This window comes from Mauremys mutica, chromosome 12, assembly GCF_020497125.1.
Source record: "Mauremys mutica isolate MM-2020 ecotype Southern chromosome 12, ASM2049712v1, whole genome shotgun sequence".
Classification (NCBI taxonomy): domain Eukaryota; kingdom Metazoa; phylum Chordata; order Testudines; family Geoemydidae; genus Mauremys; species Mauremys mutica.
Genome location: NC_059083.1, coordinates 36435478 through 36496425, shown reverse-complemented (window position 1 = coordinate 36496425; position 60948 = coordinate 36435478). Strand labels below are relative to the sequence as shown.

Here is a 60948-nt window from a genome sequence, read left to right as displayed (position 1 = left end):
TCATGGATTTTCAAGCCAAAAGGAGCCAGTATGATCCTCTAGTCTGATATCGGCATAGCACAGGGTTTAGGATTTCCCACAGGGTACCCTGACTAAAGCCTAAAGATGGAAACAGAGACCCAGTAGGATTTATCAAAGCTACTAAGTGACGCAATGGCATCAATTTAGCAGGTCTGGTGAAGACGCACTAAATCAATGGGAGAGCGCTTTCTCGTTGAGGTCGGTAATCCACCTCCACGAAAGGCAGAAGCTATCTCGACAGGAGAGTGTCTCCCTTCAACACAGTGTAGTGCGGACACCGTAGTAAGTGGATCTAACCTACGTTGGCTTCAGTTATGTTGTTTACGTAACATAGGTAAAAGCAGCAAAGAGTCCTGTGACACCTTATACACTAACAAATGTATTGTTAGTGTATAACATGAGCTTTCTTAGGTGAATACCCACTTCGTCGGATGCATGTAACATAAGTAGTGTATCTTGGATCGACTTAGCATGGTAGTGTAGACCAGCCCAAAAACAGTTCAGATTGTAATTTTACATTTATGTTCTTAAATATTAATAGCCCAAAATATGTAATTGAAATACCAAACTTACTGTGCTGGTCTTTGTGGCACTTGTCTCAGCTTGTGATACGGTCGATTCTCAGGCAACAGAATTCTTTGGACATTATCTATCTATCTATCTATCTATCTATCTATCTATCTATCTATCTATCTATCTATCTATCCAGCAGCCCTTTGCTGTCCCCTTGCTGTATGTCCTGAGTTGCTGGCTCTCTCTGCAATCCTAGGAGACCGGGATCGATTCCACAGATGGGCACTCCCTGCTCCCCTCCTAGGGGCAGGCTTGGGTGAGAGGTGATGGACTAAATGGAATCAGGGACTGGAAGTTCCTTCCAGCTCTAGAGATGATCCCAGCTTGTGCAGGCTTCAGACATGGTCACAGCCCAGGATGACCCTGCTCTGGGGTTAGACAACTGAATCCAGTCTCTGAGCTCACCACAGGAACAAACCATCCTGACAACCTACTCTAGTTGATCCTAACCCCACAGAGGTGAAACAGCATCCACCCTGGATCTCTCATGATGGCAGCAACCCTGGAAGAACCCTTGGCTAAAAACAAGTCAGGGTAGAGTCTGAAAGGGTACCCCCAAGGTGTTTGCAGAAATAAAATATATAGCACAGACATGTAACTTGCAATAGCTAAGAGCCCAGTGGCACCAGAGCCTCAGTTGGCCCAAAATACCCTCTTCCTTCATTAATCCCACATAATTACCTCTGGGAGAACAGAGATATTTTTGTCTCTTGCATTGCACCAGCATCTCCTGGGTTGCAGCCACCAGAGGTACCTGCCGCTCAGGCTGACCCAGTTGCTTCAAGCAGATCACTAGGAGGTACCCAGAGGCAAAGACTAAAAACTAAGGGCCAGGTACAAAGCCATTGGAAAATTTTATAGTTCCATTGACTTCAGAGTAGTTGGGACTATTTACTGTAACTGGAAATCTGGTCCTGTGATTTGAATGGAGATATGGTGGTTTACACCAGCAGGGGATCTGGCCCACCACAGAGTTTCAAATCTATATTCTTTGCATGTGAACCTGATCTGAAACTGATTCCAAAGTTCCTAACCTGTCTGCACCTTCTTAGTTCTTTACCCCTTGGGATTAATTACAAGTGAAACTTTTAATGGCAGTGGAGAGATTCATTTCTACGCAGGATAGAACTTTGGAGGAATTCAGTGTTGCTAAGATTTTCTGTATCTGATCTTCAGCTTCTGTTGGGATGAATGGTCCATAATCTTTCTTTCTTTCTTTCTTTCTTTCTTTCTTTCTCAGCATTTACATTGTTTGTCCTCTTACTGCAAACAGCAATAAACTAAAAGGCTCATTGGGCTGCAGATGCAACACTGCATGACATTTTGAAAACCTGTAATTCATATAAGTTGCCCAGCATGTGTAAATTCGCTGTAGCTCCTTTGGAGTCTGCATCCATGATGCCTACTCTGCAGAGTTTTAATCACCTACTTCATGTTAATTATCCACTTCATTTTAAGTGGTCTCCTACAACATGTGTGATCTCCTTAGTGTAACAATATATCCCGTCTTGTATTTAGCTTGGACACTCTGGTTCTCTTCTCTAAGACCCAAGGAAGAGAGTTCTGAGAAGTGTGAAAGCTTGCAGCTTCCACCAGCAGAAGTTGCTCCAATAAAAGATGTTACCTCACCTACCTTGTCTCTCTCAAAATCTTGACAAGTCTTGCCCGACAGAAAACCCATTTTCCACCCAACTTTACTCTTCAAGTATTCTTCTGTGCTCTCTGTCTGGTCATCATGTACATGTAGACAACAATAAATTTTAGATGTCGATCTCAAAGTGATTTATCACGCAGGGTCGGTATCATCAGTCACATTTTCCAGATTGCACAGAGAGGGGAAATGACTGGCCTGAGGTGTCACAGCTGCTCAGAGGAACAGAACTCAAGTGTACTGAGTCCCAGTCCTTTAGTCATGTTACAATGACTGAGGAAGGATGATCCATTCATTCGGATGCTAACTTGGAATCTGAGAGACCCAGCTCATTTCCCTGCTTTGCCACAAATTTCCTGTGTGATCTTGGGCACATCACTCTCTGGGTCTCAGTTCCCATCTGTAACATGAGTATAATAGCACGGCCCTGCATTATAGGGGTGGGGTGAGGATAAATACAGTAAAGAGGTAGGGGTTAAAACAGAGGTGGTTGAAAATATTTGTTCTTTATGAAAATTTTGACTTTTTCTAAAACTGAACATATTTTCTGAAAATTGCCCAAAACTATTAAATTAAATTTTCAGCCAAAATCTTTCTTTTTTCATATTTCATGTTTTTAAAGAAAAACTGAAAAATTGCAAGCATAGTAGAGGTATCATTTAAAAACTCATAGTTTGTTGACCAGTAATATCATGGTAAAATGTATGTAGCAGCATTATGTGTGAAGTTATAAACATAAGATGAGCTCATGACTTATAGTATGTTTTTGATATAAGCCTGAGTAGTGGACAAACCAGTTCCTCAAAGACAAAGAATGAGCCGAGTCTCAACCAGGTGTCAACAAGGTTAATGGGCCATTATCTGCTAAGTGGCCATGCTTTGGCAGGAAAGGGGACAGGGGAAAAATTCTACATTTTAGCAAAGAAACAGCATGGAGTTCCCTTCCACAAACACTGCCTGTTGCCTTGCTCCTGGATGGAAATGCTTCTCAAAAAGGGGACAGGACTATAAAAAGAAGGGTCAGACACCCCAAGACACCGCTCTATCTCTCTCTCCCTATCCATAGCATTCACTGCACCTAAGGAAATAAAGGAAGCTGCTGTTGGACTCTGGGGGATGGACCCTGACTTAAGGGGTTTGGTCAGTCAAACTGCTGGAAGCTTGTGATGAGAAAACTTTGCTTTGAATGTAATAAAGTTTGTTAAGCTAGGCAGCCTATTATCTTTATTTTTCTTGTATCCATTTCTGACTTTTATACCTCATTACTGGTACTCACTTCAAATCTATCTCTTTGGAGATAATAAATTTATTTTATTGTTTTATCTAATCCAGTGTGTTTAAATTGAAGTGTCTGCATAACAATTTAAAATAATAAGCTGATATATTATTCCCTTAAAGGAATAACCGACTTAATATATGTGGACTGTCCAGGAGAGGGCTGTGTTGAAGCAGGAGAGCTTGAGAATGGAACCACGTAGGAGAAAAAACTGGTCAGTGAGGTTGAGACCACAATATGGAAGTCAAGTCACCAAGTGAGTAGGCAGAATCAAGGCCAGGAACCCCCATGTCCATGCAACAGCCACCAGCAAGAGGGAGACATGAGTGCTCTCAATGGTGGCATATTGCAGTGAGTATCTGATAATCACAGAGTGGTCAAAGAACATGACAGCAAGGATGAAAAACTCCATGGAGCCCACCAGGAAGAGGAAGTAGGCCTGAGCATGGCAGCTAAAGAAGGAAATTCACCATATTGGTCAATATCTTGGGGATGAGCATGCTGGTGAGCAGGCCCTCCAGGAGGGAGAAGTTGGTGATGAAAGGACATTATGGACTGGTGAGTCTGGAGAAGAAGGTCCAGAGATTCTGGCTTTGAGATTAATTTGTAATTTTACGTTAATACTCCAGACTCCAGAAGGAGAGAATAATTTCAATGCATCAATTGTAGGGCTTTGTTTGACTGAGAAAGGAGAGAAACTGAGGAAGTGTCAGAGTCTGACACCTGTTTGGTATTAGCCTTAAATTCTATCCATAATCCTAACCCATATACAACAGGGATTTAACCATGGCTTTATCTTTAAATCTTCAGTGGGCCTACTCATGTGTTTAATGTTAAGAATGTGCTGAAGCGGCTTGTGGAATCAGGACCTTTGCACAGAATATTCAAAGGAAGTGAGTTTTGTTCAGTGCAGATCCTCAGCTGATGTAAATTCTCAGATTTCTATTGACTTCAGTGGAGCTAAAACCATGTATACCTGCTGAGGACTGACTCCTTGATTTTTAAGGATCCCAAGTGTGATACTTCCATTTATTCAGAGAAGCGAAAGAGATCATATTAAAAATGTATCCAGTCAAAACTGCTAAACGTTCAAACAACGAGTATTTCTGATAAGCTGTTTGTAAATGACTGATGATGTAAAATATAGTCATAAAAATCTTTACTAAATAACATTTAATAAGGACTACTTATAGGACAATCATGCTCTGGACATAGACAATCATTAACAGGAAAAGAAACACAATAATGTTCATAAATTATCTATCTACCTACCTATCTAGCTAGGTAGCTAACATAATTCACAATCAAATAAAAATCCATCTTTATGACAAAAGGATGTTGTGTGTTAGGGAATGGTCCTAGGGAATGTGAGGGAGATTCCCAAACCTGAGCCATTCTTTTTGGGTGACAGATCTGAGTAACTGTCCCAAATTGAGGTGTCATTAGAGGAGGTTTTGGAACAAATTGATAAACTAAACAGTACTCTATCTCCAGGACCTGATGGTATTCACCCAAGAGTTCTGAAGGAACTCAAATGTGAAATTGCAGGACTTCTAACTCTCGTCTAAATCAGCTTCTGTACCAAATGACTGGAGGATAGCTAATGTAACACCAATTTTTAAAAAGGGTTCCAGAGATGACCCTGACAACTACAGGCTGGTAAGCCTCACTTCATTACTGGGCAAATTGGTTGAAACTATCATAAAGAACAAAATTGTCGGACACATAGATGAACAAAATTTGTTGGGAAACAGTCAACATGTTTTGTAAAGGGAAATATGCCTCACCAATCTACTAGAATTCTTTGAGGGGGTCAACAAGCATGCGGACAAAGGAGATCCAGTGGATATAGTGTATTTTGATTTTCAGAAAGCCTTTGACAAGTTCCTCACCAAAGGCTCTTAAGCAAAATAAGCAGTCATAAGATAAGAGGGAAAGTTCTCTCATGGATTGGTAACTGGTTAAAAGATAGGAAACAAAGGGTAGGAATAAAAGGTCAGTTTTCAGAATGGAGAGAGGTAAATAGTGGTGCCCCCCAGGGATCTGTACTGGGCTCAGTCCTATTTAACATATTCATAAATGATTTGGAAAAAGGGGTAAATAGTGAGGTGGCAAAATTTACAGATGATAAAAAACTACTCAAGATAGTTAAGTCCCTGGCAGACTGTGAAGAGCTACAAAAGGATTTCACAAAACTGGGTGACTAGGCAACAAAATGGCAGATGAAATTTAATGTTGATAAATGCAAACGAATTCTTTAGAAAACATAATCCTAAGTATATACATACAATGACTGGGTCTAAATTAGCTGTAACCACTCAAGAAAGAGATCTTGGAGTCATTGTGGATAGTTCTCTGAAATCATCCACTCAATGTGCAGCGGCAGTCAAAAAAGCGAAGAGAATGTTGGGAATCATCAAGAAAGGGATAGATAATAAGACAGAAAATATCATATTGCCTCTATATAAATCCATGGTACACCCACACCTTGAATTCTGCATGCAGATGTGGTCGGCCCATCTCAAAAAAGATATATTGGAATTGGAAAAGGTTCAGAAAAGGGCAACAAAAATGATTAAGGGTATAGAACAGCTTCTGTATGAGGAGAGATTAATAAGACTGGGACTTTTCAGCTTGGAAAAGAGGCGACTAAGGCCTGGTCTACACTAGGACTTTAATTCGAATTTAGCAGCGTTAATTCGAACTAACCGCTCAACCGTCCACACCAGGAAGCCATTTAATTCGAACTAGAGGGCTCTTTAGTTCGAATTTGGTACTCCACCCCGACAGGTGGAGTAACGCTAAATTCAACATGGCTAGCTCGAATTAGGCTAGGTGTGGATGCAAATCGAACTTAGTAGCTCCGGGAGCTATCCCACAGTGCACCACTCTGTTGACGCTCTGGACAGCAGTCCGAGCTTGGATTCTCTGACCAGCCACACAGGAAATGACCCGGGAAAATTTGAATTCATTTTCCTGTCTGGGCAGTTTGAATCTGACGTCCTGGCTGGACATCGGGGCGAGCTCCGCAGCACCTGCAACGATGCAGAGCTCTCCAGCAGAGGAGTCCGGCCAATCCAAGAATAGAAAGAGGTCCCCAGCATGGACAGACCGGGAAGTCCTGGATCTGATCAGTGTGTGGGGCGAGGAGTCTGTGCTGTCAGAGCTGCGCGGAATGCAAAGACCTTCGAGAAGGTCTCCAAAGCAATGATAGAGAAAGGATACAGCCGGGATGCAATGCGGTGCCGCGTGAAAATCAAGGACCTGCGACAAGGCTACCAAAAAGTCAGAGCGGCAAACAGACGCTCCGGAGCCCGACCCCAGACATGCCGCTTCTACGAGGCACTGCATGCCATTCTAGGTGGGTCTGCCACCACTGCCCCACCAGTGACCGTGGACTCAGTGGATGGCATAGTGAACCTGGACAGTTCCTCCTCGATGTTCGCCGATAGGGAAGATGAGGAAGGGTCTGTGGAGGATGGCGCAGGCGACAGCGAACACAAAACCGCTTTCCCTGACAGCCAGGATCTCTTCATCACCCTCACAGAGATCCCCTACCAACCCTCCCCGGCCGTTAACCCGGACTCTGAATCAGGGGAAGGATCAGGCGGTAAGTGCTAGAAACATGTAAACATTTATTTTTTATAAAACAGGTATAAAAAAATAGAAATACTATATATAAAATTTTCAATGAAAAACTATATGAAAAGTAGGTCCACACATATAGGGATTGAACAATAATCCTCCAGGGACAATTCAAGAAAGGTCTCATTTAGGTCCTCGAAAAGCCTCCGCAGGAGGTTCCTGGGGAGAGGTGCCTTGTTGGGTGCTCCGTGGAAGCACACTCTTCCGCGCCAGGACATCCTTATGTAGATGAGAATCATCGCCTCCACAAGCATGGGCGCATATGGTCCTGGTCTCTGCAGGGCTTCCCTTAGCATCCGCTCTTTGTGACTCCGAGGGACCCGCATCAGGGTGATCTCGTTCATGAAATGCTGCATCTAATTAGGGCAATTAGTGTATTGTTACTGTTGTGAATGGTTGACTTTTACTTTGCATAACAATGACCCTCGCTTAACAGCCACGTGTTGTAGGCCACATAGGAAAAGCATACATTGATCTTTCCCGTGAACTGGCGGGAGTGGCTGGAAAAGGGTCAGAGTATATGATTTCCAGATTGCCTTTAGCAGGAGGGCACAGCTATCCATTAACTGATAAGCAGAATGTACTGTAAGGCTTACCAGGACTGTCTGCTAGATGGATTCAGCTGTCTCTCCCCACTTGTCCGCTCTCCTGTGCAATGCCGCAGCCAATGAGAGCGTATTCCGAAATCTCGAACTTGTCCCGAGATCTTGTGAGACTTGTTGCCCTGTATGGTCTTGTTCAGAGAAACTGACTAGACTGTGTTCACTGTTCGCAAACATGTATCTGTTCAAGGAAATCAGTTACTTTTCCCATCACACAGCTTCGGCTCTTTCCCGGACTGCCCCGGCATCCCCCTCGCAGAGGCTGGCGCAGATTAGGCGGTGAAAGAAAAAGACTAGGGACGAGATGTTTGCGGAACTGATGGCCTGCTCCAGAGCAGAGGCGGCAGAGCAGACACAGTGGAGGGAGACCCTATGTCAACAGCATCGCACACACATCGAACGGGAGGATAGGTGGCGGCAGGAAGACCAGCAGGCGACTCAAACGCTGCTTGGGCTAATGAGGGAGCAAACGGACACGCTCCGGCGCCTTGTTGATGTTCTGCAGGACCGCAGGCAGGAGGACAGAGCCCCCCTGCAGTGTATCTGCAACCGCCCTCCCCCGCCAAGAAGTCCTGCCCCCCCTCACCCAAAAGTACAAGACGGAGGGGCGGTAGGGGCCATGAGAACTGTCACTGCACCACTGCATAGCGCTAATGTACCACACACCTCTCACGCTATACATTTGTAGAAGTGCTTCCCTTACAGGCTCACCCAGTCCCAAATCCAAGTTTCATCCCCCCACTGTGTATTAGATTATTAAAAGCTGTTTGCTGTTATTCACTGTTTCGGTCACGTCTTTCGTGTCAGAGGATTTTTTTGTGTATGGGGGGGGAGGGGATTTATAATTGCACGATATAGCCTACATTACCAGGGTACAGACTTGGGGGCATGATCAACTGCAGGGCACACACACACTGCAGTCAGTAGGCACCAGGGTCACTCTGTGTGGTGTATGCTGCCCCGGGTCATTCTGTGATGTGTATGCTTGTCCAGGGTCCTAGCGCCTGCCACCCCCTTAATGTTAAGGCACGCTGCCCTTACCATGCACTTCCACCGTAGCAACGAGCCTCTCCGCTGCCCTGAGCCCCAGCAAGAGCCCTCATCCACGGACAGATACTCACCCTTCCCCCACACCCCTCACCCCTTCCTACGCCCAAACCCGCAGCCCACTGCCGTCATCCAAACCCCTATCCAAAGAAGGCACCACTCGCCCCTTCCTGCAAACCCACCCCTTCCTGCAATCCCTCCCCTTGATGCAGAACCACTTGCAACAGTCCCCCACCCCAGAGACCTATGTAGGAGCAGGAGGATGTCATTCCTCTATGGAACAAGCGGTCTGTACATCAGTGCACACCGTGCCCAGCACAGTCCATGTTTCAACAATTGAACAGAAATGCAAAGTAAAACAAAGATTTATTAATAATGAGTGTAACAATTAATTTGATTTAAAACATGCTTTGGAAGTGGGGGAAACTTGGAGAACGGGGTATGTAACCGCAGATCGAAATCGACACATACAGACACAGGCCCAGGGTCAGTTTCTCTTGAAAGCAAGTGGAGAGTCATAGGTTACCCTGCTCTCCGAGGAAACTAGCTTTCAAAGCCTCCCGGATACACAGCGCTTCCCGCTGGGATATTCTCTCGGCACGGGTGTCTGGCTGAGCGTAAACTGCAGCCAGGCGATTTGCCTCAACCTCCCATCCGGACAAAAAGGTCTCGCCCTTGCTCTCACAGAGATTGTGGAGCACACAGCAAGCAGCAATAACTATGGGGATATTCTTTTCGCTGATGTCCGAGCGAGTCAGTAAGCTCCGCCATCTCCCCTTGAGACGTCCGAAAGCACACTCCACCACCATTCTGCACTTGCTCAGCCGGTAGTTGAAGAGTTGCTTCTCTCTGTCCAAGGCGCCTGTATAGGGCTTCATGAGCCAGGGCATTAGCGGGTAGGCTGGGTCCCCGAGGATCACTGTAGGCATCTGCACATCCCCAACCGTTACTTTGTGGTCCAGGAAGAAAGTACCTGCCTGGAGGCGTCTAAACAGACCAGAGTTCCTGAACACGCGCGTCATGAACCTTGCCTGCCCACCCAACGAAGATGTTGGTAAAACGTCCCCTATGGTCCACCAGTGCTTGCAGCACCATAGAAAAGTAGCCCTTTCGGTTAATGTACTCGCTGGCCTGATGGGCCGGTGCCAGGATAGGGATGTGAGTCCCATCTATAGCCCCACCGCAGTTTGGGAATCCCATCGCGGCGAAGCCATCTATGATGTCCTGGACGTTTCCGAGAGTCACTACCTTTGAGAGAAGTTGCTCAACGATTGCGTGGGCTACTTCACTCACAGCAGTCCCCACGGTAGATTTGCCCATGCCAAAGTGGTTCGCTACTGACCGGTAGCTGTCTGGCGTTGCAAGTTTCCAGAGGGCTATGGCCACTCGCTTCTGCACACTCAGGGCTGCTCGCATCCGGGTGTCCTGGCGCTTCAGGGCAGGGGACAGCAAGTCACAGAGTTCAAGGAAAGTGCCCTTACGCATCCTGAAGTTTCGCAGCCACTGTGATTCATCCCAGACCTGCAGCACTATGCGGTCCCACCAGTCCGTGCTTGTTTCCCGGGCCCAGAATCGCCATTCCACACCATGAACTTGACCCATTGCCACCATGATCTCCACGGCGCGGCGTACCCTGCTTTGTGAGAGGTCTGCGCCACTCTGTGAATTCCTGTCCTCACCGCGCTACCGGAGCCTCCTCACCCGATTTCTCAGCAGCTGACTGTGGAAGAGGTGGACGATAAGGTGCGAGGAGTTGACAACGGCCATAAGTGCAGCAATGATCGCAGCGGGCTCCATGCTTGCAGTGCTGTGGCGTACGCGCTGTAACTGACAAGAGAAGGGCGCGAACAGATTTCCCGCCGGAGCTTTCAGGGAGGGAGGGCGTGATTGACGGTTCAATGATGACAGTTACCCAAAACCACCCTCGACACATTTCTCCCCCCAGCAGGCATTGGGGGCTCTACCCAGCATTCCAATGGGCAGCGGGGACTGCGGGAACTGTGGGATAGCTTCCCACAGTGCACCGCTTCCAAAGTCGATGCCAGCCCCGTTACTGTGGACTCAGAAATTCGAATTAGTGTATTTACGGTGGATACACAAATTCGACTTCATAAGGTCGAATCCACAAATTCGACTTAAGTAGATTCGAAATAGTCTTGTAGTGTAGACAAGGCCTTAGGAGAGATATGATAGAGGTCTATAAAATCATGAGTGATATAGAGAAAGTAAATAAGGAAGTGTTATTTACTCCTTCTCATAATACAAGAACAAGGGGCCACCAAATGAAATTAATAGGTAGTAGGTTTAAAAGAAACACAAGAAAGAATTTTTTCATGCAATGCACTGTCAATCTCTGGAACTCCTTGCCAGACAGTGTTGTGAAGGCCAATTCTATAACAGGGTTTAAAAGGGAGCTAGATAGATTAATGGAAGATAGGTCCATCAATGGCTGTTAGCCAGGATGGGCAGGAATGGTGTCCCTAGCCTCTGTTTGACAGAATCTGGGATTGGGTGACAGGGCATGGATCACTTGATGATAACCTGTCTGTTCATTCACTTTGGGGCACCTGCTATTGGCCACTGTCAGAGGATAGGATACTGGGCTTGATGGACCTTTGGTCTGACCCAGTATGGCCGTTCTTATGGGCCTATCTGTCTGTCTGTCTGTCTATCTAATCACATGCTATCACATATATACTGGATGGCATATGGAACACCAAATCAGTGCATGTGATAGCACTTTTCCACTTACACCAAGGTTAGAACAAAATGACCCCAGACAAGTTACTTACACCAGTGTTTATATTACTATTGAGTGTAGCCCAGAGACTTTGGGCCAGAACATCATCAGTATTATAATGGTGATGTCAGTGGATCTACTCTGCACTGGTGCTGGTCTAGCTGAGTTGGAAAATGTGACCCTTACATCTCTGTCACCCTCACTTTTTCCAGGGTGCTGTCAGTCAAATCTGGATCCTTGTGTGTACTGGCCATTGGCCAAATCCTGATCTCTTTGAAGTGATGGCTAGACCCCAGTAACTTGAATGGGATCCAATTTTGGCCTCATTATACAGAGATAGTGTACTTTTTTTTCTTTCTTTAATAAAATCTTTTCTTTTTTAGAACTTGATTGATTTCTTCCCTTGTTTGGATTTTCTAGGAAAGGGGAGGGGGAAAAAGTGAATCCCTCTTTGTTTGATTCAAGGAGTTTGAATCAAGGTATTTTTCCCAAGGACTAGGGGAAAGGGAGGGGGGATAGGGAATCCCTCTTTGTTTGATTCAAGGAGTTTGAATCAAGGTATCTCTCCCAAGGACAAGGGGAGGGGGAAGAAGGGGAGGGGGAAAAGTGAATCCCTCTTTGTTTGATTCAAGGAATTTGAATCCAGGCTATACCTGGAACCAGCTAGAGCAAATGGCCCAGGATAGAAGACTCTGGAGATCTGTGGTTGGCGGCCCATACCCCGATTGGGGTGATGGGCATGAGTGAGTGAGTGAGTGATCTCTCCTAAGCACTAGGAGAGGGGAGGAGGAAAAGTGAATCCCTCTTTGTTTGATTCAAGGAGTTTGAATCAAGGTATCTCTCCCAAGGACAAGGGGAGGGGGAAGAAGGGAAGGGGGAAAAGTGAATCCCTCTTTGTTTGATTCAAGGAATTTGAATCCAGGTATCTCTCCTAAGTGCTAGGAGAGGGGAGGAGGGAAATGGATTATTTCCCTTTGTGTTGAGATTCAAGGTGTTTGGATCTGTGTTCCCCAGGGGACATTTTTGGGGGAACAGGGAGTGTGTCAGACACTTAAAACTTGACTGGTGGCAGCGAGAACCAGATCTAAACTAGGATTTTAGTTTAGAGGAGTCCATGCAGGTCCCCATCTTGTGAACGCTAAAGTTCAAATTGGGGAATAAACCTATGACAGTGATAATGCCAAAAGGGTCCATCTGATCCTCTAATCTGATCCCCTGCCTAGCACAGGGCCTACAATTTCCCCAGGTTCCTGCTTTCAGCCCAGCTTCTGTGTTATCTGTTGGCCAGGATTACAAATGGATTTAGGCATCTAATTAGATGGAGATAGCCACTGACTGGCATTTATCAATGCTCCTGTGTGAGCTAAGTGCCTAAATCCCATGGGCATGCAATGGGAGTTGGGTGCCTAAACTGTTGGTGCTATTGTAAATCCTAGTAGACACCTATCGGCTTCTTTAGGTGCCTAAACCCCTTTGTAATCCTGGTTCTGCATCTATTTTGTTGACTTCTGAGGCCTGAGCTTGTCTGCAATTCCAGAAAATGACGGCAGGGATTTGTAAAGGAGCCTAATGGAGTAAGGCATGTACCTCTTGGGCTTCTAACTCCCTAAGACTCCAGTGAGAATTGCCACCTCAAATGATCGCTTGTAGAGCAGTCAGCAGTGGCTAGAGAAAGGAGGTCAAGACGCTGGGAGCTCCTGTGATCTAAGCCTGGCTATGCACTATATTACCGCAACTCTCTGTGCCTCAGTTTACCAAAACAATTAATCTGAGGAATATTAACTGATACGGGAAGAACACTTCATAAAGAATCATTTATTTAGAGCTGATCCATGATTCAGTTTTGTTTGAGCTTTTAATGAATTTTCACAGATCTAGGTGAAATATTTGTCAAGTTATTTTTTTAAAGCAGATTTTCCTTGTTTTCCACAGGAACATAGGAATTGCCAGAGACCAGTGCCCTGGGTCTGACTGGGGCCAGCCCCAGATGATGCACCACCCACAGCCTGGAGCAAAGGTTTGGAGAGTGGGGAGATCTGTCCCCAGTGCAGCTGCTGCAGCATTGACTCCTTGCGTCTGCAGAGAGCCTGAGACAACGGCTCTGGGAGAGTGGAACTGCCCCACACATCTCCATGGCATTTGAACTCCCAGCCCCACTTCTCTGAGGACCCCAATGACCCCACCCCATCGGTGGGCTCAGTTTGCAGGGGACAGGGAAGAGCACAGCAGTCCTGACCTCCTCAACCAAGCAGATACACCCTGGCTGGGAATGTAAGGACTGGGGAGACCACGATTGCCTCCTGCCTGTCTGTGGGCACCTTGCTGATCCCAAGGGATGGGGGAGAGTCACCCACTGTCTCTTCTGGGAGGGAGCAGGGGTCCCATGCAACTGTCCCACCCACCACTGACACTCCACATGGGCACAGGGTCAAGGGGACAGAGCCCCATGCGTTGCCCTGGAGTGTCTGAACCGAGCCCTGAGAGTCAGCCTCTTTCCACAAGCTCATGGAACAGCTTGACTCCTGGAGGAACCATAAGGGAGATTCCCTGTGAGTTAGTGGCTGGCTGGAGACCTGCCCCATAGCGGTTTAATTCATTCTCTTATCTAATGTAACCGTGAAGATTCTTGTAATCCATGCCAATGTCTCACCCTGCTGAGCTCTTTGTCTCTGTGATAACTTGTGGCAATGAGTTCCCCAGGTCAATGGACTTATGATCTGGTCCCATTCAGACCCTGTCTGCCAGAGGCAGAGGAAAGGTTGATGACCTTGAAAACTTGCCCCATCCATCAATATTAGCTGGCCCAATAAAAGAAATCACCTACCTTGTCTTTCTCTCATAAAATATTTTTAGCTGGTCAAAAACTTTGAGGGATTGTTTTTTCTTTGAAAAAAAGCATTTTAATTAAAGTTAAAAATATGAAAAAGTATTTTCAGAAATTGTGCAATTTTTTTTCAAAGGACAACAAAAAACTGGGGAAAACCACATTTTTTGTGTTTCCTCCAATGCTACCCCTGTTTCCATATGTTCAGCGCTTTTTATAAGGAAACAAACTAATATTAATACTACTACTAATAATAATAATAATTAATAAGATTGAAATACCAAAACGTGAACATTTTCAATTAAAATCTGCATGAAAATTTTCAAACATTGGAAAAATGGTTCTTTTTATAAAGTTAAATATTAAACTGTTTTTGAAATATTTCAAAAATAATTATAACAAATGTTTTTATTCCTGAACAATTTTTATTGTTCCTGTCTATATTTTAAATAGTTGAAAGCTCGGAAAAGTGATTCAGTAAAAATAGCCTCTTCTTACTCAACACACAGATCTACTAACCATGTGTAGCCGAGTCAGATTTTCAGCAACAAATATAAATAAATAAATACATTGTAAATACTGTTAATCCTGTCGGCCCTTCAAAGTCAGCACAGATCTGGGAAACTGGCTGGTGGCTATTCCTGGCTGGCATATTGGCAACAGACTTGTGAACTGATTTTTCATCAATGACTCCTTTGCGAAATGACAGAAAGCAGCAGGAGTGCATAGGGGTACATGACAGCAGGGTGTGAAGGAGACGGGGCTGCACAGGGATACATGTAGGTAGGGTGTGAAGGAGAGGGGGCTGCACAGCTTAAAGCTCGGTATTGCCTATAGAGCGTTTGTTGCTGGTGATGATGACAGAGAAGTTGAGACACAGCTTCACGCTCAGGTCCCAGGCTGAGCTCACAGAACATGCAGATAGGGAATTAAAGTTTAATTTGTAAACTGATGAAGTGTCCAAATGGCCCGGATAACGTCATTTTACAAGCACATTTCAGAAAGTTGTACAACAGAGCCTAGAAGCTGTCCTAAGTGAGCAGAGGGTGGGATGTCAAAGGAGTCTGGTGGATCTGAATATTTTCCCTTTAATAGCCACTCATGATTTTTGTTGTTGTTTTGTTGTGTTGGTGCTTTAGTGCCTATGTGCCCCAGTACTGGACCAGGACTCCGTTGTGCAAGGTGCTGTACAAACACAGAACAAAAAGACCATCTCAGCCCCAAGGAGCTTAACTCCATGCCCTTCTGGAACTAGCCGAAGACCCAGTAGGATTGAATCCTTTCCTCCTGCTCTAACCCTGGATCACATTTCTCTCCCAGTGCCAGCAATAAAACTCACTGGAATTCCCTCAGACTGAGGACACTCAAATGTCCATTTCTTTCCCTGCCTCCCAAATACTTCCCTTGTGTCCACCCTGCCCGGCAGGGGAACTCCAGAGCAGGCTGAGTTTGGGTGGCTAAAATAAACATGTAACCAAACTGAACCACTCCAGGGATTTCTTAATGATTCCACTTATGGCAGACTCCCTAAATCTCCAAAGAGTCAGGTCCCCTCATCCTGCCAGGAAAGCAGAGGGAGATTTCAGAGTCTCTTTCATCCTAGAGCCAGCCTTACCTCATGTATCAGCTATTATATAAGAGGAAGATTTCTGGGGCTGTCTCATTTTTGGAACCAGGTCCACTTCCCCAGCCTCTCAGCACAGCAATGATCAGCTCTGAGATGTGACTTCCCCAGGCCTTTCTTGCTCATTTTGAGGCAGCTGGCTATGAGACCATGCAAACAGCAGGTTATGTGAGGTATTGACTCTTGATTCCTAAACTGTGCAATGTGATATTAGGGATAGGCATTGTTATTGCCGGATAGGGGGATGCTCAGAGCCCATAGTGAGAAGGAAGGAGAGCTCTGGCTGGGGACATCACACTGAGCACTTGTACTGTTTTCTGTTTGAAAGGGTTATTACAGCTATTGGTGGGGCTGTCAGATAAAAAGAGTTTGGAGGATAATAGCCCACAGACCCATTCTTCTTCACCGGGGCGCAAACCCACTCTCGGCAGCCCTGTCATTTTTGCTATGATCCTCTGAAACCTTCCTGTGACTAGCTGTGTCCCCAGGCTCTCCCACAGCAGAGAATCTGTGGAGCTCAGATCTCCAGGGCAGGTTAGAGCTGGGAAACAGACCCCAGGCAAGTTCCCAGATTGATGGATAAAACCATAGTGAGATTCCCACCATGGGTTTCGTTATTTCTTTCTCTTAGTATAGTCCAGGTTGTGTGGCTCTCCAGCAGCTGTGGACTGGAGTGGTCAAAGTAAACCCGCATCAGAACTGAAGGTGGAATTTGGCACCTAACTCTTCCGGGTTCCTTTAAGAATCCCAGCCTTGGGGTCCTAAAAACAGCCCAGATTCACATTAAGGGCTAAACTAAGAAAAAACACAGGTGCCTCACTGCTACTCTCAGAGTCTAAGTCCAACATCTCGGTGCCGATGGCATTCACAACCCACAACTTAGATTCATAGTGGACCAGAGGTGCCGCATGGCTATTTTTGGTGCCTACACCCATCATTATGCTGCCACTCATATTCACAAACCCTGCTTAGCTGCCCCGTGGGCACCTAAACTCACTCAACACCCAGATTTCTGCTGCAAAAGTTCCCCAGGTACCTAAGTTTATGCCACTGGGCACCTCCAGGCAGATTGATGCCTCAGCCCCAGTGTCCCACAAAACAGAGGAAGGTGGGTGGAGAAACGGCTCTCCTCCTGGCAGCTGAGCTCAGAGCTCACCTACTGGACAGGGGCCCATTCAGAATCAAGCCAGAGGAGATGGTGTGGTGCAATGTGCTAGGGGAAAAAGGATTTGAACAGGGGTCTCCCACAGCCCACATGAGTGCCCTAAGCCCTGGGCTAAACACTATAAGTTGGTGGGTGCTGCTGCCTCCCCCTCTGGCATGTCTTGCCAAAAAATGGTGTAGACGCCTAGCTCCAGTGGAGGGGCCCTGGCTATGGATCCTGTAGCTCAGAGTTAGGCTCCAAGCGCTGTGATAAGGGTGGGGTGGAGCACTCGCCCCTTTCTGTGCCATCTCCCATCGCAAACACAGGCAGCAAGCCCTTCAGCCTGCTGGCTTTTGTGAATCCCATTCTTAGACACCGACCTCTCCCCATTTGTTGGGAGCCTGAGCACTGAACTCAGGCACTGTGAATCCCAGGGAGTTTTTTTAATTGTCTGAAAGCCAAAGTCCCATTGTGAATCCAGCCCTAACGTCCTCAAATTATTAAACGTGGATTGTTTGGTAAACTGTGCACAAGCAAATATGCATTTTAACACAGGCAAAATGTAAATGTATACATAAAGAACGCAGGCTGCACTTAAAGGGTGGGGGAGTCTATCCTGGGAAGCAGGGACTCTGAAAAGGATTGGGGGTCATGGCGTATAATGAGCAGAACATAAGAGCCTAATGTGACACTCTGGCCAAAACAAAAACGAACCTGGGATGGGTAAACAGGGAAATCTAAAGCACTTATGCAACCTCTGCTGGAATAGAGAGTCCAGTTTTGGTGCCACAGTTGAGGAAAGATGTTAAAAAATTTGGAGAGGGTTCAGAGAAGAGCCACTAGAATGATTAAAGGATTAGAAAATGTACCTCTTGGTGATAAACCCAACAAGCTCAGTCCATTCAATTTAAGAAAGAGAAGAATAAGGGGTAACTTGATTACAGGCTATGTAAGTCTCTACACAGGGAACAAATATTTAATAATGGGCTCTTCAATATAGCTGGAAAAGGTCTTCCATGATTAAGTGTCTGAAAGTTGAAGCTAGACAAATTCAGACTGAAAATAAGGTGTAAATTTTTAACTATGAGAGTTATTAACCCTTGGCATCTTCTTGATCAGGCCTGGTTCAAGCTCAGGGGAATTTCAGAGAGTCTTTGATGTTAGTGCCAGTCTTAGTGCATGGGTCAGATATGGTATAAGGGGAAGATTTCTGGGGCTTTCGCTTCTTTGGAATATGATTTCCTTCCCCTATCTATTCAGAGAGCTATGATCAGCTTTGAAATGTGACATCCCCTGGTCATCCTTAACCATTAAGAGGCAGACGGATCTGATACCACCAGCACAGCAGATTGCATGAGGTAGTGACTGTTTTTGTAAATAATCTGCAAAGTACAACTAACCATAGGCTTTGTTACTGCAGCGGGGAGGAGGTGGGTGGGAGGCTTTTCAAATATAGGCTTGAATATTAGAGAAGTCTAAGTGATCTAGGAGTACATCAGCCCACTGAGCCTTTACTACCAAAACTATCTGACACCTTTGTAAGACTAACTCTGTCTGACAAAGCAGCAAAGAATCCTGTGGCACCTTATAGACTAACAGACGTTTTGCAGCATGAGCTTTCGTGGGTGAATACCCACTTCGTCGGATGCAAGTAGTGGAAATTTCCAGGGGCAGGTATATATAAGCAAGCAAGAAGCAAGCTAGAGATAACAAGGTTAGATCAATCAGGGAGGATGAGGCCCTGTTCTAGCAGTTGAGGTGTGAAAACCAAGGGAGGAGAAACTGGTTCTGTAGTTGGCAAACCATTCACAGTCTTTGTTCAATCTTGAGCTGATAGTGTCAAATTTGCAGATGAACTGAAGCTCAGCAGTTTCTCTTTGAAGTCTGGTCCTAAAGTTTTTTTGCTGCAGGATGGCCACCTTAAGATCTGCTATTGTGTGGCCAGGGAGGTTGAAGTGTTCTCCTACAGGTTTTTGTATATTGCCATTCCTAATATCTGATTTGTGTCCATTTATCCTTTTCCTTAGAGACAGTCCAGTTTGGCCGATGTACATAGCAGAGGGGCATTGCTGGCATATGATGGCATATATTACATTGGTGGATGTGCAGGTGAATGAACCGGTGATGGTGTGGCTGATCTGGTTAGGTCCTGTGATGGTGTTGCTGGTGTAGATATGTGGGCAGAGTTGGCATCGAGGTTTGTTGCATGGATTGGTTCCTGAGCTAGAGTTACTATGGTGCATTGTGCAGTTACTGGTGAGAATATGCTTCAGGTTGGCAGGTTGTCTGTGGGCGAGGACTGGCCTGCCACCCAAGGCCTGTGAAAGTGTGGGATCATTGTCCAGGATGGGTTGTAGATCCCTGATGATGCGTTGGAGGGGCTTGAGCTGGGGACTGTATGTGATGGCCAGTGGAGTCCTGTTGGTTTCTTTCTTGGGTTTGTCTTGCAGTAGGAGGCTTCTGGGTACACATCTGTCTCTGCTGATCTGTTTCCTTATTTCCTCGTGTGGGTACTGTAGTCTTGAGAATGCTTGGTGGAGGTTTTCTAGGTGTTGGTCTCTGTCTGCGGGGTTAGAGCAGATACGGTTGTACCTCAGTGCTTGGTTGTAGACAATGGATCTTGTGGTGTGTCCGGGATGGAAGCTGGAGGCATGAAGGTAGGCATAGCGGTCGGTAGGTTTTCGGTATAGGGTGGTGTTAATGTGACCATCACTTATTTGCACCGTGGTGTCTAGGAAGTGGACCTCCCGTGTAGATTGGTCCAGGCTGAGGTTGATGGAGGGGTGGAAGCTGTTGAAATCGTGGTGGAATTTTTCTGGAGTCTCCTTCTCATGGGTCCAGATGATGAAGATGTCATCAATGTAGCATAGGTAGAGAAGGGGCGTGAGTGGACGGGAGCTGAGGAAGCGTTGTTCCAGGTCAGCCATAAAAATATTGGCATATTGTGGGGCCATGCGGGTGCCCATAGCGGTGCCACTGATCTGGAGATATATATTGTCATCAAATTTGAAATAGTTGTGTGTGAGAATAAAGGCACAGAGCTCAGCAACCAGTTGTGCTGTGGCATCATCAGGGATACTGTTCCTGACAGCTTGTATTCCATCAGTGTGTGGGATGTTTGTGTAGAGAGCCTCTACATCCATGGTGGCTAGGATGGTGTTTTCTGGAAGGTCACCAATGCATTGTAGTTTCCTCAGGAAATCAGTGGTGTCACAGAGATAGCTGGGAGTGCTGGTAGCATAGGGTCTGAGTAGAGAGTCCACATATCCAGACAGTCCTTCAGTGAGAGTTCCAATGCCCGAGATGATGGGGCATCCAGGATTTCCGGGTTTGTGAATCTTGGGTAGTAGATAGAATAACCCTGGTCGGGGCTCTAAGGGTATGGTGATTTGTTCCGGTGTTAGTGTAGTGTCCTGAGTAGATGGTGCAGTTTCTTAGTGTATTCCTCAGTGGGATCTGAGGGAAGTAGCCTGTAAAATTTGGTGTTGGAGAGTTGTGTGGAGGCCTCCTTTTGGTAGTCAGACCTGTTTATGATGACTACAGCACCTCCTTTATCAGCCTCTTTGATTATAATGTCAGGATGGTTTCTGAGGTTGTGGATGGCATTGCGTTCTGCATGACTTAGGTTGTGAGGCAAGCGATGTTGTTTTTCCACAATTTCTGCCTGTGCACATCGGCGGAAGCATTCAATGTATAGGTCCAGTCTGTCATTTCGACCCTCAGGAGGAGTCCATGTGGAGTTCTTCTTGTGCTGTTGGTGGGAGGGTAATTGTGTATCAGTGCGCTGTTCAGTGTTGTCCTGAAAGTATTCTTTGAGTTGGAGACGGCGAAAGTAGGCTTCCAGATCGCCGCAGCACTGTATCATGTTAGTGGGGTTGGCAGGGCAGAAAGAGAGTCCCCGAGATGGGACAGACTGTTATTCTGGGCTGAGTGTGTGGTTGGATAGATTGACGATATTGCTGGGTGGGTTAGAGGTACCACGGTTGTGGCCCCATGTGGCAGGTAGGAGTTTAGACAGCTTACAGTCCTTTTTCCTTTGTAGAGAGGTGAAGTGAGTGATGTAGATCTCCTGTCTTATTTTAGTGAAGTCCGTTTGTATGGCAGTTTGGTTATTGATGAAAGTCTCCAGGTTGGAGAGCTCTTTTTTGATGTTTTCCTGTTTGCTGTATAGGATGCTGATCAGGTGGTTCCTCAGTTTCTTTGATAGAGTATGGCATAATCTCTCACTGTGGTCTGTGTAGTATGTAGATAGCAGTGGATTTTTTACGTTTAGTCCATTAGGTATGATGTCCATTCGTTTGCATTTGGAAAGGAAGATGATATCCGTCTGTATTTGTGCAAGTTTCTTCATGAGGTTGATGGATTTCCACTCCATACGGCTAAATGCAGTGCCTTGCATGGTGTCAAGTATCAGAGGGGTAGCCGTGTTAGTCTGGTTCTGTAAAAGCAGCAAAGAATCCTGTGGCACCTTATAAACTAACAGACGTTTTGCAGCATGAGCTTTTGTGGGTGAATACCCACTTCGTCGGATGCAAGTAGTGTAAATTTCCAGGGGCAGGTATATATAAGCAAGCAAGAAGCAAGCTAGAGATAACAAGGTTAGATCAATCAGGGAGGACAAGGCTTCTCCTTAGGCAACAGCTCTATGCTGCTGTAATCTGAAAGCAATTTTCTCTGGGGCTGGCTGGAGCTTGGAAGTTAAAACCAGAAAAAGTTAAGGGAAGTGCCCATATCTGCTTATGAAACCTAAATCAAATTCCCTGCACCTAACTCTCGTTTTCCGCTTTGATGATCCTACATTGAGAAGTGATATGTGTTATGGAAGGCCTCAGAAGTTGTCCATGGTAGGGCAGAAATTGAACGCAACTCCCTAGAATCCACAGCCAGTGATTTAGCCATAAAGCCATCCTCCCTCTCTCCTCCCAGCACAGAGCATTGTCATTTAAGAATGAGATATTTATTTAGGGTCCGTTGATATTTTCAGCTCTTGGGATTTTCAAAAATACTAGTGTGAGTTTAGTGTACATAGTACCATGGCATCTTTGAATATTTCATTGTAGATGAATACCTGCAAATCTTTACATGTTCATAGTTTTTCAATGGAGATGTATGAAGCTTAGCACTAGAATGCATGTGTACCAAAAAACAGAAATGTGATTTTTTTCAGAAATCTTGAGCAAAAGCTATTCCTGCTAAAGCCAATCAGACTTAATTCCTTCTCTTTATGTAGCCACTCTAAGGGGTCAAAGACCATTGTTTTGTTAAGGCAGGATGGAGGAATTCAGTACCTCTGATGGGGTAGAGAACCCCAAGCTATCTGTCTCTCTCTCTCTTTCTGTTTCACCAAAAAGGCCAGCACCTTTGAGCCTCTGGGAGAGATCCTGACCACGGTAAGAGTCAGTCACCATCTTGCTGGAAGACAGTGTATGAGAAAGGCGAACTTGAGCAAAGCTTTGAACCAAAACTTGCTAAATAAATCTTTAGACTTTTACCTTCATGTTCGCATGTTTATTTGCTGGTAACCATTTCTAACTTTGTGTCTTATACTTGAATTCACTAAAAGTCTTGTCCTTTTTTTTATAAATTGGCATCATTTTGTAATCTAAACCAATCCAATGCTGTGTTTCAACTGAACTGTTTGGTAACTCCAGTTAAACTAGCAAAACTATTTTATATTGACTCTGTACAGAAGCAATGAACCTTTAATATCTGAACTGTGCAGAAGAGGGGCAGGACAGTGCAGAACACAGGGTTTTGGTAAAATTCAGGACTGGGAGAATGCTGGGGTTACCTGCATGTAGTAATCAAGGCTGGTGGAAGCCAGGGTGTGACTAGAAGGTTGTTGACAGGCTGCTGAGGTCAGAGCTGCTGGTCCAGCACTGCAGCTCTACACAGACACCGAGGGGGTAACACCTACAAGCTGGTAGGCTGGTTGTGAGAGTCCCAGGTTAGAAGCTACAACAGCAAAGCATTGTCAGATACCAAGGGTTATGGAGCGGGCTGTGACACAAACCTCATTGGTCTGGATCGCACCCCAGAATGTGACAGACACCCCTGATGAGAAGCCCTGGTCTGTGAGCACATCCACTTTGCAAATATGCCTTCTTCCCAACCCTGAGCCTCTAGGCCACATGAGGAATCTGTGGCCCATGTGAGCTGTGCACTCTCAGGGCTTCAGGAAGATGAATGGAGACAGTTGTTAGCAGGGGGCATTTTGCGTGTGTAGGTTGCTCCTGTTCACTCCCAAAGAACCCAAATTGGAGATGACCACTGGTGGAGCTCAGACGTTCTGCTGAAGCAGGGGTACTCACCATTGGGGCTGAGAACACAGTCTGGAATTTGGTAAACAAAGAAAATTTCCATGCAAGTGTATCAGTTAACATGGAGTTAATATTCTTTTAATAACAGTAATGTACTGGGATTGCATCATAATTATTATCATCACTTTTTTCTTCTTCAGGCATATTTTGAGGTTAATAAATGGAGAAGAAGAACTTCACCACCCCAGTGACAGAATTTGTCCTCTTGGGCCTCACTCAGAGACCTGAGCTGCAGCCATTCCTTTATGTGACTTTCTTCATAGTCTACATAAACACTTGGCTGGTAAATTTCATCATCATCACCACTGTGGTCTCTGACTACCAGCTCCACACCTCCATGTATATCCTGCTGGCCAACTTGGCTTTCCTAGATATCTGCGATTCATCAGTCAATACTCCAAAATTACTCTCAGATCTCCTCTCACAGCATAAAACCATCTCATTCAATGAGTGCATCCTTCAGATGTTTTTCTTCCACTTCTTTGCTGGCGCTATGGGGTTTTGCCTTGTGGGGATGGCGGTCGATCGGTACGTGGCCATCTATAAACCACTGCGGTACTTGACTATCATGAACCGGGGTGTATGCATGAGGATAGTGGCACTGGCATGGCTGGTTGGATTGGCTCACTCTGCTGTTCAGACAGGACTGCTCCTCCAGTTACCATTCTGTGGTCCAAACATCCTGGACAATTTCTACTGTGATGTCCCACAAGTCATCAAACTGGCCTGCACCAACACTCACTTGGCTGAAATGCAGATGAACTTAAACAATGGGTTAGTGATCATAATAATATTCATCATTCTGCTTATTTCTTACACCATCATCTTAATCAAGATCAGGACACATGTTACGGAAGGGAAGCACAAGGCTCTGTCCACCTGTGGAACCCAGATCACTGTGATGTGTTTTCAATTCATACCCAGCATCTTCATCTATGTTTGGCCCGTCAAGCAGTTCGCCCTGCATAAGGTGGTCTCAGTCATTTACTCTACAATCACCCCAATGCTGAACCCGATGGTCTACACCCTGAGAAATGCCGAGATGAAGAAGGCCATCAGGAGACTATTGAACAGAATGCTGTTCTCATGGCAGGAAAGACAGACATAGTTTATCTCTCAATGTCCATTTGTGTTAAAAACCTGATCTCAGTCATATATCAGAGATCAGACATATGTGGCACGTGAAATGTGTGTGTGGTCAAATAAGATCAAATCCTGCACACTCATGAGAATCTCAGTTCACAAATGCATAATAGATGGAGAGCCAGAACCTCCATGTAAGGAAGAAAAGCAGTCAGTGGAAATAAGACGTAGCTCCATATTGGTAAATAGTCCAGATCCCCAGCTGGAGGAAATGGGTGCAACTCATTAAATGGCTACCACCGGCTAGGGCTTTAACACTGAGAACTGTTGGTCAAAATTATTCTAAGAATGATTTCAACTAATGAAGAATCCATGAAAATAAATATCTTCTAAAAAAAATCTGTTGAATAAATTTTGTATCATAACTAATGGACTGATTGTGATGAAGAAATTACTATCAAATGTTCCAATAATGCATACAATCATTTTTTTTTACTTTATGGCTAATTCTGTTATCCCTTATATATATATACAGCACTTATCTGCATTTATCATGTGAAGTCTCATCAAAATCTTTTAATAATCTTCACAACTTACTTTTAAAAAATACTTGGTTTTAGTACTCTACATGCTATTTCTATTTCTAACCCTAACTTCACAGGTTAAACTGAAGTTTTCTTTGCTTCCTTTTTCTGCTAATCCTGATACAGAATGGGAGTAGAATGGGAAACATTTTTAATGGATTTTTTTATAATTCTCCTTTTCATTCATAATATACACATTTTGATTTTTCCACATTTACTCCTTTTCTAAGAAAGAAAGAAAGAAGTTGGGCCATTCATCCCAATATAAATTGAAGATCAGATAGAGAAAATCTTAGCAGCACTGAATTCCTCCAAAGTTCTATCCCTAGTGGGAATGCATCACACCGTAACCATTAAAAGTTCCACTCTTGTAATTAATCCCATGGGACAAAGTGCTAAGAACATACAAATGGGTTCAGAATTTTTTTCTCATCTTTGGTTTAAACTCACAGGCAAAGAATATGGATTTAAAATTGTGTAATGGGCCAGATGCCCAGCTGATATAAAAGGGCCAGATCCCCAGTTGGTGAAAATAGGCCTAGGTACTATGAAGAGAGTGGAACTGTATCAATATACATCAGCAGAGGACCTGGTCCTTAGCTTTTAGTGTTTGCTTTTGGGTTCCACTTAATGTGCTGCTTCAACCAGCCAGGGCAGCCTGAGCTGTGGGTTCTTCTGATGGCTGAATCCCTAGAATGGTTAATGTGACGTAGGGAGGCGGGGGGGGGGAATCCCTGCTCATCCAGAAGAGATTATGTGGAGTTAATGGAGGAACAGGCTTTTTCAGGACAGATGAGTTTCTGGCACCACTAGGCTCTTAGCTATTCCAGGTCACATGTTGGTACTATAAGTTTATTTTTTATTCTGCAAACTCCTTGGGACACCCTTTGTGACTCAGCTCTGCCTTGTGTTTAGCCAAGGGTCCTTCCAAGGATGTTGTCATTGTGTGAGATTTGGGCAGCTGCTGTTCTCCCTCTGTGGGTTTAGGGTCAGCTAGGGCAGGTTGTCTGGTTGGTTTGCTCCAAGGTGAGATCAGAGCTGGGCTCACAGCCCTGGAGACCGGATTCAGCTATTTAGCCCCAGAACAGGGACATCCTGGCCTGTGACCATGTCTGAAGCCTGCACAAGCTGGGATCATCTCTAGAACTGGGAGGGGCTTTCAGTCCCTGATCCCACTTAGTCCATCGCCTCTCAGCCAAGCCTGCCCTAGGAGGGGAGCAGGGAGCACCCATCTGTGGAATAGATCCTGGTCTGCTAGGAACTGCAGAGACCCAGCAACTCCAGCGAAAGGGCATGGAAATGGCTGTGCGCTAATACAGTGATGGAGGCATGAGAGACAGACAGATAAATTGTAACCCTTCTGCCAGGCAGAGTTGATAGCAACAAGGTTTGGGTTCAGTACATAGAGGTTCCCTTTCAGCAATACAATGCAAAACTGGCTCGAGCCCCCACCCAGTGATCTGGGAAAATTACACACACACCCCTGGGTGCCTCAAAGAGGCAATACTTCCCCTCTCGCAAGCACAGAGTCTAGATGTAGCAAAAAATCTTTAATAACAGGAGGTAAACAACTCAGCATCAAATTGGGAAAACACCACAACTAGGGTTCATAAACACAAGTCATGAACCAGAAGACCCATCCTCAAGTAGGTTGGGCCGTGTCCTTTCCCTTTGGGTTCTTGAGTCCAGCAATGCAAAAGTTACCCCACTCACAGTTGCTGTCCTTGGTCAGTGAAGCCCCAGAGTTCAGAAGTTCATCTGCAGAGTTTACCTGGGTGGAAGGGAGGGAGGTAGAGAGGCACCTTACACCAGGGGTCTCAAACTCAATTTACCTTAGGGCTAGCGCCAGTCCTCAAATCCTCTCAGTGGGCCAATAATGTCACTGAAGATGGTGTTCACATCACCTCCTAGCCCATTTCCCACCCTTTTCCCTCTCTCCCTTGGCTTCATGCCGCCCCAGCTGCCTCTGCCTGGTGACTAGTGATGCTGCCTCCATGGCTGACTCTGCTCAGCAACTAGTGATGGTATCTCTGTCCCTGTCCCACAGTTAATGGGAGATGCGGGAAGCGGGGAGCGCCTTGTAGCAGATAGCTGGCAGCATGGCTGCATGGGTCTCTCCTCTGCAGCTCTGCCAGTAACAGCAGGGATAGGGAACCACTTGCAGGGAGTGGAACTGCCCGAGGTCAATGACAGGTTACTGAGTGCAACCCCTGGAGGATCCCAGGAGCAGCAAGAAGGAGCAATGTTCAGGGGAGGGGCATGTGAATCTTTCCTGTGCACTCCCCTCCCGCCCCGACCCTCCCCTCACCCAGCAGCCATGAGGGCCGGATGAAAGAACTTTTTTAAAAGTTTCCATGGGCTGCAGTGGGGAGGTTCTCGGACCACAGATGTCCCGTGGGCCAGGACTTTGAGACCTCTGCCTTACACACTTCACTGCTCAGGCCCTCAACAGCTGATTGCTATGCCTATCTTTGGGGTTCTGCTCCAGTCTTCACCCCTAGGTGCCCAGCTGCCCACACCTCTCCACCAGCTGCCCAGCCCAATCCATTAGCCATTCACCAATATGACTGCACCCCTCTCCCCAACTCTTAACACAGCTCTCAATGATTTCAGCTGTTAGTAGGGGACCCTCACTGCAGTTGCATGTGGATAGTCTTCTTGTACCAGTACCACTAGCCCAAAGTAGGTCTAATGCCAAGACCTAGGCATCAATAACTTCTGCAGTATGTAACAAGACTCTTAATTGAGTTTAAATTAACTCTATTATTACATAGCAGAATGATCAAATTGGTGTTTAAAACCTTCACCGCCAGATAGAAAAACCTGTCTCCACCCTCTCACAAGTCCCTGGGCTTTGGAACCCATGTCCCTTACCTAGTGAATGCTACTCAGTTGAGGGTGAGTCCCTCAGTCATAAAATGCTCAGTACAGTTCTACTGTTCTTGATACACATAACTGGAATTACAACTCTTTATTACTCCTGCCCCAATAACAAAGACAAAGTGGCCATTTGAGCAAGCAGTCCCATCATGCTAGGCAGGATGGGTGTGCCCATGCAAACGAGATCAGTCCCTGAAGTCCTTTTCCACAGATGTCAGGAGAGAGCTCATTCTCATTCTGCTTACAAAAGAATGACAAAATAGTCAGAATCCTGCTTCAGAGGGAATGAACAGAATAAGGCAATTATCAAATGATCCATCCTCTGTTGTCCAATCCCAGCTTCTGGCAATCAGAGGTTTAGGAACATCCAAAGCATGGGGTTGTGTCCCTGACCATCTTGGCTAATAGCCATTGATGGACCTATCCTTCATGAACTTATCTAATTCTTTTTTAACCTAGTTATACTTTTGGCCTTCACAAAATCCCCTGGCAATGAGTTCAACAAGTTGACTGTGCGTTGTGGGAAGAAGTAATTACTTTTGTTTGTTCTGAATCTGCTGCCTATTAATTTCATTGGGTGACCCCTGGTCCTTTTGTAATATGAAGGGGTATATAACACTTCCCTGTTCACTCTCTCCACAACTTTCATGATTTTATAAACGTTTATCATATCCTGCTTTAGTCATCTCTTTTCTAAGTTGAACAATACCAGTCTTTTTATTAATCCTCATATGGAAGCTGTTCCATACCGCTAATCATTTTTGTTGCTCTTTTCTGTACTTTTTCCAATCCTAATATATCTTTTTTTGAGATGGGACAACCAGAACAGCACACATTGTTCAAGGTGTGCACGTACCATGGATTTATATAGTGGCATTATGATATTTTCTGTTTTATTATCTATCACTTTCCTAATGGTTCCTAACATCCTACTAGTTTTTTTCACTGCTACTGCACATTCAACAGATGTTTTCAGAGAACTCTCCACGATGACACCAAGATCTCTTTCCTGAGTAGTAATAGATAATTTAGACCCCATCATTTTGTATGTATAATTGAGATTATGTTTTCCAGTGTGCATTACTATGCATTTATCAAAATTGAAATCCATCTGCCATTTTGTTGCCCATTCATCCAGTTTTGTGAGATTCCTTTTTGATTCTTCACTGTCAGCTTTGGACTTAACAGTCCTGACTCATTTTGTATTGTCTGCAAATTTTGCCACCTCACTGTTCACTCCAAGATCATTTGTTAATATGTTGAACAGCACAGGTCTCAGTACAGATCCTTGGGAAATGCAGCTATTTACCTCTCTCCATTGTGAAAACTGACTATTTATTCCTACCCTTTGTTCCCTATCTTTTAACAAGATACTAATCCATGAGAGAACATTCCCTCTTATCCCATGACTGCTTACTATGCTTAAGAACTGTTGGTGTGGGACTTTGTCAAAAGCTTTCTGAAAGTCCAAATGCCCTGTATCAACTGGATCACCCTTGTCCACATGCTTGCTGACTCCCTGAAAGAATTCTGATAGATTGGTGAGGCATGATTTCCCTTTACAAAAGCCATACTGACTCCTCCCCAACATATCTTGTTTAGCTATGTGTCTGATAATTCTGTTCTTTAAAATAGCTTCAGCCAATCTGCATGGTACTGAGCTTAGGCTCATCAGACTGTAATTGTCAGGATTGCCTCTAGAGCCCATTTTAAAAATCAGCATTACATTAGCTACCCTGCAGTCATTTGTCCAGTAGCTAATTTAAGTGATGGGTCACATATCACAGTTAGTTGTTCTGCAATTTCGTATTTGAGTTCTTTCAGAACTCTTGGGTGAATACTATTTGGTCATGAAGACTTATTACTGTTTAATTTATCCATTTGTTTCAAAACCTCCACGACCGGCACCTCAGTCTGGGACAGTTCCTCAGATTTGTCACCTAAAAAAATAAAAGTCTCATGTGTGGGAATCTCTCTCCCATCCTCTACAAAGAAGACTGATGTAAAGAATTTATTTAGCTTCTCTGCAACAGCCTTGCCTTCCCCGAGTGCTCCTTTAGCATCTTGACCATCCAGCCACACCACTAGTTGTTTGGCAAGCTTCCTGCTTCTGAAGTATTTAAGAAAAATTGCTCTTAGTTTTTTGTGTGTTTTGTTAGTTGCTTTTCATATTCTTTTCTGGCCTGCCTAATTATACTTTTACGCTTGTCTTGCCACAAATTAATGTGTAAATAGGTAGCTGACCGTTTACGTGGTGTTGGGATGGAATCGTTACAGACAAGCTGCCATGTAGGAGGATGGGTGAATCAATGTTGTATTTCTCCAGAAAGTGGGAATCAATATTTTAGCGTTATCAATAGTATTAGCCATGTTAGTATTTACATTTCATGCCCAAATTTAGAGCCTGCTGTTTGTCATAATTAGGTACCATATTGGCTAGAATTGTTGGATTTGGGTTGTACTTTGTTCCAGCCTTCATACTGAATCTTATCAAGCCACATCTTGGGCCAGATCCTCAGATGGTGTAAACTGACCCAGCTCCCTTAACTTTAAAGGAAATAATCAGATAATCAGTGATGTGATAATGCATTTCATTAGTGCTCTGACTGACAGGGGTGAGGAGCACTCCCAAATCCTAGTCAGTGGAAGTGATGAGAGCTGTGTACCCTTGACATTCCCATCATGAGATATTATGGAGAGAGAATTAGGTCATTTTTTCTCTCAATCTATTCTTGACCATTGCCTTTCTCCTTCCATCCACTGCAGGACATAACTGTCTTGTTTTGCAGATCGATATCTGTCGAGGGCTTACTACATAAAGTTTCCCTTTGCTAAACCTGTATTCCTTGCCTCCCTGCCACATTCTTCTTAAAGGGATTCAGCTAGAAGCCTAGAGTGAGCACAGCCTAGGTGAAGCTCTGGCCGAGTTCTAAGGCAGCTGGACAGTGGTATCCCATAGACAAAGGAAGGGTGTCAGAAAAGGGGTCTGAGCTGGAGAGTGTTTCCTACAGCCCCAGAACTAGAAACAAAGATGACACTCTACCCAGATGCAGTTATGTTGGAAGTACATGGCTCCCATTGATTGGGCTCCCTTGCAAGAGACAGGTGACTGTCCTGCTGGATAATGGGCTAGGTTGTAACACTTTGCTTATCTGGCTTTTGTTTTATTTTATCACTTTGCCAATTTGGTTTTAGTTGGGAGGGGAGGGAAATGTTTATTGCATGGGGGGGCATCGATATTCTGTCTTGTGTTTGGGAAGCCAACGTGCCATCACTTTGATGTTGTTTACTGAGTGAGCTTAAGGTTTGCTTTCCACGATGATCACGGGGTGGAAAGAAGTTGCTGTAGCTCTCTGGATGGCTGAGTTCCTGTTGAAAGGATTATTTTGATGGTGCTGGGATTGTATTGTATTAGTAATGACATGTTAGGGGACCTCAATCCTTGGACAGGCATCTTCATCATTTTAAACCTAATACAGCCACACTCTCATGTATTCTCTTTGATGGAATAAATGGGCTAAAGGTGTTAACATAATCCAGTCACTGTCCAACATTAAACAGTGTCAAAGAAGGTCTGGAACTTGGTGTACAGAGACCTCAGCTTGCTTCACACCATAGCAAACACACCATTAAAAATTTGCTATTAAGCAATGTCCTCAGCTGATGCAAAGCAATGGAGCTATGTTGATTTACAAGAACCAAGGAGACAGCTCATTGACTTCATCAGCTCCCATAAACTTCAGACCATACACCATAACCTGAAGTGCACCTTCTCAACCTCCCTTTCTTCACACACCCTGTCATTGGGTGAGCTGGGCCTTTATGAAGGAATGGATCTAACACATCTGTGCCTTATTAACAGCCTCTCAATAGGGCCTGATAGAAAGTAGCTGGTCTTTCTAAAGAGCCAGAGAGGAAGAGGAAATAGGGGAGGAAGCTGTGGCAGAGGCTGCAGAGCTCAGGAGGCACCTACAGGAGACAGACCTTTGACTGAGGGGAGAGCAGAAGCAGATCCTGGGAAGGGATGAAAAGCTGTTCCCAACTTGGAAACTTGAAGATAGACAGAGAGACCTCAGGGAGGAGGGGCTTGATTCAGCTTGAGCCCAGGCTGGAAGACTCTTTTGTACTTACTTTGAATTTTATGTTAATAAGCCAGACCCTAAGAAGGGACACATGCGCCTTTGTGGAGTTATTGAGGAGCTCTGAGGAAGGAAATGGAGGCCAGGCATTGAGGAGTCATCCCAAGTCATGAAGTGGCATTCCAGAAGTGACCACTCTATTTACACGTCCCATTACCAAACTACCCTTTCCTCTCCTATCCACATAATTTGTGGATATTGATGTAGTAGAGTTATGTGCAGGAAGGGGTTAGTTTGATCCATGGTGGAGACAGAAGACTGGCATTCCCAGAGGCGCCGAGTTAAGGTTGCTAGAGGAAATCTGCCTTTAGTTTTTCCATTAACTTCTTTCAAGGGCTGTTTGAGATTTTTAACATGAGAGATTTTTCCTTGAAAATGTGGTTTCATCAAAATTTACATTTCCTGCTGGACAGCTGGGAGCTGGGCAGCAGGGAAGCCAGACAGCATGGGCATCTGGGCATCTGAGGAATCGGGCAGCAGTCAAGCTGAAGTCAACCAGGAGCCTTCCTGATTTCCAGTAAAAGTTTCAATGGATTCAACGCATTCCAATGAAAAGTTCCGATTCTGTCAAAACAGCATGTTCCAGTGGAAAATTGTTCAATAGGATCATTTTTTACCAGCTCTAATCATTATCCCACCTACTGACAGGGGTGATGTGCAAGTTATTATCAAGGCAACTCAGGAGAAGAAATGGGACTCCGACTCAGAGATTGTCCACTTCTCTCCTCAGCCCATTACGTGAGTAAAACTTCGGGTGCAACGTTGCGTACCAAGCTACAGTGCCCAGTTCCTTACCAGCAAGGATCAATGGGAAATTTGGGTAAACAAGGAAAGCAGGGTTAGGACTCCAGGACTTTACTGCTTGTAGTGATCAATTATTTATTGCTTCAGATTTACCAGAGCACTTCTCCTGTATTAAGCCAACCGCTAACAGATTAGGATACCTAGGGACTTTCCATGGGGCCATTGGGTTCCACCTTTCAGTCTTATCAAAAAGAAGACTGCAAGGTGACTTGATTAAAGCGTATATGCTCCTTCATGGGGAGAAAGCACCTGCTTCTAAAGGGCACTTTCAAATTAACAGGATAAGAACCAATGACTGGAAGATGAAGCCAGACAAATGCAAATTAGAAATAGGGCACAAATGTTTAACAGTGAGGGTTTGAAGGGGTACAATGACCCCACACTGTCTGGAAAGAGGCTAATGAGGGCCTGGGCACTCAGTCAACCCTACCCTGTTACACCTATGAGAGGGGTCAAAGCCTGGAGGGAGCAATTGCAAAAGGGAAAGCCCAATACAGTCACGTCTCAGCAGGAGAAGGAGTGGACCTCTTGTGCTAGCACCTTGAAGGAAGGCCTGACTGGGCTCAGAGAAAACCTATAGATTGTGCAGAGGCAGGCTGGTCTGGGGCCAGACGCTGTCCTGAGCCTGCTAGGTGCCAGATCCTCTTTGGGGCAGATAGACCCAGTGTGGGGCCTGTAGATTTGCTTTGTTCACCATAATGAATCCTCTTTCCTTCTGGGATCTGTGAAGGAGTGAGCCTGAGAAGGGGCTGTAAGGAAGCCTGCAAAAGGGGTTGTTGGTCTAGGAGTATGGTTCTCGCTTCGGGTGCAAATGGTCCTGATTTAAAATCCCAAATGAGCCTTCTTGAGGTTTTTCTGCAGAAAGGGACCTGGGGATTACAGTGGATGAGAAGCTGGATATAAGTCAGCAGTGTGCCCCCGTTGCCAGGAAGTCCAATGGCACATTGGGCTGTATTACTAAGAGCATTGCCAGCAGATCAAGAGAAGTGATTATGGCACTTTTGAGGCCACACCTCGAGTATTGTGTCCAGTTTTGGTCCCCACAGTACAGAAGGGATGTGGACAAATTGGAGAGAGTCCAGCTGAGGGCAACTGAAATGATTAGGGGGCTGGGGCACATGACTTATGAGGGAGGCTGAGGGAACTGGGGTTATTTAGTCTGCAGAAGAGAAGAGTGAAGGGGGACTTGATAGCAGCCTTCAACTACCTGATGGGGGGTTACAAAGAGAATGGAGTTAGGCTGTTCTTAATGGTGGCAGATGACAGAACAAGAAGCAATGGTCTCAAGTTGCAGTGGGGAAGATCAAGGTTGGATATTAGGAAACACTATTTCACTAGGAGGGTGGTGAAGCACTGGAATGGGTTACCTAGGGAGGTGGTGGAATCTCCATTCTTAGAGGTTTTTAAGGCCTGGCTTGACAAAGCCCTGGCTGGGATGATTTAGTTGGTGTTGGTCCTGCTTTGAGCAGGGGGTTGGATTGGTGAATTCCTGAGGTCTCTTCCAACCCTAATCTTCTATGATTCTATGACAGGCTGAGTTAGAAAGTAGCCGAGGAGGAGGCAATGGGTGTGAATAGACAGACCTGAACTGCTTACTATAGAGTACCCAGAGTAGATAGTATTCCTGGGTTCCCCTACCAGCCCCTTGAGGACGGTGGCACGAAGACCCCCAGAGATGAGTTGGAAGGCCAATAAAGCCTCATGTCAGGATGAAGACCTGGCATGAAGCCACTGGATTACTGAGGAGCTAGATTAACTTTACCTCAGATTGGGTGGGAATATATGTGACTTGGCTGGAGGGCTGAGTTATGAGAAGTAGATCACAGCATGGCCAGAGTGACAGTCAGCATGGAGTGCCAAAGAAGAAGACGACCTTGCTATGCCATGCCCAGCCATGAGGAGACACGCTAGCCAGGGAGACACACTTCTTGAGAAGTTGATTAACCATTGGAACAAGCTACCAAGAGAAGTGGTGAATTCTCCATCTCTTGATATCTTCAGATCAAGACTAGACGCTTTTATGAAAGTTGCTTTAACCAAGCACAAGTTATTGGGCTAAATACTGGGGAAACTAGGTGAAATGTAGTGCTCTGCTATGTACAGGAGCTCAGAGAAGATGATTTAATGTCCCTGCTGTCCTAAGATCGGTTAATCTATGAACCCTCTTCTAAAGCTGTTGGTACTAGATAATTCAGAGACAGGATAGCAGACAAGGTGGATGACTGGCCTCCTCTAGAATGGCAATTCCTATGTTCCTTAGAACTGGTAAAGAGAAACACCTCCTTTGATGTTAGACATTTTCCTATCTCCATAACTAATCCTTTGAAACTAGAAGTTGTCCTATCTCCACAACTTTCTCACTGAGGTTAGGAGTTCATGTATTAAACTTGTTTGTAAGTTCTAAAAATAAAATGTAGCATTAACGCTGCCTTTGCGGCAGATGTAAATTCCCATTAGCATAAGTTTCCAGGGAATTGTTTCACTTTTATATAATGAATCAGAAAAGGCATTCACTTTTGGAGATCAGATAAAAGCCATCTGTGCCAATCAGGAGAATAGAACAGGGGATCGTCTGTAGAACTCTTAGATCTCTTTACTGAGGACCATGGTGATAGATTCTGGATCCTAGTCTCTGAAACGCTGCATGAAGAGGTCCCATCAGAGACTCCAGCTTTTATTATACCTGTTTTTGAGGAAGCACAATCTTTCTCATCAGATTGACAGAAGGTAAAGGATGATGTATATTGTCATGAATAATGTGAAACAGAGATACTGTGTTTCTGTGAGACACCCCTGAACAGACCAGTTTAGATGTATGTAGAACACCCTGGGTTTACTCAGAGTCAGCCCTAGCCAAAGCTAGATGGCAGGAATTTGTGAGGATTTATGAGAATCTGTTTCTCCCCAGTCATTCACTGCATAAAAGCCAGCCTCCAGGATCAATGCTGGTTAAAGCCCAGCGGCAGTGAGACCCCAGTCGGAGGGATAGAAGGTAGAAACTGAGAAAATAAAGTATCAGAGGGGTAGCCGTGTTAGTCTGGATCTGTAAAAGCAGCAAAGAGTCTTGTGGCACCTTATAGACTAACAGACGTTTGGGAGCATGAGCTTTCATGGGTAAATACCCACTTTGTCAGATGCAGTGAGAAACATAGTTACTGACCGTCTTCATGGTGCTATGAGATCACTCACAGCTTTCTGCACACACTAACAAGCAAAGCCAGAATCATCTGTTGTGGTGTATGTAAGACCCAGGAGGTAATTGTTCTGCTCTACTCATCACCAAGAAGGCCTCAGCTGGAGGATTATGTTCAGTTTTGGCCATCACACATTAAGAAATACATGGACAAATTGGGGACATAAAGAACAATTGATCACTGTCCTCTTTATAACAACCTTTTACATGTTTGAAGACTCATCAGGTTCCCCCTCTTCTCTCTCTTCTCTAGACTAAATGTGCCCAATTTTTTCAACCTTTCCTCATAGGACAGGTTTTCTAAACCTTTTATCATTTTGTTGCTCACTTCTAGATTCTCCCCAATTTGTCCCTGTATTTCTTATTGTGTGATGGCCAAAACTGAACATAGTCCTCCAGCTGAGGCCTTCTTGGTGATGAATAGAGCAGAACAATTACCTCCTGGGTCTTACATACACCACAACAGATGATTCTGGCTTTGCTTGTTAGTGTGTGCAGAAAGCTGTGTGTGGTCTCATAGCACCATGAAGACGTTCAGTAACTATGTTTCTGAGCAGATGGTGAGCCAGTTTATAAAGGGTATAAAATATTATTCTGATCTTTTACAGCTGGAGAAAGTGAGGCACGGAATGATATGATTTGCTCGAGGTAACACTGGGTCAGGATTGAAGCCCAGATCTCCTGACTCTCAGTCTTGCCCATTACACTGCACAATGCTGAAGTGCACAGTGTTACTGGGGATAACTGAGGTACCAACCCAGCAAAAGGGTTTGAGGTTAGAGCATGTACAGGGACACTGATGATATTTGCAGGGCAAAGGTTCAAGAGCAGAAATGCAAGACAACCTGTCCCTCCCTCTCTAACCAAATTTAAACATCAACAAAAACAAAGTAACCCCTCCCCACAAAGGTATCTGTTTCATGTCATATTTCACAGGCTATTTTTCTTGATAGAACCCATGGCAGACACAAAAGAGAGAAATCAAACATCCATCATAGGATTTATCCTCTTGGGCTTTGGGAATCTCCATGAACTGAAAATTCTTCTCTTCCCACTGTTTCTAGTGATCTACATTGTGACTGTGGCTGGGAACATCCTCATTGTTGGACTAGTTGTGGCTGATCAGCACCTTCACACCACCATGTACTTCTTCCTGGGGAACTTGTCCTGCTTGGAGACCTGCTACACCTCCACCTTCCTGCCCAGGATGCTGGTCAGTGGTAGAAGATGACAGAACAAGGAGTAATGGTCTCAAGTTGCAGAGGGGAGATTTAGGCTGGATATTAGGAAAAACTTTTTCACTAGTAGAGTGGTGAAGAACTGGAATGGGTTACCTAGGGAGGTAGTGGAATCTCCTTCCTTAGAGGTTTTTAAGGTCAGGCTTGATAAAGCCCTGGCTGGGATGATTTAGTTGGGTTTGGTCCTGCTTTGAGCAGGGGGTTGGACTAGATGACCTCCTGAGGTCCCTTCCAACCCTGAGATTCTATGATTCTATGATTCTATGACTGGGGACAGATCCATTTCTGTTGGTGGCTGCCTCGTACAATTTTATATCTTTGGTTCTCTGTTAGCTACAGAATGTTGTCTCTTATCAGTGATGTCTTATGATCAGTGTTTAGCTATATGGAAACCACTGCAATATGCAGCCCACATGAATAGTAGATTTTGCTTTCAGTTAGCAGTAGGGTGTTGGCTAACTGGGTCTGTAGCCAGCACAATCACAGCATGTTGGCTATCACAATTGATTTTCTGTGGCCCCAATGAAATTGACCATTTCCTTTGTGATTACACCACATTGATAAAACTGTCCTGCAGTGACACCAGCTTGATGGTTCTTATGATTTTCCCTCTCTCCTTTATATTCATTCTTCCCCCATTTCTATTAACCCTGGCATCTTACGTGTATATCATCAGCACTGTCCTGAGAATTTCTTCTAGCACTGGGAGACAAAATGCTTTTTCCACCTGCTCCTCTCACCTCATTGTGGTGACAATTTTCTATGGGACTCTATTCGTTGTCTACATGCTACCAGACACTGCTGCACTGCGAGAGCTGAACAAAGTGTCCTCTGCCTTCTACACCATCCTGACTCCCATGGTCAATCCCCTCATCTACAGCCTGAGAAACAAGGAGGTCAAGGAGGCCCTGAGAAAAGCTCTGAGTAAGACTATGACTTTTACAACCAAGCACAAATTTTTTTCTTGACATTTATTGTGAAGTCGCAATAAAATATATATAGTGGGAGCTCATCAAGCGGTGTAATGTAGCAAACCAAAGCGCATGTGGGAGCACTGAATTATTCAAGCTGTTTTATTACCTACAGTGAGACCCCAGGTGTGCAGAAGGGCTAGTTCATAAGTAATGACTGCAGGGCCAGGTATTCGCTGACTCATCAGGCACATTCTGGATGGACCCTGGATCTGCCTGGGGTAATGTGAGCTAAACGAGCTGCACTGTGAGATAGGCAGAGCATGTCCAGCCCACCCTGAACTGAACTCCACCGATGTCAGTGGGGACTTAAGGGATTTATTCATGATGAAGTTCCCTGCAGTGCAGAGGGTCTACATGAGGTATACGATGTTTGTAGCTGTGTTTTCCCCCAGGATATTAAAGAGACAAGGTGGACGAGGTAATATCTTTTATTGGTCCAGCTTCTGCTGGTGAAAGAGACAAGCTTCTGAGTTTACACAAAGGTCTTCTTCAGATTGGCGACAGGTACTCGGCATGTCTCAGCTACATACAAATGTGGAACAGATAAGGCATTAACACATGTTGCAAGAGGCTATTCCAGGTGAAGTGGGCAGTTAACACCTCTCCAGTCACAGGACAAAGAGGGTTAGTGAGTTACAGATTGCTGGAATGAGCCATAAATCCAGTGTCTTTATTAAGGCCCCATGATTTTTGCTGTGTAGCAGATTTATGAATTTAAGTATCATTAAATAATTACAGCCCATACTCACTGGGGACCACATCCTGAATGACATCTTTCCGAACCCCTTGCTTTGACCTGCAACCTCTCCAACCTCATTATCAGAAGCAAGTTCCCCACAGACCAGAGCCACCAACTCAAAGAGGCACCAGCCCCTGCTATAACAACAGATGCGAAACCTGTCGACATATCTCCACTGCCATGATGGTCAACACCTACCACAACACATGTTTCCGGATCCATGGGACCTACACATGGCTATCACAACATGTGGCATAGCGCAGCTGGTAGGCTTTCTCAGAGCAAGCCCTACCAAATGGCAGGGAGAGGAGAAGGCTTCTCTATAAACTTTAGCCCACTGCTTAAGCCACTCACCAAGAATATTGGAGACCCCTAGTTTAATTTTGAGCATTGGTGTGGGGGGAGGGATAGCTCAGTGGTTTGAGCATTGGCATGCTAAACCCAGGGTTGTAAGTTCAGTCCTTGAGGAAACAACTTAGAGATCTAGGGCAAAAATTGGTCCTGCTAGGGAAGGCAGGGGTTGGACTCAATGACCTTTCAAGGTTCCTTCCAGTTCTAGCAGATTGGTATATCTCCAATTATTAACTTTTCTAAATTTTAGATACATGATCTAACCCCAGTGGAAAAGATAGGCTTGAAGGATTAGATTTTTATATGTAAATTACCCGTACACATCAATTTTACCGCACACACACAAAATAATGAAAAAAATATTTCCATTAATAAAAATAGAAATTTACAGATAGGCAAAGTAAGAAAAATGCTGCTTGAGAATTTATTAAAGTTTGATTTACGTATATTTGCCTTGTGGTATTTTGACACATGATATTGTCAGTGTGTGTTGTAACGGTTGTAAAGCTTTAACTTTTAAAAATCAACATCTCCTGTCATTAAATAATTATTGTCTGACCAACTCTGTTGTGTGACTCACCCTCACAATTTCCCACACCTGTGATTGTTAAAATCAATACAAATCAGAAAAAAACAATCCTTAAAACTCATAATTTTACACAACTGTGAAAATGAAAATTGATAAAAATAGAAAAAAAATGCTTAAAAGTACACGCTGCTATTATACATTGAAATTATAAAAAATAATAATTGAATTCTGCCAAGCCTAACTAAAGGATATCTTAATATGGTGCTCTTCCATTCTCTCCTATTGAAGCTGTTTCCCTGTGTATAAACAATTAAATATGCATTGGGCCCATAGTGAGCAAAAGTGACTCTGTATCCCAGTGGTCAGGTCAGTCATGTGAGAGATGGAAGATCCCTGTTCAAATTCCTTCTCCTGATCAACCAGAGGAGGGAATTGACCTGGGGTCTCCAAGAGCCCAGGTGGGTGCCCTAACCACTGGGCTAAATTTTATAAGGGAAGATGCTGCTGTTGCTTCCTTTTCCTCCCATGTCCCTAAAAGACCACCAGAAGCTCCCTAGAAGTTGGGGGGCTACCATTGCCGGAACAATGGCCCTGCCCCTTCTGCCCAAGGCCAAACACCCACAGTGCCTCTTTTCTGAGGCCCCGCCCCTACACCACCTCTTCTCCGAGTCCCCACCCCCACACTGCCACTTCCTCTGAGGCCACGGCCCCACATCGCCTCTTCCCCCAAGGCCCTGCCTCCACACCACCCCTACCCTCGAGGCCCCGCCCTCATGCCGCACCTTCCCCCGACGCCCCACTCCCACACAACCTCTTCCCCCGAAGGCCCTGCACATTGCTCATTCTTCTATGCCCCCTCCCCCCTCTCACTTGCCCTTAACTCCGGTAAAAAATGATGGGTCCCCTGGTCCCCCCTATTCCAGAACCCTTGTGTCTCTCTGGACATTTTGTGTAGAGTTATGTGTGTTCAGAGCCTGCCTTCTGGATAAGGTTCTGCAGGTGAGATAAGCTGGGCAACACTCATCTTCACAGGTTTGTGGATCATGCTGGGGCTTCCAAAGACTCATGCCCAGAGGCACATGCCCAGAGGCACAAAGTAAGACACTTTGGGAATGTTTACAGTGCACATTTAGGTGCCTAGGGTGAGATTTTTAAAGGTATTTTTAAAGGTAGGGATTTCAATGCGTGTTAGGTGCTTAAATCCCACTAGGCACCTAAATATTTTTAAGAATCTGGCCAGAAGTAAGTTTAGGTGCTTACAGAGTTAAGTGGCAGCAGAGCGAGTGTTTGTGGATTGCTGTGGTGCCTGAAACTGCCTAAATCTAGTCTTCAGGTGCCTAAGTCCCTTTGTGGATCTGAGCCTGGGTAACCAGAGATCACTGGAGTCGTCTTCATTCATTGAAGCAGGAAGCCAATCATATTCTATGAATTTTAGATCATTTTCACCTGGTCTGTTGCTACCAGACCTATTGATTGAGTCCTTTACAGAATGGCTCTGAGATATTCGTGTGTTATGCCAGTTATTCATGTGTTACACATTGAAATTTCTGAAATCAAAGCTGTTGTGCTGACATAAAGCAGAGTGCTGAATCATGGCTTGTATGTTGAAAGTTCAGTCAGAATATCAAAGTGTTAATCTTCACCTGGGTAGATAGTTATCATTTTCCCCATTTTGTAATCAGGAAGATCAAACAGCAAATTATTCTTATTTAGCTTTTCTAGAACACCACAGACGGTTGCATGGGGATTTAACATACAAATAAAGAAAAAAATGTTTTGCCCCAAAAATCATGTTGTGCTAACTACTCTGATTTTGTATGATTGATTATTTTATTGTTGTTACTGTTGTTTTTTTTTTAATTTTAAATTAATATAATAGTATTTTATTTTGTTTTAATCACCATGGTAGTTAAAAAACATGACAATATGTAAAATTACAAGCCAGCCATATATATAGATAGACCCCAGCCTCAATGTCACCTACTGAATGGCACACATCTCACCGTGTTCACTGGGCACCCAGCTCCCTTGGTGTCCTGGGAAACTCCCATCCCAGGAGTCTCCCCTCAGCACGATATTTTCCAAATGGAAAAATTTGGAAAAGGATAAAAAGGCTGGAGGGAAAAGGCCATACTATTTGACCTCCCTCTAACTTTTGCCATTTGGAAAATAAGAATTAAGTGCTGAAAATATTACTGTCAGAGATAAAGCAATACTTTCACTTTTGATGAAAATGTTTTCAACACTTAACAATATTCAGTGTTAGGTGGAAATATTTTGGAAACAGTAAGAAAGTATGAAAAAAATAATATTTTCCCATATGTTTTCAAAATTTCTTTGAGGAAAATTGGAATTTCCAGACAGGACTCTTTCTAATGGGGATATTTCCCATTAAATTTTTCACAGGAAAAATCCTGATTTTCCCACCAGCTCTACTCAACATCAAGAGTTTTCACATTGTCACCAAAAAGAACTGGGACCCTCTATCCATTCACAAAACAGGTCAAGTGTTCACTTCAGTCATGCTCCGCCCACTACTGATCTGCATCATGTCAGTTAAACATGACCCATGTGCAGTGATAATCAAAGAGTTGTTTCTAAGCCACGTGTTCTACACCAAGCTTTCAGCGATAGGTTCAGAATGCATCATTTGGTGTGAAATATTACCCTCCCCAGAGTGCCAGCATTAGGCCTACACAACACATCAGCCATATTTTGAGGCTTTAACTGGGAATCAAGTAGTTCACAGATCTTGTATTGATCTTCTGAACAGTCGTGAGTTTCACCCTTTAAGAATTTGGACATGGTCCAAAGCTCACTGACTTCAATGGAAGTCTCTCCATTGACTTCATTGGGCTTTGGTTCCTTCCCGACCGGAAAACCAAGAAATGTGCTGCTTGTCAGGAGCTAGGATTCATGATGTGAAGGAGAGACTGCCGAGACTCATCAAGCCCTCGGATCGCTACCCCTTCCTGCTTCTCCATGTGGGCACCAATGATACTACCAAGAATGACCTTGAGTAGATCACCGAAGACTATATGGATCTGGGAAGAAGGCTAAAGGAGTCTGAGGAGCAAGTGGTCCTCTCGTCCATCTTCCCTGTGGAAGGAAAAGGCCCTGATAGAGACCATTGAATCATGGAAGTCAAAGAATGTCTATGAAGGTGGTGTCGGAAAGAAGGCTTTGGATTCTTTAACCAAAGAATGGGATGATGTTCCAAGAAAAAGGACTGCTAGGCAGAGACAGGCTCCACCTAATGAAGAGAGGGAAGAGCATCTTCGCAAGCAGCCTGGCTAACCTAGTGAGGAGAGCTTTAAATTAGGTTCACCGGGAGAAGAAGACCAAAGCCCTGAGGTAAGTGGGATACCAGTAGGAAACATGAGCAGGAATGCGCAAGAGGGGAGGACTCCTGCCTCATACTGTGAAAGCAGGACGATCAGCGAGTTATCTTAACTGCCTATACACAAATGCAAGAAGCCTGGGAAACAAGCAGTGAGAACTGGAAGTCCTGGTACAGTCAAGGAATTATGATGTGATTGGAATAACAGAATACTGTCATGGATGGATATAAACTGTTCAGGAAGGACAGGTAGGGGAGTTGCATTGTATGTAAGAGAGCAGTACGACTGCTCAGAGCTCTGGTATGAAACTGCAGAAAAAACCAGAGAGTCTCTGCATTAAGTTTAGAAGTGTGAGCAACAAAGGTGATGTCATGTTACTAGATCACAGGCCCTGGTTCTTATGGGGGACTTCAATCACCCTGATACCTGCTGAGAGAGCAATACAGCAGTGCACAGACAATCCAGGAAGTTTTTGGAATGTGTAAGGGATAATTTCTTGGAGCAAGTGCTGGAGGAACCAACTAGGGGCAAACACTCTTCTTGACCTGATTCTCACAAACAGGGAAGAATTCGTAGGGGAAGCAAAAGTGAATGAGAACCTGGGAGGCAGTGACCATGAGATGGCTGAGTTCAGGATCCTGACACAAGGAAGAAAGGAGAGCAGCAGAATACGGACCCTGGACTTCAGAAAAGCAGAGTTTGACTCTTTCAGGAAACTGATGGGCAGGATCTCCTGGGAGAATAACATGAAGGGGAAAGGAGTCCAGGAGAGCTGACTGTATTTTAAATAATCCTTATTGTGGTTGTAGGAATAAACCATCCCAATGTGTAGTAAGAATAGTAAATATGGCAGGTGACCAGCTTGGCTTAACAGGGAAATCCTTGCTGATCTTAAACACAAAAAAGAAGCTTACAAGAAGTGGAAGATTGGACAAATGACCGGGGAGGTGTATAAAAATATTGCTCAGCATGCAGGAGTGATATCAGGAAGACTAAATCACACTTGGAGTTGCAGCTCGGAAGAGATGTTAAGAGTAACAAGAAGGGTTTCTTCAGGTATGTTAGCAACAAGAAGGTCAAGGAAAGTGTGGGCCCCTTACTGAATGGGGAAGGCAGCCTAGTGACAGAGGATGTGGAAAAAGCTAATATACTCAATGCTTTTTTTGCCTCTGTCTTCACAAATAAGGTCAGGTCCCAGACTACTGCACTGGGCAGCACAGTATGGGAAGGAGGTGACCAGCCCTCTGTGGAGAAAGAAGTGGTTCAAGACTGTTTAGAAAAGCTGGATGAGCACAAGTCCATGGGTCTGGATGCGCTGCATCCTAGGGTGCTAAAAGAGTTGCTGGATGTGACTGCAGAGCCATTGGCCATTATCTTTGAAAACTGATGGCGATCAGAGGAGGTCCCAGATGACTGGAAAAAAGGCTAATGTAGTGCCCATCATTAAAAAAAAGAAGAAGGAGGATCTGGGGAACTACAGGCCAGTCAGCCTCACCTCAATCCCTGGAAAAATCATGGAGCAAATCTCAATCTATTCTGAAGCACTTAGAGGAGAGGAAATTGATCAGGAATAATCAGCATGGATTCACCAAGGGCAAGCCATGCCTGACTAACCTAAAGGCTTTCTATGACAAAATAACTGGCTCTGTGGATGAGGGGAAAGTTTGGACATGTTATTCCTTGACTTTAGCAAAGCTTTTGATACGGTCTCTCACAGTATTCTTGCTAGCAAGTTAAAAAAGTATGGATTGGATGAATGGACTATAAGATGGATAGAAAGCTGGCTAGATTGTCGGGCTCAACGGGTAGTGATCAATGGCTCTATGTCTAGTTGGCAGCAGGTATCAAGTAGAGTGCCCCAAGGGTCGGTCCTGGGGCCAGTTTTGTTCAATATCTTCACTAATGATCTGAAGGATGATGTGGATTGCACCCTCAGCAAGTATGCAGATTACACTAAACTGGGAGGAGTGGTAGATATGCTGGAGGGTACAGAGGGACCTAGACAAATTAGAGTATTGGGCCTAAAGAAATCTGATCAGGTTCAACTAAGGACAAGTACAGAGTCCTGCATTTAGGATGGAAGAATCCCATGCACTTCTACAGACTAGGGACCAAATGGCTAGGCAGCAGTTCTGCAGAAAAGGACCTAGGGGATACAGTGGATGAGAAGCTGAATATGAGTGACCTGTGTGTCCTTGTTGCCAAGACGGCAAATGGCATTTTGGGCTGTATAAGTAGGAACATTGCCACCAGATCGAGGGATGTGAGCATTCCCCTCTATTTGGCATTGGGGAGGCCTCATCTGGAGTTCTGTGTCCAGTTTTGGGCCCCACACTACAAGAAGGATGTGGAAAAATTGGAAAGAGTTCAATGGAGGGCAAAAAAATGATTAGGAGTTGGAGCACATGACTTATGAGGAGAGGCTGAGGAGACTGGGATTATTTAGTCTGCAGAAGAGAAAAATGAGGTGGGATTTGATAGCTGCTTTCAACTATCTGATGGGGGGTTCCAAAGAGGATGGAGCTCGGCCGTTCTCAGTGGTGGCAGATGACGGAACAAGAAGCAATGTTCTCAAGTTGCACTGGGGGTGGTCTAGGTTGGATATTAGGAAACACTATTTCACTAGGAGGGTGGTGAAGCACTGGAATGGGTTACGTAGGGAGGTGGTGGAATCTCCTTCCTTAGAGGTTTTTAAGGTCAGGCTTGACAAAGCCCTTGAAGGGGGAGATTTAGTTGGGGGTTGCTCCTGCTTGAGCAGGGGGTTGTACTAGATGACCTCCTGAGTTCCTTTCCAACCCTGATATTCTATGATTCTATGATTCCCTAATAGGATTGAGAGACTCAGGAGTTGGCCGAAGGGTCTGTGAAGAAAAATTCTTTTTTGTCGTGTACCTAGAGTGGAGAAATTGGAGAACAATCAGTCCTCTGGCCTACTTTATATGGACAAATTCTAGGAAGGGGAGGGAAGTATGAATGTCCACTGCCTTGCAACTTGTGCAATCATTCACACCTCTGAATGAGAATATAAATGCTCAGGACCTATTTCTCCTCTGACTTATGCCTCTGATGTTAGTGCAGTCGTTTCTGATTTACACTGGTGTCAATCAGAGAAGAATCAGGCACTATTATTCTGCTCTGGTAGCATTTTACACCAGGTCTGTAATTGCTTTGCACAAGTGTAATCAACTATAGAAGGCCATGGAGATTCATGCCATCATATTCCACAGTTTCTTTCAAACCTTGGCCAAACAGGGCAGGGATGAATGAAAATTCAGAGGAACTTTCCTCGCATATAGGAAGGAATGACTGAACCACCAACTTACCTTGCCACAGTCTACCAAACATTCATGATTAAATTAATTGCATTTGGTCAACATTAATCTTAACGGTGCAATGAACCTAGAAGTGATGCTATCCATATCCCCTTACCATGCAAGATCTTCTCAATAAATACTGATATCTAGAAGACAATCATATACCCATGTGGTCTCCAATACAATGATTTTACATAGAGGACATTATTTTCCAAAATTAGTTATTTCAACAACATTCTTCATTGCAATATTGAGTTGAAATGAAAAAAATGAAAGCCTATTTATATTAAATGCAGATGATTTTTTGTGATATTTTTCTGTGTTTCAGTCAGCTATGGAGATGATCATTATTTCTGAATCTTTGATGATGCTTTTTGGCCAAAATTTCTAATTCCAATGCATATAAAAATTGGATAGAACATTAACATTTTATGTGTTTCTTTTGTGCAGTTTTTGGACACTAGTTCAACCATAGCATTGAATGCCATTGACTTCAAAAGAGCTACTCCAGATTTGCACAGTTGTATAACTGACATCAGAAAAAAGATGTGTACCCAAATTACTTTCTATGAGAAAATATTTTTCTGTTCATCATGTCCCCCAATATTCTCCTCAGAGCCTCTTTCACCTCCTTGTTCCACAGGCTGTAGATAAAAGGGTTCAAGGTCAGGGTGACAGTTGTGTATATCAGAGATAGCACTTTGTTGCTGTCTGGTAAGTTAATGGAGTTGGGTCTTAAATAGATCAGACTGCTGCAGCCATAATACAACGTCACCAAAATGAGGTGTGAGGAGCAGGTGGAGAAGGCTTTGTGTCTGCCTTCAGCCAATGCCATCTTTAAGATGGTGGAGATAATAAAGATGTAGGACACAAGGATGAGAGTAAATGGAGTGAAGATGACCAATATAGAAGCTGAAAACAACTGCATTTCATACTGAGATGTGTCAATGCAAGAAAGCTTAATCAATGGGGGAATGTCACAGAAAAAATAGTTTATCTTATTGGAGCCACAAAATGGCAAGGTGAAAACCCAGACTGTCTGTACTAGGGACACCACATTCTCACTGAACCATGAGAGAACTGCCAATGAAAGGCACACCATCCTGTTCATGATGAGCCTGTACCTCAGTGAGTTGCATATGGCCACATAGCGATCATACGCCATAGCAGCCAGAAGGAAGCACTCGGCTGCCCCAAGAAAGAGCAGGAAATACATTTGTACAACACAGCCCATGTAGGAAATGCTCTTGTCCTCTGAGAGGAAGTTCACCAGCATCTTGGGGACAGTGACCGAGGTGTAGTAGATCTCCAGGAGGATAAGACCCGGAGAAAGAAATACATGGGGTTGTGAAGGGCTGGGTCCATGGTGATTGTGGTGAGAAGGATGTTCCCAGTCAGGGTAATGGTGTAAAATAACAGATAGAAAATAACAGATAGATGGAAAATAGAGGCACTTCCAGCTCGCGGTGGTTGGACAATCCCTGTAAAATGAATTCAGTCACCACAGTGAGGTTCCCCCTTCTTGATTCTTCCACATATTTCATCTGTGAGTAGACAATAAATATCTAGATAATATGAAGGAATGACCCGCTGCAGGAACTAAGGGGGGGATATTCAAAGGCACCTATGGAATTTATGGACCCAATTCCCATGGACATTCAGTAGGAGTTGTGGCCCACATCCCCAAAGGTATGTGAGTGGCTACCTCCCATTGATTTCTAGGGGAGTTAGGCACCTAAATACTTTAAAGTGTCTGGGAGCCTGACTGCCACATGTGCCTTTGAAAATCTTCCCCAAAAGCCATAGGGGCAAATTCTCTCTTCATGTCACCCAGTTCAAATCTCATCGAGGCTCCTTCCAAAATCCCTGTGTGGGTTGATTGGCATTTCCATACTCTAGATATGGCCATTAAACGGGAGAAAATGTCTCAAGAAAAAGAATCACCCCCAAAAGTTCATAATTTCTGTGTGAGCAGTCAGGACTGCCTGGAAAGGACCCGTCAGTTAGACAGATAGACTCACAGATAGACCAACAGAAAGACAGACAGACACACAGCAGACCAAAAGAAATAGAGATAGACCAATAGATAGATAGACCAGTAGACCAATGGATAGATTTCACTTGGACCCAAGTTACTTGTTTAAATTCTGTCCTCTTTCACATTCCTTTAATCATTCCACCTTCCCTAGTGCTGCAATAAGGATGCACAGTTTGTACTTGTGGCACCGGAGAGACTAACAAATTTATTTGGGCATAAGTTTTCATGGGCGAAAACCCACTCCATTGGATGCATGCAGTGGAAAATATAGTAGAAAGATATATATACACAGAGAACATGAAAAAATGGGTGTTGCCACGAGACTCGTATGGCAACACCCAGTTTTTTCATGTTCTCTGTATATATATATCTTCCTACTGTATTTTCCACTGCATGCATCCGATAAAGTGGGTTTTAGCCCATGAAAACTTATGCCCAAATACATTTGTTAGTCTCTAAGGTGCCACAAGTACGCCTAACATGGCTACCACTCTGAAACCAGTTTCTGACTTGATAAATCATAAGGAAAAGATTGATTACACTATGTTCTATATGGTACACTATGCAGATCCCCAGGTGGTGCAGATCAGCAAAGCTGCTTTGAAGTAAATGGAGGTATGCTGATCTGCACCAGCATTTTACCCCTAGAATTCCCTCTAATCAGCACAGAGATTTCTGCCCTGCTTAGTGAATCTAAAGTATGAAGACATTAGCAGAGACCAGGAGTATGTAACTACAGGTCTACAAGGAAATATAACAACTGTATATAGGCATGTAGAAAAATGTAACAAAAAGTAGAGCTGGTTTAAAAATTTTTGATAAATATTTTCCCCATCAGAAAATGCTAATTCAACAAAATCGAAATGTTTAGCTGGAATGCATTGATTTTGTCAAAATTTTCCATGGGAAACTGATAAGGTTGAAACATTTTGTTTTGTCATAATAATATAATATAATATAATATAATATAATATAATATAATATAATATAATATAATAATAAAGTCCAAATGAAAGATAATATAATAAAATGATAATGTTCAAATGAAATGTTTCAACCTTATTAAAAAAACATTTTTCCTTATCGATATGCAATATTTCAGAATATTTTGTTTCATGAAGAAGTCTGAGATTTTGACTTTTGAGCCTTATTTGGGATTACAACCAATTTTGAAATCTATGTATTTCTTGCAGGACAGAAATTCCGTTTTTTGACCAGCTCTGAAAAAGAGGTAAGGCATTGCTCTTATTCTTATTTGTCATAAATAATAATAATAATAATAATAATAATAATAATAACTAATTAATAATAATAAAAATAAGCCAATTCTTGGAGCCTGTTATGCTAGACTTACTGGTTATCATTTCAGTTGTTCCATGAGCAATTCCACAGAAAGTATTGTGATAATTTACAGAACAAGGTCCCATTCAATATGAAGGTATCACAATCTGTCACCTATCATTTATATAGCACCTTCCATCTGAGAACCTCTCAACAACTAACACCAGTTGTGTCAGCCTCACTACCTCTGGCTGAGACAGGTCAATATTTACCCCATTTCTGCAGATGGGGAAACTGAGCCACAGAGTGGCAAGACATGATTCTCTTCAAGGTTGCACAGCTAATGTGTGGCAGGGCAGGAAGAGATTCCAGATCTCATAAGTCACCCTGGTCTAAGCACAGAACTGCCCCTGAATATTCCCTATAGATGTGAGAGTATACACCTCTGCGGAAAACCGATTATACGATTAATCAAACTACAGAGATGGGGGTCATATATATATACAGAGAGACAGACAGACAAACAATTAATCTCACGCATCCACCAACCATCAACACAGTCCCATTGTTTGGCTCTCAAGGTGCTCCATTCTAAAGACACCAGTAAAGGCTGCATGACTTCAGAGGCTGCAGACACCACAGCCTGGCACATGGTAAATGACACATGGTAAATAGATTAAAAACTGGCTAAGTGAAAGGCTTCAAAATGTAACTGTAAATGGGGAATTGTCATTGAGCAGGTGTGTTTCCATAGGAGTCCCACAGGGACCAATTCTGGGGTCGACTCTATTTAATATTTTTATAAATACCCTGAAAGGAAAGACAAAATCATCAATGATAAAGTTTGCAGATGACCCAAAATTTTGGGGAGTGGTAAATAATGGAGAGGACAGGTCACTGTTCAGAGCAATCTGGATTGCTTGGTAAACTGGGCACAAGCAAATAATATGCATTTTAGCTCAGGCAAAATGTAAATGTATATATCAAGGAATAAAGAATGTAGGCTGCACTTAAAGGATGGGGAAGTCTATCCTGGGAAGCAGGGACTCTGAAAAGGATATGGGGGTCATGGTGGATAATGAACAGAACATAAAAGCCTAGTGTGACACTCTTACCAAAATAGCTAATGCGATCCTGGGGTGGATAAACAGGGGAATCTAAAGCACTTATGCAACCACTGCTGGAATAGAGAGTCCAGTTTTGGTGCCGCAATTGAGGAAAGATGTTAAAAAATTTGGAGAGGGTTCAGAGAAGAGCCACTAGAATGACTAAAGGATTAAAAAATGTACCTCATAGTGATAAACCCAAAGAGCTCAGTCCATTCAGTTTAAGAAAGAGAAGGATAAGGGGTGACGTGATTACAGGCTACGTAAGTATCTACACAGGGAACAAATATTTAATAATGGGCTCTTCAATGTAGCTGAAAAAGGTCTTCCATGATTAAGTGTCTGAAAGTTGAAGCTAGACAAATTCAGACTGAAAATAAGGTGTAAATTTTTAACTGTGAGAGTTATTAACCCTTGGGATAATTTACGTGCTGTAAGAATTATTTTGGGGAAGTTGTCTGGGCTGTGTTATACAGGAAGTCAGGCTAGATGATCACAATGGTCTCCTCTGGCCTTGGAATCTAAGAGTCTCTGAACTCCAGTAAACTCTGTAAATTTCCAAAGACTACTGAGTTTGGTTGGCTAATGATAAACATGAAACTAATGAAACACTGCATGATGATTAATGATTGCCCTTGTGACAGAATCCCCAAAGCTGTGAAGTAGCATCTTCTTGATAAGGCCTGGATGAAGCTCAGGGGGATTTCAGAGAGTGTTTGATGTTAGTGCCAGTCTTAGCGCATGGGTCAGATATGGTATAAGGGGAAGATTTCTGGGGCTTTCTCCTCTTAGTAATAAGATTCCCTTCCCCTGCCTGTTTGGAGAGCAATGATCAGCCTTGAAATGGGACTTCCCCGGCCATCCTCAATTATTAAGAGGCAGCCGGATCTGATATCACCAACACAGCAGGTTGCATGAGGTAGGGAAAGTTTTTGTAAATAATCTGCAAAGTACTACTAGCCATAGGCTTTGTTACTGCAGGGGCGAAGAGGTCGGTGGGATGCTTTTCAAAAAATAGGTTTGGGTTTTAGAGAAGTCTAAGTGAGTTAGGAGGTGATCAGCCCACTGTGCCTTTACTACCAAAGCTATCTGAGACCTTTGTAAGACAAGTTCTGTCTGACAAGGCTTCTCCTTAGGCAACGGTTCTATGCTGGTCTGATCTGAAAGCCATTTTCTCTGGGGCTGGCTGGAGCTCGGAAGTTAAAACCCGAAAAAGCCAAGGGAAGTGCCCATATCTGCTTATGAAACCTAAATGAGATTTCCTGCACCCTACTCCCTTATTCTGCTTTGACAATCCTAGACTGAGAAGTGATATGAGTTATGGAAGGTCCCAAAAGGTGTCCATGGTAGGGCTGAAATTGAACCCAATTCCCCAGAATCCACAGCCAGTGATTTGCCCATAAAGCCATTCTCCCCCTCTCCGCCCAGAACAGAGCACTGTCATTTAAGAATGAGATATTTAGGGCTGGTTGATATTTTTTGCCAAAAAAAAGAGATTTCCTCAAAACCTAAATTTTGGGGAGGAAAATCAAGTTTCCCATTTTTTATCAGAATATTGGAAATGGACATTTCATTTCTTTCTTTTTCATGTGCAAGGAAAGTGAGTGGTAGTGTTCCCCAACCCACGCACACCCTTTTTTTCACATATTTTCCTCTCATTTCTGCCTTTGGGGAAATGAGGTAAAGTGAAAAATAGAGGGAGATTGAAAGTTGCATGGCCTAGGAGAAAGAGCACTGAAGTGGAACTCAGAAAAGCTGTTCTCATTCTGGCTCTGGAAGTTAAGTTTTCCCATCTGTAAAGCTGAAATAAGGATAATGAACTCTGCTGTAAGGTGCTTTGAAATCTATGGATAAAACGCGCTATAAAGAGCTAAGTGCTATTAAAATTGAAAAGCATTAGTTTTATTTCCCAAAAAATGAAAGAAAGAAAGAAAGAAAGAAAGAAAGAAAGAAAGAAAGAAAGAAAGAAAGAAAGTCAAAATTTCCCATATAATTTTATATTTGAAAATAATATTTTTTAAATTGCTATGAAAAGTTGGATTTGAATATTGGTGAAATACAAACTTTCATTTTCTTTTCTTTAGAAATGTAACCATGACTTTTTAAAAACAAAACCAAAAATCAAATATTTCACTGATGTTTTTTGTTTACAAAAATTAGTTTTTCAATCTGCTGCAGGGATTTTCAAAAATACTCATGTGAGTTGAGGATCCATAATGCCATGGCAACTTTGAATATTTCATTGTAGATGAATACCTGCAAATCTTTACGTGTTCACAGTTTTCCAATGGAGATGTCTGAAACTTAGCACTAGAATACATGTGTACTCAAATACAGTGATGTGATTTTTCAGAGATGTTGAGCAAAAGCTATTCCTGCTAAAGCCAATCAGACTTAATTCCTTCTCTTTATGTAGCCACTCTAAGCGGTCAAAGACCATTGTTTTGTTAAGGCGGGATAGAGGAATTCAGTACCTCTGCTGGGGTAGAGAACCCCAAGCTATCTGTCTCTCTCTCTCTTTCTGTTTCACCTAAAAAGGCCAGCACCTTTGAGCCTCTGGGAGAGATCTGACCACGGTAAGAGTCAGTCACCATCTTGCTGGAAGACAGTGGGTGAGAAAGGCCAACTCAAAGAAAGCTTTGAACCAAAACTTGCTGGATAAATCTTAAGACTTTTAGCGGCGTGTTTGCACTTTTATTTGCTGGTAACCATTTCTAACTTTGTCTCTTATACTTGAATTCACTAAAAGCCCTGTCTTCTATTTTTTATAAATTAGTGTCATTTTGTAATCTAAAGCAATCCAATGCTGTGTTACAACTGAACTGTTTGGTAACTCCAGTTAAACTAGCAAAACTATTGAATATTGACTCTGTACAGAAGCAATGAACCTTTAATATCTGAACTGTCCTGGAGAGGGCAGGACAGTGCAGAACACAGGTTTTTGGTAAAATTCAGGACTAGGAGAATGCTGGGGTTACCTGCAAGTAGTAACCAAGGCTTTTGGAAGCCAGGGTGTGACTGATAGGTTGTTGACAGTCTGCTGAGGTCGAGGTTGCTGGTCCAGCGCCACAGCTCTACACAGAGACCCAGGGGTGACACCTACAAGCTGATAGGCTGGTTGTGAGAGTCCAGGTTGGGAGCTACAACAGCAAAGCATTGTGAGGCACCCAGGGCTATGGGGCGGGCTGTGACACAAACCTCATTGGTCTGGATCGCACCCCGGAATGTAACAGACACCCCTGATGAGAAGCCCTGGTCTGTGAGTACATCCACTTTGCAAATATGCCTTCTTCCCAACCCTGAGCCCCTAGGTCACATGAGGAATCTGTGGCCCATGTGAGCTGTGCACTCTCAGGGCTTCAGGAAGATGAATGGAGACAGTTGTTAGCAGGGGGCATTTTGAGTGTGTAGGTTGCTCCTGTTCACTCCCAAAGACCTCAAATTGGAGATGACCACTGGTGGAGCTCAGAAGTTCTGCTGAAGTAGGGGTACTCACCATTGGGGCTGAGTACACAGTCTGGAATTTGGTAAATAAAGAAAATTTCCATGCAAGTGTATCAGTTAAGATGGAGTTAATATTCTTTTAATAACAGTAATGTACTGGGATTGCATCATAATTATTATCATCACTGTTCCTTCTTCAGGCATATTTTGAGGTTAATAAATGGAGAAGAAGAATTTCACCACCCCAGTGACAGAATTTGTCCTCTTGGGCCTCACTCAGAGACCTGAGCTGCAGCTATTCCTTTATGTGACTTTCTTCATAGTCTACATAAACACCTGGCTGGGAAACTTCATCATCATCACCACTGTGATCTCTGACTACCAGCTCCACACCTCCATGTATATCCTGCTGGCCAACTTGGCTTTCCTAGATATCTGCGATTCATCAGTCAGTACTCCAAAATTACTCTCAGATCTCCTCTCACAGCATAAAACCATCTCATTCAATGAGTGCATCCTTCAGATGTTTTTCTTCCACTTCTTTGCTGGCGCTATGGAGTTTTGCCTAGTGGGGATGGCGGTCGATCGGTACGTGGCCATCTATAAACCACTGCGGTACTTGACTATCATGAACCGGGGTGTATGCGTGAGGATAGTGGCACTGGCATGGCTGGTTGGATTGGCTCACTCTGCTGTTCAGACAGGACTGCTCCTCCAGTTACCATTCTGTGGTCCAAACATCCTGGACAATTTCTACTGTGATGTCCCACAAGTCATTAAACTGGCCTGCACCAACACTCACTTGGCTGAAATGCAGATGAATTTCAACAGTGGGTTAGTGATCATAATAATATTCATCATTCTGCTTATTTCTTACACCGTCATCTTAATCAAGATCAGGACACATGTCATGGAAGGGAAGCACAAGGCTCTGTCCACCTGTGGAACCCAGATCACTGTGATGTGTTTTCAATTCATACCCAGCATCTTCATCTATGCTTGGCCCATCAAGCAGTTCGCCCTGCATAAGGTGGTCTCAGTCATTTACTCTGTAATCACCCCAATGCTGAACCCGATCGTCTACACCCTGAGAAATGCCGAGATGAAGAATGCCATCAGGAGACTATTGAACAGAATGCTGTTCTCACGGCAGGAAAGACAGACATAGTTTATCTCTCAATGTCCATTTGTGTTAAAAACCTGATCTCAGTCATATATCAGAGATCAGACATATGTGGCATGTGAAATGTGTGTGTGGTCAAATAAGATCAAATCCTGCACACTCATAAGAATCTCAGTTCACAAATGCATAATAGATGGAGAGCCAGAACCTGCATGTAAGGAAGAAAAGCAATCAGTGGACATAAGACATAGCTCCAAACCGGTAAATAGCCCAGATCCCCAGCTGGAGGAAATAGGTGCATCTCACTAAATGACTTACACCAGCTAGAGCTTTGACACTGAGAACTGATGGTCAAAATTATTCTAAGAATGATTTCAAATAATGAGGAATCCATGAAAATAAATATCTTCTAAAAAAATCTGTTGAATAAATTTTGTATCATAACTAATGGACTGATTGTGATGAAGAAATTACTATCAAATGTTCCAATAATGAATAAGGTCATTTTTGACTTTATGGCTAATTCTGTTATCTCTTATATATATATACAGCACTTATCTGCATTTATCATGTGAAGTCTCATCAAAATCTTTTAATAATCTTCACAATTTAATTTAAAAAAATACTTGGTTTTAGTTCTCCACATGCTATTTCTATTTCTAACCCTAACTTCACAGGTTAAACTGAAGTTTTCTTTGTTTCCTTTTTCTGCTAATCCTGATACAGAATGGGAGTAAAATGGGAAACATTCTTGATGGATTTTTTAATAATTCTACTTTTCATTCATAATATACACATTTTGATTTTTCCACATTTACTCCTTTTCTAAGAAAAAAAGAAAGAAGTTGGGCCATTCATCCCAATATAAATTGAAGATCAGATAGAGAAAATCTTAGCAGCACTGAATTCCTCCAAAGTTCTATCTCTAGTGGGAATGAATCACACCGTAACCATTAAAAGTTCCACTCTTGTAATTAATCCCATGGGACAAAGTGCTAAGAACATGCAAATGGGTTCAGAATTTTTTTCTCATCTTTGGTTTAAACTCACAGGCAAAGAATATGGATTTAAAATTGTGTAATGCGCCAGATGCCCAGCTGACATAAAAGGGCCAGATCCCCAGTTGGTGAAAATAGGCCTAGGTACTATGAATAGAGTGGAACTGTATCAATATATATCAGCAGAGGACCTGGTCCTTAGCTTTTAGTGTTTGCTTTTGGGTTCCACTTAATGTGCTGCTTCAACCAGCCAGGGCAGCCTGAGCTGTGGGTTCTTCTGATGGCTGAATCCCTAGAATGGTTAATGTGACGTGGGGAGGCGGGGGGGGGGGAATCCCTGCTCATCCAGAAGAGATTATGTGGAGTTAATGGAGGAACAGGCTTTTTCAGGACAGATGAGTTTCTGGCACCACTAGGCTCTTAGCTATTCCAGGTCACATGTCGGTACTATAAGTTTATTTTTTATTCTGCAAACTCCTTGGGACACCCTTTTGCCTCAGCTCTGCCTTGTGTTTAGCCAAGGGTCCTTCCAAGGATGTTGCCATTGTGTGAGATTTGGGCAGCTGCTGTTCTCCCTCTGTGGGTTTAGGGTCAGCTAGGGCAGGTTGTCTGGCTGGTTTGCTCCAAGGTGAGATCAGAGCTGGGCTCACAGCCCTGGAGACCGGATTCAGCTATTTAGCCCCAGAACAGGGACATCCTGGGCTGTGACCACGTCTGAAGCCTGCAGAAGCTGGGATCATCTCTAGAGCTGGGAGGGGCTTTCAGTCCCTGATCCCATTTAGTCCATCGCCTCTCAGCCAAGCCTGCCCTACGAGGGGAGCAGGGAGCACCCATCTGTCGAATAGATTCTGGTCTGCTAGGAACTGCAGAGACCCAGCAACTCCAGTGAAAGGGCATGGAAATGGCTGTGGGCTAATACAGCGATGGAGGCATGAGAGACAGACAGATAAATTGTAACCCTTCTGCCAGGCAGAGTTGATAGCAACAAGGTTTGGGTTCAGTAGATAGAGGTTCCCTTTCAGCAATACAATGCAAAACTGGCTCGAGCCCCCACCCAGTGATCTGGGAAAATTACACACACACCCCTGGGTGCCTCAAAGAGGCAATACTTCCCCTCTCTCAAGCACAGAGTCTAGGTGTAGCAAAAAATCTTTAATAACAGGAGGTAAACAACTCAGCATCAAATTGGGAAAACACCTCAACTAGGGTTCATAAACACAAGGCATGAACCAGAAGACCCATCCTCAAGTAGGTTGGGCCGTGTCCTTTCCCTTTGGGTTCTTGAGTCCAGCAATCCAAAAGTTACCCCACTCACAGTTGCTGTCCTTGGTCAGTGAAGCCCCAGAGTTGAGAAGTTCATCTGCAGAGTTTACCTTCCAGCCTGGGTGGAAGGGAGGGAGGTACAGAGGCACCTTACACCAGGGGTCTCAAACTCAATTTACCTTAGGGCCAGCACCAGTCCTCAAATCCTCTCAGTGGGCCAATAATGTCACTGAAGATGGTGTTCACGTCACCTTCCAGCCCCGTTTCCACCCTTTTCCCTCACTCCCTTGGCCTCATGCCCCCCAGCTGACTCTGCCTGGTGACTAGTGATGCTGCCTCCATGGCTGACTCTGCTCAGCAACTAGTGATGGTATCTCTGTCCCTCTCCCCCAGTTAATGGGAGCTTTGGGGAGGGGGGAGCGCCTTGTAGCAGACAACCGGCAGCATGGCTGCATGGGTCTCTCCTCTGCAGCTCTGCCAGTAACAGCAGGGATAGGGAACCACTTGCAAGGAGTGGAACTGCCCGAGGTCAATGACAGGTTGCTGAGTGCAACCCCTGGAGGATCCCAGGAGCAGCAAGAAGCAGCAATGTTCAGGGGAGGGGCATGTGAATCTTTCCTGTGCACTCCCCTCTCACCCCGACCCGACCCTCAGCCAGCAGCCATGAGGGCCAGATGAAAGAACTTTTTTAAAAGTTTCCATGGGCCGCAGTGGGGAGGTTCTCGGGCCACAGATGTCCTGTGGGCCAGGACTTTGAGACCTCTGCCTTACACGCTTCACTGCTCAGCCCTCAACAGCTGATTGCCATGCCTATCTGTGGCGTTCTGCTCCAGTCTTCACCCCCAGGTGCCCAGCTGCCCACACCTCTCCACCAGCTGCCCAGGCCTATCCACCAGTGCCCAGGCCTATCCATTAGCCATTCACCAATATGTCTGCACCCCTCCCCCTCAACTCTTAACACAGCTCTCAGTGATTTCAGCTGTTAGTAGGAGACCCTCACTGCTGGTGCACGTGGATAGTCTTCTAGTACCAGAACCACTAGCCCAAAGTAGGTCTAATGCTGAGACCGAGGCATCAACAACTTCTGCAGCATGTAACAAGACTCTTAATTGAGTTTAAATTAACTCTATTATTACATAGCAGAATGATCAAATTGGTGTTTAAGACCTTCACCACCAGATACAAATACCTGTCTCCACCCTCTCACAAGTCCCTGGGCTTTGGAACCCATATCCCTTACCTAGTGAATGCTACTCAGTTGAGGGTGAGTTCCTCAGTCATAAAATGCTAAGTATAGTTCTACTGCCCTTGATGCACATAACTGGGATAACAACTCTTTATTACTCCTGCCCCAATAACAAAGAGACTCGGGATCCCACAGCAGACAAAGTGGCCATTTGAGCAAGCAGTCCCATCATGCTAGGCAGGATGGGTGTGCCCATGCAAACGAGATCAGCCCCTGAAGTCCTTTTCCACAGCTCACCACCAGATGTCAAGGGAGAGCTCATTCTCATTCTGCTTACAAAATAATGACAAAATAGTCAGAATCCTGCTTCAGAGGGAATGAACAGAACAGGGCAATTATCAAATGATCCATCCCCTGTTGTCCAATCCCAGCTTCTGGCAATCAGAGGTTTAGGAACATCCAAAGCCTGGGGTTGTGTCCCTGACCATTTTGGCTAATAGCCATTGATGGACCTATCCTCCATGAACTTATTTAATTCTTTTTTTAACCTACTTATACTTTTGGCCTTCACAAAATCCCCTGGCAATGAGTTCAACAAGTTGACTGTGCGTTGTGGGAAGAAATAATTACTTTTGTTTGTTCTTAATCTGCTGCCTATTAATTTCATTGGGTGACCCCTGGTCCTTTTGTTATATGAGGGGGTAAATAACACTTCCCTGTTCACTCGCTCCACAACTTTCATGATTTTATAGACGTTTATCATATCCCGCTTTAGTCGTCTCTTTTCTAAGCTGAACAATACCAGTCTTTTTATCAATCCTCATATGGAAGCTGTTCCATACCCCTAATCATTTTTGTTTCTCTTCTCTGTACTTTTTCCAATTCTAATATATCTTTTTTTGAGATGGGGCAACTAGAACAGCACACATTTTTCAAGGTGTGCATGTACCATGGATTTATATAGTGGCATTATGATCTTTTCTGTTTTATTATCTATCACTTTCCTAATGGTTCCGACCATCCTGCTAGTTTTTCTCCCTGCTACTGCACATTCAATAGATGTTTTCAGAGACCTATCCACGATGACACCAAGATCTCTTTCTTGAGTAGTAATAGCTAATTTAGACCCCATCATTCTGTATGTATAGTTGAGATTATGTTTTCCAGTGTGCATTACTATGCATTTATCGACATTGAAATCCATCTGCCATTTTGTTGCCCATTCATCCAGTTTTGTGAGATTCCTTTTTGATTCTTCACTGTCAGCTTTGGACTTAACAGTCCTGAGTCATTTTGTATTGTCTGCAAATTTATTAATATGTTGAACAGCACAGGTTTCAGTACAGATCCTTGGGTAATGCAGCTATTTACCTCTCTCCATTGTGAAAACTGACTATTTATTCCTACCCTTTGTTCCCTATCTTTTAACAAGATACTAATCCATGAGAGAACATTCCCTCTTATCCCATGACTGCTTACTTTGCTTAAGTACTGTTGGTGTGGGACTTTGTCAAAAGCTTTCTGAAAGTCCAAATGCCCTATATCAACTGGATCACCCTTGTCCACATGCTTGTTGACTCCCTTAAAGAATTCTGATAGATTGGTGAGGCGTGATTTCCCTTTACAAAAGCCATACTGACTCCTCCCCAACATATCTTGTTTAGCTATGTGTCTGATAATTCTTTTCTTTAAAATAGCTTCAACCAATCTGCATGGTACTGAGCTTAGGCTCACCAGCCTATAATTGTCAGGATTGCCTCTAGAGCCCATTTTAAAAATCAGCATTACTTTAGCTACCCTGCAGTCATTTGTCCAGAGGCTAATTTAAGTGATGGGTCACATACCACAGTTAGTTGTTCTGCAATTTCATATT

At 44.1% G+C, this 60948-nt stretch overlaps 2 protein-coding genes and 1 pseudogene across 2 annotated transcripts; 2 read left to right on the top strand and 1 right to left on the bottom strand.

Moving 5' to 3' along the window:
- The first annotated feature begins 23627 nt into the window (after positions 1–23627).
- Positions 23628–24575, top strand: LOC123345157 (olfactory receptor 4D1-like). Its single transcript, XM_044981842.1, has one exon. It carries the CDS (start codon positions 23628–23630, stop codon positions 24573–24575), a length of 948 nt encoding a protein of 315 aa, XP_044837777.1.
- A 22620-nt stretch (positions 24576–47195) lies between these two features.
- Positions 47196–48180, bottom strand: LOC123346716 (annotated as a pseudogene).
- A 6545-nt stretch (positions 48181–54725) lies between these two features.
- Positions 54726–55673, top strand: LOC123347025 (olfactory receptor 4D1-like). Its single transcript, XM_044984450.1, has one exon. The coding sequence runs from the start codon at positions 54726–54728 to the stop codon at positions 55671–55673; it is 948 nt and encodes a 315-aa protein (XP_044840385.1).
- The last annotated feature ends 5275 nt before the right edge of the window (positions 55674–60948 follow it).

Excerpts from the sequence above, each read along its gene's own strand:
- LOC123345157 (XM_044981842.1), top strand. The coding sequence starts at position 23,628 with ATGGAGAAGAAGAACTTCACCACCCCAGTGACAGAATTTGTCCTCTTG.
- LOC123347025 (XM_044984450.1), top strand. The coding sequence starts at position 54,726 with ATGGAGAAGAAGAATTTCACCACCCCAGTGACAGAATTTGTCCTCTTG.